The sequence below is a fragment of the Urocitellus parryii genome, chromosome 4, assembly GCF_045843805.1.
Source record: "Urocitellus parryii isolate mUroPar1 chromosome 4, mUroPar1.hap1, whole genome shotgun sequence".
Lineage (NCBI taxonomy): Eukaryota > Metazoa > Chordata > Mammalia > Rodentia > Sciuridae > Urocitellus > Urocitellus parryii.
Window position 1 is genome coordinate 61,373,899 of NC_135534.1, and position 72,089 is coordinate 61,445,987.

Consider the following 72,089-nt stretch of genomic DNA (forward strand, 5'->3'; position numbering starts at 1 on the left):
GTTCCATCAACTGAATTTTCATGGAAGTACTTATTGCTTTGGATAATGATTCCCAGTGGAATTTTGTGAACATTCCCTCTCTCTCTCTCTCTCTCTCTCTCTCTCTCTCTCTCTCTCTCTCCTCTCTCATAAAATTCATATATAAAAATACATATATCCCTAATGAAGCAATTGTTCTTCCATTCCAAAAATATGTGTGTATATTGGCTGAGAAGGGGGTTGTTTAGGAATGTGCAATAACATGGTCATCAGGTAAAAAAAAAAAAAAAAGTTAAAAAAAATTCAGAGATGATTGCAACCAAAGAAAGCCAGTTATTGCAAACATCAGACATGAATGAATTTTAATTCTTTTGGTGAATAAGAGAAAAAAAGATACTCAAGTTTAAGATAAAACTCATTTCCTGATGAGTTATGATAAACAGCTATAAACTTTGAATCATTAATCAATGTTTGATTATAAATTAACCAATTGATACAATTTATAATGAGTATAAAATTCATTTGAATTTCAAAGGATGTAGAGGAATCATAATATTTTTAAAATGAAGTTGGAAACATTATAAGATTTTAAGTCTTATTATAATGCCTCAGGAATAAAGACAGAACACTATTAACATTAGGATAGTTACATGGATCATTGAAACAAATTAGACTGTTCATATATAGATTAATAGATATATGCCTAATTTATGCAACAATAGTATCAGGATAATTCAATGAATCTTTTCAAGAAATCTTGATGGTTAAACAAGACATTCGTATAATATGTCATAATTTATGTTATATAAATGGAATTTGTGGTTTATATGGCATTAGTTTAATGCCATATAAAAATTAATTGTAATTACAACAAGACCTAAACACAAAATTTAAAATCATAAAACATCTAGTAGATAGCCTCATAGAAAATATTTTTGATCCTTGATTGTGACTTATTAGAACTTAACATCATGAAATGAAAAAAGTAATAATTTAGACTTCATCAAATATTTTTTTTAATTCCTTCCTTTGAGAAACATGATTAAGAAAATGAAGGTAAACCATGTACTGAAAGAAAGATATTTTTTTAAATGACACAAAATAAATTCAACATTGTCAAGAGCATTGTAATGTTGAACAACCAATAAAAAAAGAAAGAAAAAGGCCACATTAAAAAATAATAATAATAAAAATAAATTCAACACGATAAGTGCAATCAAAACCATGAAGTCATAATGGAATGGTTGGAATAAAATAAGCACTTGATAATACTGCTTTAGTTATTATTATTATTGTAATGAATTTACTTTCCAAATCAATTGAAGGCACTGAATTCACTTTTTTTTCCTATTGCTTTCTAGCATAAATAATTGTCTGTTTAGAAATAGCACCCAACACTACCACTCTTCTTCTATCTTGACCTGAGTTAAATAGCTTTGGGTTTTTTACTGAATGTTGAGTGTGAACTATGGAGCATGACATGCTTGCTTTATACCTTAGGAAATGCCAATTCTAAGATATTTACATAGAAAACCAGTCAGTCTGAATTTAATTTGTTAAAATATAATTTTCATAACATAGAGCTACTAATATAAATGCAAAAATGGTATATTTCAAATATTAATTTGTTCATTAACAAGGGAACTGTAATATGATAATAAAGGAGAAGAGCTCTGAGGAACAGGGGTTTGAACAAAGGTAATTTTTTATAAATATTCAAGTAAGCTTGCTAAGTTAGACATAAAGTGAGTTAATGCATATAAGTTTATATCTAACAATATAAATGTCTTGGAACCACAGTCCTTCAATATAGACATTGTGGTTTAATTTATGGGAAAGAATATTAACTATGAGTAGAGTAAGACTAATAAAACAATATTTATGCCTTAATATCAAAGAGCTTTTTAATTCTTAGGAAACAAAATTACTATGCTTAGCTTTTTTGTTAATTTGTTTGTTAATAATATAATACACCAAAACTAGTAAGCCAAAAATATGTTTGATAATAAAGGTGGAGGGAATTGTTACTAATGAGTAAAATAAGAAAGGAATAATTTTTGATAATATTGAATTTTTCATTTTATAGAATAGAATTAAATAAATGGTCCAATCCATCTAAAGAGAATATTCTATACCCTTAATCTGCCTCATTATTTCATATACAGGTTAAAAAGAGATGTAAAACAAAATACTAAAATAGATACCAGATTCAAAGTAAAGATTTTATGGTCCTAAAGATCATATTAAGCACTCAGCACAATTAGATTTTTATTTATTTCTGAAGCTATATCTCATTTACTTTTACTTTGTTTTATACTAAATTCTCATAATTTAGATAGGTATTAGCTTCTACATATATGGGAAATATGATTATCACAAAAGTTTGGTATTTCTCCAGAGTAGCAACACAAACATTAAATAAACAAACAAGCAAACTTTCATATTACATAGTTTTAGAGTAAAACCTGAAGGGGAAAATTGTATTCAAATAAAGCATGAATGGAGGAATTTACTGGAATATTCATAGTATTGATCTCAAACACACCATGCAGAAAAGTGAAAGGTTTCACAAAGGAAATCTGCCTCCAGTTTTCAAAAAATTAAAGAATTGTTGAGCAATGGTCCCCAGATCTCTGCACTGATGCTTAGAGAAGTCAAGAGATGCCTGACCAGAAAGACTCACAAAAAGAAAATTATCAAACTGGACCTTAAAGGATGGAAAACATTTTTACAGACAGAATTTCATTTAATAGTTTTAGTGTGTTTAATATTTATCAAATGTTCTTTTACTAAGAGCAAAGATCATTTTTTTTTAATTAACCCCCTCTATCTTGTAAATATTTACTAGAACACAGGTAAGTAAATGATTTGGATTTGAAACCAAATTTTCATAATTTTGTTTACAGATTTCAATCTTCCTGAGTGTTTTTGACAAGCTTTACTTCCCTCTGCATTCATATACCAATTCAAACCAAACCCTATCCCAATAATTATGTTCTCTTCCTTATATTGTTGGTGTTGTATGGTTTTCATTCATAGGATGTAAGCTATGGGACTATTATGTCTTCTATATGATTCTAATGCCCACTAAATATATAAGAAAGATATTAAAATATATATCTTGTGTGGTACTGAGTTCTGAACCCAAGAACACTTTACCACTAAGCTACATATTTTATTTTGAAGCAGGGTCTCTCTAAGTTGCAAGAGGCTGTCCTAGAACTTGCAATTCTCATGCCACAACCTCTGAGGTACCTGAGATTTACAGGTGAACACCACCACACCTCATTTAAAAATATTTTTGAGTGTTTTAAAACTTTCTTAAAGCAGATTTGAATACTTACTGGTTCTACTAAATGTTTACTTATTTCCACAGATAATTAAGTCACTCTCTTTCACTTTCCTCCAACCTTGAACCTAGCAGGACAAGTCTTCATTTGCTTAAGACTCTAAAACAGTTGGCCCCAGAAGAAAACACACCAATTCATTTTTCCTCCTGGGGAAGTTACAGAAGAGGGATAATCTTTATTAATGAAGTCAGGAAATGAATATCTATTTTAATATGAAATTGGAAACAAAAAAGATTCTGAATTAAGTATGAATTTTGACTGAAGTATCAAGATGGATAAGAATAACCATTTCTCAGACTCATGTTATATTTTCTCTGAATGTTCCTTTATCTTTTGTTAATCATTAGGATGTTCTGACCATCAATCAATACAAAATATACAGTCATAAATTCATCATCAGTTTTGGATTTTTAGTGTTCCAATTTAAGCAATGTTAGAAACCAGGAATCATGTGACATCAGTACTTCTCTATAAAATCAGCCCTTGGGGCTGAGGTTGTGGCTTAGTGTTACAGGGCTTGCCTGGCACATGTAAGTCACTGGGTTCAATCTTCAGCACCACATAAAAATAAATAAATCAAATAAAGGTATTGTGTCCATCTAGAAGATATATATATATGTGTGTGTGTGTGTGTGTGTGTGTGTGTGTGTGTGTGTGTGTGTGTAAAATCACCCTTTTCCTGATCATTTATAATCCAGAGTTAGACTTAACTTACTTACAACTTAGTTGTGATGATAATGTATTTTCATTTAACTCATACCCCCTCAAAATGAACAAGGCTTCTATTGCAATTTCTCCTTATTATTACCAGTCATCGTTCAGGATCACAATTATTATAATGAAAGCATTTTGCCTTTCTTTCTTTCCCACCTTAGTTCACTTCTTAAGGAAAAAATGCCTGAGCATTTTTTCATATTCAAATGCAAGGGACCTAGCATGTTATTTGGCACATAGATCTTAAATAGCATGCTGCTAATATAATTGCACCTTCTGATACAATGAGAAAATCTCACTCCCCAGCAACAACACGTTGTGCCCAAAATCGCTTGCGCAGGGCAGCTTGGATCTGCCGGGATTTGAGACTGTAGACGACAGGGTTTAGCAGTGGTGTCATGAGGAGATAGGCATTGCTCATGGTGGTGTACAGAATTGGGGACGTTTCCTGGGTGTAACGATGCAGTACTGCAAGGCTGATGAGAGGCAAATAGAACACAAGCACTGTGCACAGGTGGCAGGCACAGGTTTGCAGTGATTTCCAGTTTCTGTCTTGGATTCCCAGTTTCATAACAGTGCCCAAGATTTTCATGTATGAAACAAGGATGAAGATAACATCCACTGCAAAGGTGCAGAGCACACAGACCAACCCATAGACACTGCTGAAAGTAACATCCCCGCAGGCCAGGTTCAGCATATCTGGATAGTAGCAGTAAGAGTGTGAGAGGATATTGGCCCCACAGAAAGAAAATGTCCTCAGGAAAAAAGGCAGAGGGGCCAGCAGAGTGGCACCCCGTATGAGGGCAGCTCCACTAAGGCAGGCAACAGTGTAGTGTGTCAAGATCCTGGTGTAATTCAGCGGAGCACAGATAGCCACCAAGCGGTCAAAAGCCATGGCCACCAGGACACCAGATTCTACGGAGGAGAGGGTGTGGATGAAGAACATTTGGGTCAGGCAGGCATCCAGACCAATGTGGTGGACATCAAACCAGAAGATAGCCAAGACACTTGGCATTGTTGACAAGGAAAGGCCCAGGTCCGTGAGGGCTAGCATGGCTAAAAGATAGAACTGTGGTTCATGAAGATTCTGTTCTGTTCTGACTATAACCAGGAGAAGGACATTACCCACAAGAGCCACCAGGTACAGGAAACAGAAAGGAATGGAGATCCACATATGTGCAGGCTCCAGACCAGGAATACCAATGAAGAAAAAAGTGGGCCAATTAGACGTGTTATTAAAATCCAGCATGGTGAGATGTAGGTAGGACTGCAGTCCAGGATTCTTGCAAACCTACAAAAGAGAGATCCAGTGTCAAGGAAGTGGAAAAACAAATTGGAAGTAAAATATATATAAATATATATTTATATGAAATTATAAGATAGGGAGAACTAAAAAAACGAAAGCCAAATTTTGTGAGTGAGGATGTAAGACAACTAGAATTCTCATATATTGCTAATGGGGTGCAAAATCATACAAGCCTCTTTGGAAAAAATTTAGCAGTTTCTAAGTATGGATTTATCATTAAGGTAATATTACCCACTGATTCCACACTTAGGAATTTACCCAAGGGAAAGGAAAACACTTATCAACATAAAGACTTATACAAAATTATTTCTAGAAACTTTACTTAAGGTTGTATGTAGCAAAGAACTGAAAGGAAATCAAATATATATTCATTATTGAATGGATAGACTGTGGCAGATCCTATAATTTAAATTTCAAAAGGAAGAAATTACTTTTGGTTGCAACAGCAGGACTTGATCACTTATGCTATGCTAAAGAAGACAAATACAAAACACCGAATGCTATGTGATCTCAGTTACATAAGTAAACAAAGTGTAAAGTGTTTGATTACAAAGGGAAATGCACAGACATTTAGAAAGATGAAAATGTTCCATACCATGGTGATTATTTCCATGACTTACACATTTAAAAATCTCATCAAATTTTGCTCTTAAAATTGGTAAATTTTATTTTATGTAAGTAATAAATCAGTAAAACTGACCAAAAATAAATATTTCTTTGTCTGAAGAATGGCTTCATAATAATAATAAATCCATATTCATCAAAGTATATTTTTTGGAAATTTTCCCTAATTTCTGCCTTTCAATTTATTCATAAAGGAATACATTGGGTGTGTGAAATAACTTGACTTCCATTACCAGAAATTCGTTATGTCAGGGTTGAGCCCCAGACACTAGTATTTTTCACCCTCCTGTATTTGACTCTGATATAGATTGTTCACATATCATAAAAAGCTTCATGACCTCACTGATATTATTGTTTAAATATTATCTTGTAATTTTTTTCTCCATTTCAAAGAACCCTAAATCCCTACATGCATCCCTCTGTCCTACAAATGCAAAGCTGTCTTTGGACAAAAAGCATAAAATTCTATATTTCTCTTTGGTTAGTTTCTTCTCTACTGGTTATCTTCTGGGCAATTTGAGTTCTCTCAAGTCTTAAGTTAACACACTTACTCTCATACTCAATCCAGGTTACCTTTTCTGAATATATATTTTATTTTCCTGAGCCATGGACATCATAGCCCAAATGATTCATGGGTAATTCAAATATGTGCCCTAAGCATATGGGACAATTTAATCTTTCTCAAATCTTACAACTTTCTCTTGTGTTTACTCCAGAAATATTATCGATGAGCTAACTATTCAATTAATGCCTGTTTATTTTTGTAGTTCTGGGGATCACACGATCAGAAACCAGAATATCTGGTATTGAATTACGACCCTACTTCTTACTTGTAATTTTTCTTTGGTTAAGTTTTCTCTCTGGGCCTATTTCCTCATTTATAAAATGGGAATGCTATTGTGTACATTCCCTAGGCTTCTAATGAAAAGCATAAATACTATTTAAGCAGAGAGAATTACTAATAAATCAATCCATTATTTTTCATTTTTATCATCATTGCTTTAAAATTAACTCTGATCTTTTTTTTCTGGTATCTGTCTAAAATATCCATACAATTATTGTGAGTGCATATCAGAGCTACATCCTTAGATTTTATTAGTTTATGTTTTTACATGTTTGCTCAAGCCAAAATTCTGACTCAATTATTGGATTCTCCCTCCATCTTTCATAGCTAATGAATTCCTAATTAGTATTTAACTAACCTTTCATTAATCACAGATTTTATCTGCTCCAGACAGTATTCTCTGATCCTTTGACCTAGAATTAATAGTCTTATGAATATTTTTGGTACCTTTTCATTATTCTATGTTTGATCATCTTTCTTCCCTATCATTTAGTCTTCAGGTATTTGAAATCATAATTTTTTTGTTACCCTGATATTTTTTTTCACAAAAATGTTAGGCATTATACATATTATGATAAACTACTTTTGTGTAAAGACATGATTACTACCTTAGCTAAAAATGACTGAAATAAGTTATTTGATTTTATTGAATCCTACTTGTCTTTTAAATAAATTTGTAATAATGATACTCTATGTAAATGTGGTTGTGAGGATTTATTCTATTAATAGAACAAAAGTCAATTAATTCCCATTTGTATCTGAGCTTTCACAGTACTCAATTCAATACAAATATAAACATAAGTGAATTATTGAAATTATAAAATAAGATCCCACATTAATTTCACTAGAAATCACAATGAATCATTAAGAACAACAAAACTATTTCTGTAAAACAATAAAATCTCATAGTTTTTATAGTCCAAAATTTCATAAACTAAATTTAAGTAGTATAGAATTTCATAAGCTACATACATATATGATTTATTGAAATTCGTAGTATAAAATAATAGTATATGAAAGAAATTTTATATATAACTGAAGTTCTGCATATTTATAACTGAACTTTGCATGTATTATGTATTATCTGTACTTTTGAGAGCATTGTGAAAATGTAAAGTCATATATTTTATCAAGTTCCTGGTAACTAATGGTAGGTCAAATATTTGTTGGATTTTAAAAAAGAGCAGAAGCTATAAAGACAGAAGTAGATTCAGAGGAAGAAAAGCAAGGAAAAAAGTGTTTTAGAAACAATAATTAAGAGCACTTCATGTCTGGCCCTTCTCCATATCTAGTGGTGAAGTTGAAACACATTTACTAGATCCTGGTACTTGAATTTCTATGAAAAATAAACTATTGTGTTTGTTAACATTTAGGTACTGAATGTGTTATATATGTGTGTATGTTTACTGCCTTAAATTTTAAAAAGGATATTATACATATTCTTATAGTATTCCTTTCAGTGAGACCCACCTCCATGGATGAGGTTAAAGCTCTAGACTAAATAATGTTATTAAAATATCTCATATTTGTACATAAGCATGTATATAAACCCACTCCTTCATATATATATACATATACATCTGCTATGCATGCACCTTAGTTATTAGCACAAAGCTTCTTACTTTACAGTAACTTTAGTTTCAAGCAACTCCTTCCTTCTTTCTTATCTTCCCTTTCTGTTCTATTTCTCCTGCTTCTTTTATATGTTTATGTTATAATATGCATATTATGCTATGTTATACCTCCTTATATGAATTTCTGTATCAGGTGGGTTCTAAGCACTGAATGAGAAATTCAAGCATAAGTGGAAAATAGAATAAGCCTTATGGAAGATTACTATTATTACAGTTTAAATATTAGCTTCATCACCTCATGTTTGTTCAGCCCAAAGGGCCACCTGACCTTTCTGAGACCAACATTCCTTATTGTTAAAATATGTGAATCATAACTATTAATGGGTATTTAGAATAATTAATTGAACATAAGACAAAAAATAATCCTAACAATTGAAAAATAGAGCTTATAAAATATCTGATTCAGAGGTATATATCAAATTCATATCTATATCTGGATCACTCTATTTAATTTTAGATTATAAGTAAATCTTCACTAATACATTGAAATTTAACAAGAATTATGAAGAAGCTTCAGCTGGGGAAAGGCACACAGAATTACAAAATTGCAGTGAGTTTAAAGAGACCCTAAAAAAATATAGTCATATAATATAATTCATTGAGGGTTGCAGTTGAATATCAACAAGCCTCAAAGCACGAGCAGAAGTGTTCTTCATGAAGATGAATTTTGTGTATTTTTGAATATTTTAATTTGCTTTTGAATGGTTATGCTCACAAAATATAATCCCCCACTAGATTATACTGGAATTTGTAAAGAAGATGACAAATATCACTAGTAGGCTTAAGTTTAGTATTTAGATTGGGAAAAGCTATTTTTCTTAATGGGGGGAGAAAAAAAAAAACTCTACACTTTACAAAAGCATAGGGTGTTCTCTATAAGAATTTAAAAACAGAGCATGTTGATTTATTCAAATCTAATGCATGCTTGCAAATTATATTCATGAGATAATGGTTTCAGGACTCAGGAGAAAGCTATCAAAAGAAAAAACACAGTCCATAAAATTTAGGAATCTTTAGATTTACAAATTCAGCTTTTACAACATAATATGCACATAGTACATTAACAAATACTCTCAATAAATTGTTGATGAATACAATAACTATTACATTATAAAACCCAGATAAAATGTACTAATACTTTAAACTTATGAAACACAAAATTCTCCCAAATAATTTAATCCTCACAACACATTCATCTTAACTCAACATTATCCACTTGTGTTGGTCCCTTTACTCCCTGGGAAACTAGTTATTATTGTTATTTTTCTGTTGTGAAATTTTAAAATCTTAATTTTAATATCATTTGGTTATTCTTGTACCAATTTACTTGAATGGACAGTCTCAAGGTTAAGATGGTACATGGTATTACTTATCTCTGAATCTCTTCACTCACTGAACAATGTGTGTGGCCTTTTCAGTTTGGATGTATCTGTCCTCAGGATTGTCCTTCCCTCTAAGAAGGAAAGTGGCGTCTTACTTGAAGCATTTGATAGTACTATCCAGACCAGCCAGAGAGGGATTCCCAGGAGCATGAAAAGGCTCGAGTGAGATTCTAGAAGCCTTGGGAATTCCCAACTATCCTAGCCAAGCTTAGACTTATTTTTCCCCAAGGAATCTGAGAAAGGAGACGACATATCTCAGGCATTATATTTCTTAACATGTCCTATTATATTCAAGGGACAAAAAGCCATCATTTTATCAGGTACAGTAGGTTTGATCTACTTCTCCATTTATTGTATGAAAAGTAAATTGGAATGAAAACATAACAGAAGCTTGAATAAGATCAGTTGTTTAGGAAGTGTTTAGCTATGCAGCAAATAAAATAATTGATTTTATAAAGTATTCATTATGAATACGTGCACACATATTGTCAAAACTTCAAATATGCAAGACCACTTATATAATTTTGGAGCAAACATTACAGCATTTTTCCCCAGAGGTAACATGACAAACTTTCTAAAAGGAAAATAAAATATGTTAAGGTAATTTGGTACATGGCATCCCCCCATTATTCTATATCATGTATTTTTCTTCTCAAGAATTTATCAAAAGCATTTTTCCAAGGCAATACAAAAGTAGCCTTCCAAGTTTTTAAACACTAGTTTAAATCATATAACAAAGATATAATATAAAGAATTAATTATCTCCCAGATGATTTTTCGATTTTTTAAATTTTATTTGTACATTGTGAATGTGCTTCTATAGGAGAAAATGCTCAAGCTAACCTGCTGAACCAACGTATGTCAATTTTGCATATTTATATGAGCCAAACTTCTTCCAAAAATGTTAAATAGATTATATCCATGAAAATCCTTTTCTTTTGCATCTGCCATTTTCCAAAATATTATAACATGCTAAACAAAAGCATGCATTCTTATTATATTAACTTATGTTATTATATTTATTATTTGTATGAGAATTTTGAAAGTATATTGTTGGACATTTGTTCACTGTTATAATTTTCCTAACTAGACATTTTAAAGCAATCAAATGATATATTTAGATGCAGCTCTACCTCATGTCTACCTTTATATTTTAAAAGAGAAAAGCTGATTATGTTTTCAGGAAATATGAGTCCATATAGGTAGTTGGGGAATCATTACTAAATTCAAGCTTCCAAACCATGACATCACCCACAAGGACCCTTAAAATTATTCCTTCTCTTTATATCCTTTTCTGTTTCTACCTCTTCAGCGAAAAAGTTTTTTGCATTTAAGATTAGGCTAGAGAATATTAAAGAGTGAATTTAATAGTTAATTACCATTTTTAGGGATCAATTTTGAGGTATAATTTAAATACAGTAAATCTCACAGTTTTGAGGTGCATAGTTCTGAGTTTTCATATCTCTGCCTACAAAGAAACACCAATAAAATAAAATTGTTAACATTTTAATCATTTGAAAATTTTTCTATGTGCTGCTATGAAGGCAACCCTCTTCTAAAAAGCCCTGATAACCACTTTCTATCACAAGTCTAAGAGTGTAAAAACTGTTCCAAGCTCTTCTCTGAAACTTGATTTTTGACATTTGAATTTATAGAGTTATATAAGTATACCATGTTTTTTTTTAATTTTACATGTAATTAGTGACTAATTGTGCTGAACACCTTTTCAACTTATATTTTCTCTTAATACCTATTCTTTGGTAAAGAGGCTGTTAATATTTTTGTCCATTTTAGTATGGTTGTTTACTTTCTTATTCCTGAATTGTGAGAGTTCATTATAAAATTTAGTCATAGATCTTTCTGAAAATAAATCTGTGAAAATACTTAGCACCAATCTCTGAATTACCACTTCATTTTCTTAACTGAATCATTCATGAAACAGTTTTAATTTGTGAAAAATAGTAGGTTATTTTAATTTTCCATATGTTGGTGACTTGTATCACAATCTAGGAAAATATTTTCTAACTCAAAATACCAATCTTTCCTGATATTCTTCCAGAAGTTTAACACTTATAGGTTAAGATCCATGTCTATGTTCTGTTTTTGTTATAATAACTGTGGTGGTTTTACATTGAGTTATACCATCAATTCAGTTGAAAATCAATTGAATATATATTATACATATATATACACATATATATATACACACATACACACATAATTTCAAAATCTTCATACCGTTTTATCCATCTGTATATACATTGTTTCATCATTACTATACTATTTTAATTATAGCAATTTTAAATATGTTTAAATCATCAAAGTAATAAATGATTAAAAGTTTCTTACATGAGCTGGGCGGGGTGGTGCACAGCTATAATTCTAGTGGCTCAGGAGGCTGAGGTAGGAGTTCAAAGCCAGCCTCAGCAAAAGTGAGGTGCTAATCAACTCAGTGAGACCCTGTCTCTAAGTAAAATATAAAAAATGGCTAGGGATGTGGCTCAGTGGCTGAGTGCCCCTGAATTCATTCCCTAGTACAAAAAAAACAAAGTTTCTTACATGAATATGATGAAAGGACTAGGCATGTGCATTGAATCCATTTATATACAAAAAATTCTTTGATTCTTTTTATGATATTTTTATTTTTAGTGCCTTATAATTATACATAATATTGGGGTTTGCTTTTACATATACTTAAATGCATATAGCATAGTTTGCTGTATTTTAATCTCAAGTAATATAGCCTTCTTACCCCTCCTCCTTTACACTGATGCCCCTTCTCTACTCTATTATTTTTATTTTAAATTATTTATTTACTTGCCTTAATGGGGATTGAACTCAGGGCTCTTTACCAACGAGTTATATCCCCAGCCTTTTTTGTTTTGTAATTTTGAAAAAGGGTCTCCATAAGTTGTCAGTGCTGGCCTAGAACTTGTGATCTTCCTGCTCAGCCTCCTGAGTAGCTTGGATTATAGTGTGTGCCACCCTGCCCAGCTCATATTAATTTTAAATACCAGTACTGCCGCAGCCCGGCTGCAGCAAAATAAACAGGGGGTGGGGGTGATGAACAACTTGTGTAGATTGATACAGCAGGAGTGGGAGCCGGTTATTGAAGGACAGGAGGGTATTTATACATTCCACACAGCTTATCTAATTAACATAAACTAGATACAGCAGTCAACCAATAAGGAATCTCCACACTTAATGGCTCCCTGGAGTTACTTCACAAACCACTCCCTCTGGCAAAATTCCAGGCGCCATTCAGACTTGTTTACAGACCTCAACACAGTACCTTCACCTTTAGAAAACATTCTATTTATATTTTTAAATTGAAATGTATTTTAATTGATACATGACATAAAATTGGCATCGTTTTTGGCCAAGTGACAGATTCCATAGACATTTCATTATTGGGAGACAGAACACTTGTAGACCAGTTTTCTTGCACACCAGAGTAACTAACCTGGATGAAATAGACAAGGTTCAGACAAATTCCATAAGGCTTTTAAGTAGATCCCTCAAAACAACATTTATCCTTTGAAGTTGCTATACTATAGAGACATTCTGACATCATTCCTTCAGACCATCTCAATAACACACTTATGTCTGCTCTCTTTCAAATGAAATTTCTCCTGTCTACTCACCAAAATTATTAATGAAAACATAGAATGAAGTGGTGCTATTAATAAGTTGAATGTTCACTAAGGGAAAGCTTTCTAGTCCAATTGAATATTAACGGATTACTTTTTAAAAAGGGATTATTTACAATAATAAATTATAAATCAAGTCAGCATCTGGGAGCTCAAAAAAAAAAAAAAGAAATTAGATCTTGAACCCAGTGTGAGACTTGGCTGAATCCTATAGTTATTCAAAGCTCAAAACAGGAAATCTAAGAGTGGTGGGTTTTGAATCATGATGGGCAGGGGGATTTAAATTAGATCCAAATTTTATTACTTGCACTACAAGGCAACACTACTGTGACATGGTCTTAAGAGTGTTTCAGAATTAGAGGATCAGATAGGATACTTCTAGGGTTTTGAGGTCTGGATTCAAGTAGTCTAAGGTACCTCTAAAAGTGTTACTAAGAGTTTCATTTCCCCAGATGTGAAGATTGAAGATTTGCCAAGGCAAGTGTAGAAAGCAAGTTTTATTTAAAGGACTGGAACCCAGACAGACTTCTCCACAGAGAAGCCATCCCAAGGCTGGGTATCAGAGGAAGTGGAGGTGTCCTGTCTCTTTTATACTTGTTAGAATGCCTTTGTTCTCATGCCCTTCTTCTCCCCTCATTGTGTGCACCTAACCAGGGACAAAAGATAGATGAATCAAAGGTAAGAAAGCCCTCCAGGGTGCCTCTGAGTGTCTGCCCAAAGGCTCAGGGAAATGGAGGATCTGGGAGTGCTTCATTAACAAGCTTTTGGGAGGAACATTCCCTGCACTCCTTACCTCCTCCCTCCCCTGTACACTTATTTTTCTGAAGGTGGCCAAACTATATATTTGAACACCTCATCTACGATGTGCCTTCAAATTTCAACATTCACCTCTATAAGAGCATCTTCCCCATACATCCTGTCCCCAATTTAATCTATACTTTTCCCAAAGGTTATGGGGGCTCTACAACTCTGAGTAGGAAAAAAAGTTGCCTGAGCTGGCGTGGAGCTTAGGGTGACAGCACTCACCTAACATGTGTGAGGCCCTGAGTTTGGTTTTCCAGAATTGAAGGAAATAAAGGGAAAAAAGGAAGAAGAAAAAAAATTATATAATTTATTTAACTCTAATCCACAAAACAGTTAATGAGATAAGTTACAAATGTAATGAATTTTTCAATATGAGTGCTTTCAATTGAACAAACAAAAACAATAGCAAAAGTACTCATAAAAATGGCAAGCTCCTCTTCCATTTTGGATAATGAAACTTTATATATGGTACTTCATTTCACGTACATTAGTGACTTCAATTCTATATAGTCATTACCACATGAATACAGGTTGAAAATGACCAGTGAAGATAGCTGGTCTATGATAAACCTAGCCTAATTCCCTCTTAAGATCAGGCATCATCTCGTCAAAGTTACAAAAGGTTCATTTCTGTTTTCTGTAAAATATTAGGATTTCTATTTGGCCTGGCCATATTTTGCTTGGAATGCTTGCCCGTGCCTTGAACTCACCCATGACTGGCTTTCCCTGACCCCATAACAACCCTCTCTGAAACCTCAGCTGGTTCTCATAAATTCTGGTGTTGGGATCTGAATTGACTCCCTAACTTGAAATGTTGAGCCATTTAGATCATTAATCTACTATCTGCTTTTGTATTATGCTTGTCAAAATTCTGTTAGCTGATGTTCTCAAGACATCCCTTTAACATACACTTTTTGCAGCTTTTTGAACTATAAAATCTCTTTGTTGGGGAGATGGGGCTGCTGGTCTCTAGCTTATGTTAGGGGATTCAGCAGCTGATCAGCTTCCTCTCTGTACACAAAAATACAAGCTTGTTTTAATTTGTTTAAAATTGGAGTTGGTGGTCTTTTTTTTTTTGTGTCAGGGTTTAACAGTCTACTCACAATTGCACTTAAGTGATGGCCATGATTTTCTCCATGGAGCAGAAAAATAAATACTTTGCATCAAAGAAGAGATACTTTGCCAATAAGAGTCAAACCATACAAATTGTAATTTTCATCTTATTTTGCAATATATTTTGATTGGAGGATATATTATAGTTCTCCAGAGAAACAGAAATAAGATGATAGACATAGAAATATATAAAAGGAGATTTATTAGAGGAATTGGCTTACATCGTTATGGAGTTCAAGAAATCCCACAATATGCTTCATGGGAGCTGGAAAACAGTTTAATCAGTTCAAGCAGGAAGGTCTGATAATTGGAGGGCAATTGTATAAATCTACATCTGAGTCTGAAAGCAAAGAACCTGTGCACCTATCACCTGAAGATGGCAGGAAAGGTGGATGGCTCAGCTCAAGAAGAGAGAGCACATTCATCCCTTGTCAACCTTTTTGTCCCTTGCAGACTCAATGAATTGAAGGGCACTCCCCACCACCAGGAAGTACCATCTGCTTTACAGAAGTTACCAATTCAAATGCTAATCTCTTCTCAAATGAAAAGTCACATAGTTGTGATATTTTACCATGGTTTTGAGCATTTTTAGTCTGGTGAGGTTAATAAACAAAACCATCACAAAGGCTAACAATGCTCTGGATCATGAATAAGCTTTGCATTCTAGTTATCTACATATTAATTGCCTAACATGGGGTCAATAAATCAACTTAAATTTTAGTTTCTCCAAGCGTAGCATTGATTTGTCTGCTGGATGAAAAGAGAAAAATGTGTTTCAACATGTGAAAATGTAATCAATAACAATATACAAGATTGCTTTTTTAAAATTTCCAAGCTGAATTCATTATAAGGAGGATCTATTGATATAGTCATAATATTCTTAGCTGAATTTATTAAATTTTGATCACTCCTGGGAATATTAATGTGTCTGTGAGTTTGGCTAAGCTAAAAGAATATGCCCATATTTTTATCTTAAAGTAAACAACAGAAAAGGTTTCTTGACATAAGGGTATGTTCATGTGTTTGTGTAAAGTAAGTACTGTGTTTCATATTTGAAACACATAATGTGAATTGAACAATACTACTGTTCACTTTTTTTTAATGGATTTTATTTTTTAAATACATGACAGTGGAATGAACTACAATTCTTATTACACATATAGAGCACAATTTCTCATATCTTTGTATATAAAGTATGTTCACGCCTATTCATCTCTTTAAAGGTGTACTTTGTTTTTTTCTTTGCATTAGAGTTCTTATTACACATATATACCACAATTTTTCATATCTCTGTTTGTATATAAAGTATGTTTACACCCAATTTGAGTCTTCATACAGGTACTTTGGATAATGATGTTCATCACATTCCACCATCCTTGCTAATCCCCTGCCCCTTCCCTTTCCCTCCCACCCCTCTTCACTATCTAGATTTTATCTAATCCTCCCATGCTCCCCCTCCCTACCCCACTATGAGTCAGCATCCTTATATCAGAGAAAACATTCAGCATTTGTTTTGGGGGGATTGGCTAACTTTTCACTTAGCATTATCTTCTCGGACACCATCTATTTACCTGCAAATGCCATGATCTTATGCTCTTTAAATGCTGAATAAAATTCCATTGTGTATATATGCCACATTTTTAATCCATTCATCCACTGAAGGGCATCTAGGTTGGCTCCACAGTTTAGCTATTGTGAATTGTGCTGCTATAAGCATTGATGTGGCTGTGTCCCTGTAGTATGCTGTTTTTAAGTCCTTTGGGTATGGTTGGAGGAAAGGGATAGCTGGGTCAAATGGTGGTCCCATTCCCACTTTTCCAAGGACTCTCCATACTGATTTCCATATTGGCTGCACCAATTTGCAGTCCCACCAGCAATGTATGAGTGTTCAAAAAGATGCCTATGATGCAACAAACTTTTGAAAATTCCCAAAACATATAATTTAAAGTTGGGCAATTTCAATATGTAGGTAACACTTGTTGTTTTGTTTGTTTGTTTCTTTAAACTGACTTTAGCTCTTACTGAATGATTTTTCTGTCACTTGATGTAAAGCAGTACATTGTACTCGGGCCACTTATGACACAGAAATCAATGAAATAGAGGCATCAAATCAAGAAAAAGAGATTTCCCAGGAGATCACTGTCCCCAAGAGATAGCTACATGAATAATAAGAAAGCTCAAACCAGGTTACAGGCATTCTTGATTTTGATCATTCAAAATAGTTTTTTTTTTTTTTTTTTTTGCTTATAGATCTTTCACAAATACACTTCACAAAGATGCCAGGTAAGAAAAACATGGTTTCCCTATACTTTGAACAGGACTAAGATCAAGGAGACTTTTAAATAAATTATTAGTAGAGCAATTATATCATGTAGTATAAGGAATCACCGGGGTTTAGATGATGTTTCTTTCTGTGAAATTGTCCTTCATTTGTCTTCTTCAAAGACTTGAGGTATTTGAACAAATGATATTGAGTCAAATAAAAGGAGGTATTCTTAATGTAGTCTTTACCAGAAGTACAGAGCTGCCTTTGCCTGTGAAAACACTGGATATAAGGTAACTTCATTCTTGTAAATACCCTTGTGATGAAAAAGTATAGATTCTAAAAATGCTTAAAAACTCAAGGATACGAAAAGACATTAAAAATACACTTGGCACAAATCCCTTAACAATGGAAGACAGTGATTTGGACTAAGCAGGATGTTCTCTTATCAATGGAACTGGACCTTCTAGACCCCTTCTCACCTTTTGTGTCCTTATAGCAAATTTCAATATTAGGGGAAAAAATGCTAACAAAGCTTCTGTGAATAATAGCTATTTCCTTACGTCTTAAAGGTCATGTATAAAACTGCTAATCCTTTTTTATTTCTTCTGAAAGTCTCTTCCAAATTGACAAGATTAAGATTTTGAAATGTTCAATAACGTGCCAGGTGAAAGTATAAACAAGTGGGTAGGATCATTAAGATTCTAGTCTTCCTTAATACTAGGGAAAGGCAGGAGTTTTAAAGGAAATATTTCTATTATTATTATTATAATAGTCTTTCTCTAAAAATTTCCCCTGTTGAAAGATTAAACTAAGGTGGGATTTGAATGGGAGTAGCTAGGAAATGATCAGGTCACCACCAACTAGGGTCTATATACCCCATCTGAGAATAGTGTTTTGTATACCTTTGAAAAGTCCTGCTAACAAAGGGCTATCATTAATGACTGAGGAGAGAGGAGCAAATGGGATATTACTACAGGTACATATTTGTAGGGCTGGCTTGGTGTTTGTAAGGACGACTGCCTATACACATGAAGATCAATTGTGTAATACCTACTATCATAAATACAGAATGTGATGAGAGGTGGGCTCAGAAAAACTACATGCTTTGCTCTCTATGCAAAGGAGAACCAGTGTGTCCAAAGCTGATTTTATCTTGATAACATAGAGTTTGAAAATGACCTTATCTCTCATGTATATTATAGTGGGATAATGGACAGGTTTCTCATGTCTTTAATAAAAGCAGCTTATTATATCAAAAATTGTACTCAGAATGGAGTGTAATTGTAAATTTATAAATTTTTTCTGGAATTTCCCATCTACTATTTTCAGACCACAGTTGAACATGAATAACTAAACCTGGGGAAAGTAAAACCATGGATAAGTGGGGATACAAACTGTGTTAATAAACATGATTTATACTAGGCAGATAGAGAAAATAATTAATATTTATTGAATATGTGGATGAAGAAATAACCTATACTTTTATTGATTAAATCAATAAAATCAATACTAAATAATATTTAATTATCCAAAATTAAATATTTGTTAATATACACATATACATATATACAATGTTAAAAAGTAATTTTTAAAAATTACTAGATCTTATTAATTAAAAACTAAAAAAAGAGTTCTATAATAGAGTCCCTGAACATAAATTTTTAAATTAAGAATTTATTCAATATTTAGTATTTTCTTATTTTAAAAAGTTTTATTTGTTACATTTTCAATTTTTTTAAAAATATATTTACATTTGATAATGAATAAACTGTGTGTTAGAGGGTTATTTAAATTTTCTATGTATAAACTGTGTTGCAGGGTTATTTAAATTTTCTTTCTATAAAATAGTAAGTTTTTTGTTGTTGTTGCTTGTTTTTATTTGTTTGTTTTGTGAAATTGGGGATGAACCCAGAGCCTTATGCATGCAAAGCAAGCATGCTACCAACTAAGCTATATCCCCAGCCTATAAAATTTTAAAAATAACAAGAATTATTTTTTTAAAAAATCAAGAAATATATCTAAAATATAAAAACTGAATTATCTTATATGAATAGCAATTATTATTATTATTATTATTATTATTATTATTATTACATTAAAGAAGTTCAGGAGTATTATATCAAGTTGACAAAAGTTTTTATATGCTTATTTTCATTTCTATACTTATCACATGAAGAAAACATGGCATATTAAACATGTCCATAGACTACAATTTAGATAGAATTGTCTACTTCGCATCATTATTAACCAAGGCACTAAGAAATGTCCTGATCATGACCTACTAGTATAACAGTGGTCAATCTCACCGTTTAAATATAGCCCTCTTTGCTCTAAGGCTTATTTTTTAAAGGACTTTTTTTTTCTCTCTTCTCTCCTCTCCCCCTCCCTAACAAGATTAGGGAGTCAGTAACTTTAACTGTCATTGTAACTGGCCAGCAGGTAGCTCTTGAAGTGTGAATATGCCAAACAAAGAGACTATTCATGTTCAAGTTGTGGTGAACAAGGTGGATCAAAATGGCATGAGATTTCATAATGCTACTCAGGATGAAGTGTAATTTTAAACTTATTAATTATTTCTGGAATTTTCCATCTGACCATAGTTGACCATGAATAACTAAAACTGGAGAGAGTAAACTGGGATCCTTTACCAGAGCACACCTGGAATGCAACCCTTGAAGTTTCTTTAAAAGCCTTCTGTTTACCCTGATGAGCGGAATCACAGCCTCTGGGACAGGAGTCCCCTGTATTTCTCCTTTGTTAGCAAAGCAATAAAATTTCTTTTTCCTTTTTTTCAAAATTGTGTCCTCTTTCTTGGATTGGCAATGGGACAAGAAACAAACTTTTAGTAACACTAGTGAAAACACCATAATAAGAATAAATTTGGATGGGTTTTTAAAAACAAGTTCACTGCAGTCTTCCCCACTTACCTGTGGCAGGTACATTCAAAGATTCCTAGTTAATGCTGAAACCTGTTTGTTTTTTATAGAGAAATAACTATGATAAATTTAATACTTTATTCATTTTAACTACGTACTTATCATGGACTGTGGTCATAAATTCTGGGATTCTAAGTGTGAAAACAAAACTAGCAGAAATTTACTTTTTCCTCTTCACAATTTTGCACATAGAAGTTTTTTGTTTGTTTGTTTGTTTGTTTGTTTGTGTTAATCCTAAATCTTAGCAACTATTAAAGAAATTCCAACATGTCACTTACAGGGACCACTTATAGCTTCTCATCAACATAGCAAAATTTGCAGCATCACTACTCTTGCACTCTGGGGCACTAAGTAAAATGAGGGTTATTTCAACTTAGCATGGTCATTCAGTGACAAATGATCTGAAACTTACTAAGTAACTGGCCATCAGGTAGCTTGTGCAGTGTGAATATGCCAAACAAAGGGGCTATTCATGTTCAAGTTGTGATGAGCGAAGTGAATCAAGATGGCATGAGATTTCATAATGCTACTCAGGATGGAGTATAATTTTAAACTTATGAATTATTTCTGGAATTTTTCATCTGACCATAGTTGCCCATAAATATCTAAAACTGAGGAGACTAAAACCATGGATAAGTGGGGAATACACTGTTTAAAGTACTTTATTTATTTTATAACTTTCATTTTCAAGCATTACTATTTTAATTAAGTGACTTGGGTGGAATAAATGTCAAGATTTCAACTATTAATTTTTTTTCAACTCACACTATCTGGAGAGTTGAATCAGAAAGGTCTTGTTCATAGTCTAGAAGGTCAGATGCTATACAATTAAAAAAAAAAACATTTAATCTCATATTATACACCCATCATTGTCAGTTTAGAATGAGAAACATGATGAGTAGTATATTAAAGGTTCAAATCAAATTTTAACATTTGTCTCTGGGAAAACACATTCCATTTTAGAAAAGGCATGCAGCCCTGGCATCTTGCTTCCTGTTAATGGCACCAACTCTGCCTTCTCCACCTTCCTGGTCACAGGCCTCCCAGGGCTAGAGTCTGTGCACATCTGGATCTCCATACCGTTTTGTGCCATGTTCCTTATTACCTTGATGGGCAATGTGAGCATCATGACAATTATTTGGCAGGAGGAGACCCTCCACGTGCCGATGTATACCTTCCTGGCCATGTTAGCTTTCTCTGATCTGGGCCTGTCCTTCTTCACCTTTCCCACCATGCTGAGGATCTTCTGGATGGATGCTCGAGAGCTGACCTTTTCTGCTTGCTTCACCCAGATGTTCTTTATTCACACCTTCCAGGATTTTGAGTCAGCCACTATTCTGGCAATGGCCTTTGACCGATATGTGGCCATTTCTCACCCATTGCATTATTCCTCCACTCTTACCAATAGCGTCATTGCCAAGATAGGTTTGGCTATTGTTGTGCGAACCTTGAGTGTACAAGTGCCTCTCCCCCTGCTCTTGAGGAGGCTGTGCTTCTGTCACTCCAACATACTTTCTCACTCCTACTGCCTGCATCCTGACATCATAAAGCTGTCCTGCTCTGATACTAGGATCAATAGCATCTTTGGACTGTTTGTGGTACTCTCTACTATGGGACTTGATTTTCTCCTCATTCTCCTTTCTTATGTGTTGATTCTGAACACTGTGTTGCGCATTGCATCTCACAGTGGCCGCCTCAAGGCTCTCAACACCTGCATCTCCCACCTGTGTGCTGTGATCCTCTTCTTCACACCCATGATCTGCCTGTCTATGCTGCACCGCTTTGGCCCAAGCCTTCCATCCCACATCTATGTGACCATGGCCAACATGCACTTCCTCATTCCCCCTGTGATGAACCCCATTGTGTATGTGGTGAAAACCAAGCAGATGCAGGATAAAATTCTGAAATTCTTCACTAAAAAAACCTCATAAAAACCCAAAGTCACATTTATAACATAAAACTTGGTAAATGAATATAGTACTAAATGACTGGCAATCCAACTTTTTTTTTGATACTTTTTAAAAATTTATTTCTATGTAGATATGGAGACAAAGATATTAAAGATCCCAGTAATTATATTTTTACAAACTGAACAAGGTATGCTTTTCTCTTTCATCCTTTTCATACTGTTTAAATTCATCATTTAAATCTCCTTTTTGCAATTGCTTTTTATCTCAGTTTTTTTTTTTTTTTTAATCTCACGACATGTCTGTATCTTATGCTTTCTGGAAGAGAAGGTCTTCATTAGATTAAGTTGATTCATCTTTTAAATTCAACATTTGTATAGATTATATCTACATGAAGCTGGTCTTTATTTCCTTTCCACAATTCTTGCAGTGAAATTATTTGTGACTTCTTATAGACCAGCATAGATTTTAATAGCTATAGTGAGTAGCATATAAGAGATTTCCTAGTCTGGTTAGATGAAAAAAAAAAGTTGGGATAATTAATTCTTGAAAGTTTTCTTATGAAAATCCAATTAATAAAACGGTGTAGTTGTTGGTAAGGGAGACACTGGAACTCAGAGGACAAAAGACTAATTTCTAAAGTTCTCATAAAGCCTGATGATAATTTTCCCACCTGTATCTTTTTTTGTTGTTGTTGTTAAGGCTTAGATATTAGGTGTCCCCCAAAAGTTCATGTGTGAGACAAGGCAAGAAGGTTTAGAGATGAAATGATCTGTGTTATAAGAGGTTTAACCTACTCAGTGTAGTAATCCTCTGATGGGGATTAATATGGTAGGAACTATAGGCAGGTAGAGTGTGGCTGGAGGAGGTGGGTTCCCAGAAGTGTGCCTTTGGGATATACACTTTTTCATTGTTGAAAGAGCTCTCTCCTTCTCTGCTTCCTCATGGGATGTTCTGAGCCACTCTTCTTCACCACACTCTTTCACCATGATGTTCTGCCTGGCCTCAGGCCCTGAGGAATGGAGTTGGCCTCTAAAGACTGAGACTGACCTTCCTCTTCTGATTGTTCTTGTTAGGTCTTTTGGTCATAGCAGCAAAAAAGCTGACTAAAACAGAAATTAGTACTGAGAAGTGGGGTCATTGCTGTGACTAATCTAACCATGTGGTTTATAAACTTTTGGAGCTTTTTGGAATATGTGAGAGGACTTTTGGAAGTTTAGAGGTGCAAGCTGGAAAAGCTTTAGAATGTTGTAAATGGAGCTTAACGAGCAATTCTGGTGGGAGTTCAGATCAGAATGCCAATTTTACTATGGATAAAAAAGAGTGGGCTTATGAGCTTTCAGAGGAGAAAGACTCTATTGAAAATTGGACTGGAGGTCATTCTTATTACCTTCTGAATAAGAAGTTTTCCTCATTGAGCCCATGTCCTGAGACTTTCTATGAGGCTGAATTTGAAGGCAATTGACTTATTAACCTGCTGGAAGAAATTTCTAGGCAGCACACACTTAGGTGGTGGCATGAATATTGCTGGAAGCTTTTAGCCAAATTTATTGTGATATTCAGGAGCACAAAGCAGAGTAGAGAGATCTGAAAAATTTGCACTTGAAATGTGGGAGGAAAATGGGGGCTTAGTGAAAGGAAAGTAAGGAACTGAGAGACAGGCGAGCAAGAAATGAAACACGGAGACCAGGCAGAGATACACAAGAGAGTTTACTTGTCTGAGCTGACAAATAAAGGCCATTTCTCCATAGACAAAGAGGCTTTGGGTTCACGACTTTTATGGGGGTGGCTCAGGGATTACAGCTGGGGGGTCCCAATGTGGGTGATTAAGGCTGGGGTTGGAATGAGGGAGTGGTGAGCCTTTCTCAGAAAGGCCCTTGGGTGGGGAAGGGCCTTTTCCTTAAAATGGCAGCTGTCACTTAAGATGGGCACCCAGATGCTAAGCAAGGACCTTACACTTAGGAAGTTGAAGTTGTTAAAGATACTACCTCAACTCAAGCAATACTAAAGACTTTGCCCAGAGAAAATAAGAAATATGGCTTGAGGTATTGGCAAGACCATACCCATCTCAGGCTCAAGAGAGTAAAAGTAAAAAATTATTTTGAGAAGGGATCTGTGGGGCACCCTGCTTTCACAGAGCAGCCTAGGAAGTTGTTTCACCCTGCTCAGTCTCCCACACACTCAGAGGTTGCTGCAGCCAGGGTTCCTAAAGACTTGACTACTGCTCAAGATGGAACAGCCCTTGGTGTCAACCATGTGGTGCTGGTTTTGCAGGAATGCAGGATGCTGGAGTTAGGAAATCAGGGAGGCTTCCACCAAGATTTCAAAAGGGGCCAGGCAAAGTGCAGCAGGGTTAGAGTCTCTTCAGGAAGCCCCTGAAAGAGCTGGACATGTGAGGAGGAAGCCAAAGTGGCAGATGAGAACCTTGAGATTATGAAATGTCAGTACCGTGGAGCATCTGCTGAGGAAAGCTGCAGAAAGAAATTATAAACAAGCTATGTGTGCTGCCTCCAGTAAAGCCACAGGGGCAGAGCTACCCTTTGAAGAGAATATCATGATGCCATGTGCCCTAGATGCTAAATGTGGAGCTACAGGGCTTGTTTGCCCAGCTGGATTTTAGACTTACTTTGGTCCCATCTCTTCTTTTTATGTCCAAATGTATTGCTTTTGGAATGGAAATTTTCACCCTGTACCTTTATATATTGCATTATGTAACTTACTTTTGATTTTTACAGGGACTTATGCTGAAAGAGTCACTTGGGATTTGCCTTGAGTCTCAGAGAATACTTTTGACTAGAACTTTTGATAATGCTAAAACTGCTAAAACTATGAGGGCTTTTGGAAATGGACTAAATTTATTTTGCATTGTGAGTTAAGCATGTATTTTGGGACCCAGGGAAAAAGGTTATGGTTTAGATATTAAGTGTCACCCAAAAGCTCATGTGTAAAATACTGCAAGAATCTTTAGAGATGAAATCATTGGGTTGCAGGAGGCTTAACCCTAATCAGTGCAGTAATCTCCTGATAGAGGTTAATTTGGTGGCAACTACAGGGAGGTAGTCTGTGGCTGGAGAAGGTGGGTCCCTGGAGGCAAGTCTTTAGGGTATATATTTTATCCTTGTTCAGCAGAATTATCTGTCTGCTTCCTTGTGCGATGTTCTGAGTCACTTTCCTCCACCACGTTCTTCTCCTATCATGTTCTGCCTCACCTCAGGCCCAGAGCTATGCAGTCGATCATCTCTGGACTGAGACTTCTTAAGCCATGAACCCCAAATAAACTTTTCCTCCTTTGATTGTTCTTGTTAAGTCTTTTTTTTTCACAGTAGCAAAAAATCTGACAAAAACACTTTTCCATAAAGAAGAATCATAGCTGCAACCTTGACCTAGTCTTAGAGAAAACTCTTAGAATTTGCAATTATCCAATAAAAAATTATTTCGCACCCAAAAGAATTGACAATGATTACTGAATTACTTAAACCATAACTAATCTCTCTTACATGTAAGGTAGACATCATTCTGAAAATATTCTATGTCCTCTTCCAAATTAAATGGCTGTGATGGCACTGTGAAAGGACATGTGTTTTAGGCTTAAATTCAGTATAATAATATGTTGCTACATTTAAAACATCTCTAATAATCATGAAGTTACCAATATGCTTAAAATATGTATGCAATTATGTACCATTTTCAATCTATGCATATTATAACCGTTTTGATAATCCTATGTGCTACACTTTATATAACTTTCCTCATTATATGTCTATTTATCATATAAATATATGTTTCTATTTACTGTTTATCAATGGACTCCTCTATTGATTAACCAACTTTTCTTTAGAACTTTTTCCTCCAGAAAAAAAATACTCAATGTATTTTTGCTGTAATAAAAGTAAAGGAAGCTTACATTTCAATATAAGTCACAGAAAAAAAGGAAATCCCAAGTGACTCTCTTGACAGAGTGTAAATTTTCCCAAGTAATCATCTATATTATGATCACCACCATTTTATTTAATATCATTACCATCAACAGGATGACAGGGTCTATTTATACCCAATAGCATAATGCCCAAATGCTTTATTTTTACATTTAGGTGTCACACAGAATATACAAAACATCAGCCAAAAGTATAACAAATAATTTTATTTTCCAAGATTATTTTATGAGATTAGTTTCATAAAGGGGGAATATTCTGTGAAACAAAGCACTTACTGGTCCTCCAAATGTTCAAAAGGCTCTACTTACCATTTGACTCTTCTGAATCATATGAAATATTAGATTTGGATGAACTATATAAAAACTATTTCTAACTTAAACTTTGAATAAATATACCTGAAACAATAAAATTTTTCAGTAAATTAAAAATTCAAAATGAAGAACTAGTCTCATTGTTTCTTCCAAGGTTTTGTATGTTCTACATATTTTGGTTAAAAAATTTTTGAGTCTTAAAATCCATCTTGCAAAGGGTAAGACAAGTGATTTTTGTATCATGTGCATATTTGAAGTGATGTTCATGTACTAAATATTTACTCTACCCTTGATTTTTAAGGACTTGGAGGTCAAATAAATTTATTGTGAATTAAAAAATGTTTGTGTCCTCAAAGTAGTTTGTTTTCCTGATATTGTTATTTAAATAAAGGCAAGAGGAAACTGACATTGAATGATGATCTCCCTTCTCAACATCTGAGGAAAAATCTCCTTACTAATAAAGATTTTACCATCTTGGGAAGTCTATTATGTGACATCTATAAAAACTTCTTCTGAATTTGTTGTTCATCTGCTCCTTATTTTAGTATACTTAAAGTATGTTGCATATGAGTATTCAATAGCATATTTTTTATTATCTGGGATCATAATTATTCTTAAGCCACACTAAAACTAGTCATATTACACACAAGTTGAATTACTAATATATATTCAGTGAGGGCATGGCATATTCCTGAAAACCTGTCATTTTTCTCAATGTTCTTTGACCCAACTCTGAGCACTAATTTTCCAGAATACTAAAGTAGTTATGGAATGATGATGTAATTGTCTATACCCAAAACAATATCTTAGGATAAACCAGGTTAGTAGCATGTGTAAAGTACCCATAAAGTTTATTGTGTGCATCCATTGCCTAGAATGGGGTCTTTACATGCAGGTCACTTAACATATATGTGCTTATGTAACCAGCTCCCTTTAAGAATTCTGGGCTCTGAAGCAGCTTCCATAGACAGAGATATCTATCATCTGTCTCTGAGATTCACAGCTCAAATGACATTTGCAGGAAAGACTAAATGGTAGAACACCTGCACCTGGCTAAACTTTTCCTGTGTATACTTCTTATCTTGCTGATACAACACAACTTCCTTTGCAATATTAAATACTAGCCATTAATACACTTTTACAATGAATTGGGGAATCTGTTTAGAGAATCATCAAATCAATGTGTGTTATAGTGAACTTGAGATGGCCTATGTGCCCCATTCTCTACACACTCTCTACCTCAATTTTCCAGCAGTTCTTCTCTAGCTCCATACCTACTGCAAGCAAAACTGGCTTCTCCTATCATACTCTCCTCAACTTTAAAACAAAATCCACTCTCATTCCATATGTTCCTAACAAGTCCTTTTAATCTCCACAAACACATTCCTCAGAAAATGTAAGAGCTTACAAGAAGAAGGTTGCATGAAAAGAAGGGAGAATACCAGTGAAAAGTAAGCTGTATGCTAAGAAAAATTAACAAGAAATGATTTTAGATCAGAGACCATTTATTAATATTTTATTCATAGAAATAGTGTGATGGGCTGTGCATGGTGTGCATGCCTGTAATTCCAGCTGATCAGGAGGCTGAAGCAGGAGGATCACAAGTTGAAAGCCAGCCTCAGAGATGGGAAGGCACTAAGCAAATCAGTGAAACCCTGTCTCTAAATAAAATACAAAATTGGGCTAAGGATGTGGCTCAGTGTTCAAGGTCCCTGAGTTCAATCCCCAGTACCAAAAATAAAAAAGAGAGAAGAAAAGAAAAAAATAATAGTGTGGTGGATATTCCATTCTGACCCACATGTTTTCATAATTAAAAACAACAAAACTCTGCTGGATTAGGAAGAGAGGAGCACTTTGTTTAGAGGATATGAAGAACTTGTATGTGTGAAGTTCTAAACATGGTGCGAGATATTTCTTGGGCCAACAGAACTAAGGTTGATGGAATGACTTCTTTCTCTAAAGAGCTGAGATAGTCTTAGACTGGGAACAGAAAAGGAAGCTTGAAGCGCAACTGGTTGTGTGTTCCAAGGTTATGTAATGTATTATTCTTGAAAGCTAGTAAAGACCCACAATGGTGGCAATAGCCAGCTCTGTCTGGCTCATGCACATTTGATGCTCTGAAAGCCTGTACTACAGGGATTGGCCGGGGGCTCCAGGGAGGGCCAGACCAGGAATTTATAAGCGTGTTACTCAGCATTACATTCAAGGCAGGGAGCCTCATGAGGCCCCAGCTGCACCACCATTAACAGAGCTTATTTCCTTCCCTCGGAGTCTGGTAAGTGACAGAAACACTTTAGGACAGGTTAGCTCAGATTGTGTTACAGGTGTACCAAAAATGAAAATCAAAGGAAATCCTAGGTTAGCCTAAATATGATTCCAAACTCTATCTGAGGATCTTTGAGGCAGAAAGGGCACTTGTTGGAAGCATACAGAATTTATACTCTCCTTATAATATAAATTCTACTTTGGGGAAACAATCTCTGATACTGCTTCTCTGGCCCAGCCATCACTTGCTACTGCTCTAGGAGTTTAAGACCAAATGTAAGTCAAAATAGATTCATGTGTAATTTACATTGGAAATTGACAAATATAGGAAAGAAAAGAAAAGGAGAAATTTAAAAAAAAAAAGAAAAAAAGGAAGAAAAGATGGAGGTAGAAATTTTAAAAAATAGACACTTTTTTTTAATCCTCATAGAAGCTTGTAACAGAGGCAACACCAAATACCCAACAATGAGACTTCCAAGACAGGGAATTAGAAGGAGAGCTTATATCAGAAGAAATAGTTTCTGGGACTGATAGCATTTATCTTAGGCTGTAAGATTCATTCTGAAAATCAGAATAACTCTGCCTTTACTCTCTGAAGAGTTTATGCAACTTTATGTAGTTTAAAATAAATTCCAACTGCCTAGGATGCAGGCAATATAGCACTATGTCTCACAATTTTTTAAAACAAAAATTCATAGAAGTTGCACAGTATTAAAATTGTTAAAAAAAAGACATTAACTCAGAGTTCATGATGATGAGATGGTTAAAAATGAAAAGAATAATTATTATCCAGTTTGACCTCAAAATCTGGACTTTGTCTAAAGGTTTCATGCCTTTCATTCTTTGTTAATTCTGCATTTTAATATTTATGTGTGAGGAAAACTGAACATTTTATAAAGCATCTTTCATCTCCATGTGTAAATCAATGTCAAAGTTATATTGCTGCTCCTTACCAAAGATTAAAAGACAACCATTAAGCATACAAGAATCATTTTAAGACAACAAGATTAAAAGAAGTATCCAGGTGGCTTATCTTTTCAGAAAAGAAAGCAGGCTGGGATGATTTAACATAGTTAATAACTAGGCACTCATTCCCAAGTGAGGGCTCAGAACACTTCTCCATCATGCTCAAAAGGCACTGCAGATAGGTGGATGTTCTTAATTACTCAAATATCACAATTGAATGTGTGCTTTCTGAGATGCTTTTTCCCTTAGGAATGCTACAACGTCAGTTTAGCAGAAGTGGAACAAGTGAACTTGAAAAGTACAACATTTTGTTCATGAGTTTTTTCTCTACCCAAGCTCAAATAAAAAAGAAAACATTTTCACTGCTCCCTTTGTGACTGAAATTATCTTGCCAAAAATTCATGTGGGAAGAATAATTACTCCCTGTCCTTCCACATGGAAATGGAAAATACTGGAAGAAATGCTCAGGTAAATGCAGGCTTGCAGCCTCTGCTTAACCGTGTATGTGAAGTTCTTAAACATTCAGCATCCCGGCTAGAATACCTGTCTCTCATTTTTTTTAAAACTAACACAGGTGAAATCCTGTTGTTCTGATAACTTTGCTCTATCAAAAAATGCCTTTACATGCACCCGTGCTCCTCTAGAGTCTGGATGTGATAGGCACTAAATTATGCTGAAGAAATTAACTACTACCATTCATAAAATACAGCGTCTGCTCTTTTTTTTTTTTTTTTTTCCTGCTTTCCCATCTCAGGTTACTCTCTGCATCTCTAGTGCCCCTGCTTCTTCCCACTCACTAGCATCTTTTGGGAAGCCTTTTCCATTGGGCAGATGAAATCTTGCATTTGTCATATGATTAGGTGTTTGCATAGCTCAAGACCTATCCCTGGACTGACTCATATTGTGGGGTGAACCCATACCCTGCATCTAAGCTTATGAGTGTGGGAGTAGTGGGTGCTCTTTCTTGTATTCTTAAAAGGTAAAGCCAAAATAGAGATTTCTCATTTGATATTTGATTTCTCTATTTGATAGCTTGCCACATATCTTAAGCCTGCCCTTTGGACTTTGTCCTCTAATAAATTGCATATATATATATATATATATATATATATATTTTTAATTGGCACTAGAGATTAAATCCGGCAGTGCTTTGCCACAGAGTAACATGTCCAGCCCTTTCTAGTTTTTATTTTGAGACAGGGTCACACCAAGTTGCTCAAGCTAGCCTCAAACTTGCAACTGTCTGTTTCAGCCTCCTCATTCACTGAGATCCCAGCTGTCCCACCAGACTGGACTTTTCTACTCTTGCCATGCTTCAGGAAACTGTTTACTATGTAAGTCAAATCCATTTTTAAAAATTCTCCCATAACTGCTAAATAGCAAATGCTTCATTTTTTTTTTCATGAGTACAATAGCAAGTTTTTTACATTTTTGAAAATTTCAGTTTACTGGCAAACATTTTTAAGGTAGAAAGAAGTGTTTTCCAAGCTTCTAAAAATACATTGTAATTAACAGTCTACTGGTATACCTGATAGAGGCAGAGGAATAAATAACAAAACTTATTGATGGCCCATCTCTTCTTCTGTGACCAATACTCAGAGCTTTTCTCACAGCATCAAAGATGACTCCTAATATCCAACCTCCCTGACTCCCTCTAAAGGTTTATTCACAAAAACTGAGTTCTCTTCTATTACTTCTCCTTTCTCAAACATGATAGGCTTGCCTCTGTTTTTTATATTCTTTATGATTTATTATGATTCTTCTTTATCTGTGATTTGTCCTATAATAAATGCCAAAACTTGTTTACAGTTCAGTGTAGACACTTGTTTCAATTTTGACAACTTTTCTCATCTTCCAGAATTCCTACTCTGGTTCCTTAGACCAATAGCTAACATATGGAATAAGGATTATAGATGTTCTTCATAACTTTATTGGGGCAACATTAGAATTGATCAGTGGCAAACAATTAGGAGATAATGAAGAGTTTCTCATAGATGTCACATAATGGACATCCCAAGGTGATGGAATCTTTATTAATAAGGAGATTTTTCCTCAGATGTTGAGAAGGGAGATCACCATTCAATGTGGAATTTTTATACATGACCAAGGTTTTCTTTGAGCTATATGTAATCTAATTTTCACACTTTATTCCTTTCTTTAATACATGTCCTTGTCAGAACTCAGGATCATTTTGAAAAAGATAAGTGTGGACAGCAGGATGTAGATTCCCAGTTAAGACCATTTATCTGTCTGTCACTCAAGCTAATTTATGTATTTGTTCTATGTTGAGTGCTGGAATTTGGATTTTCAAAAATAAGATTTACATACTGTCTTCCATTGTTACTTACATTATGACATTTGGGAGCTCAGTAAATGTGTGATGACATTGAAAATATATTTTGTTTATCACTACAAAAGTATTTGTAACCTATTCTTTACCTTTTACCCTTCATTCATCTATTGCAACTATCCCAGTACTTTAAGAGTGTACCATACAGGGGCTGGGGTGGTGGCTCAGCAGTAGGGCGCTTGCCTAGCACATGCTAGGTGCTGGGTTCAATCCTCAACACCACATAAAAATAAATAAAGTAAAAGGTATTAGGTAGAACTACAACTAAAAATAATACTTGAAAAAATAGTGTACCATACAGAAAGATTGAGAAAAAATTTGAATCAAGTGTGTATATATACATATGTGTGTGTGTGTGCGTGTGTGTGTGTAACCCAAACCATTCCTCATATCTTCCTGCCATACTTGGTACTTGTGATAACCTCAGTGCCTTTCAGAATAAAATATGTATCCAATAATAACAAGGACTCAGAGACTATATTAATCACTTACAATTTATACTCTAATTCCCAAGCACCCATGAAACACAAGTCCCATATCTTGGTTTGTTTAGAAACCTACCTATATTCTGGTACTGAAAATACTATAGCTCACGAATGTGGGATCTATGTTTTTCAACATGGAATTGTACTTAACTTTCAAACTTTTAAATATCTTCAAGATGAGGAAGGAGTTTTATTATTATTCATTATTTATATATCATTACTTATTATTAATGACCCAAATATGGTATTGAAAAATAGGGCAAACCATTAAGAAGAGAATCAGCTCTGTTTGACAGTCAAACCTTTAAAGAAATGAAGTTCAGTACTGTGAGAAGACAAAGGGCAATATTAACCTGCGGGCAAGAACGAAGGGCATTTTGTGCGGTACACTAGGTAAATACTATGGGGAAAAAAAAAACAAACTTTTTTTTTTCTTTCTTTTACAATTTTCCTGGCTGATTCCTTCCCAGAATTATGGCGATTACTAAAAATAGCAATGTCAGCAGCTTTTTCTTTATATTGATGGATCTCCCCGGACTGGAAAAGGCTCACTGCTGGACAGCTATTCCTGTCTGCTCCATCTATGTTCTTTCAGTGCTGGGTAACATCACCATAATGCACATTGTCAAGTCTGTGCCCCGCCTCCACACACCCATGTACCTCTTCCTCTCCATGCTGTCAATGGCTGACCTAGGCCTCTCAGCTTCAACACTGCCCTCGATGGTAGCTGTCTTTCTCTTGGGCCGAAGGAGAATAGGAGCTACACCCTGTTTTATGCAACTCTTTTGCATCCACACTTTCTCAGTCATCGAGTCAGCTATTCTGCTGGCCATGGCTTTTGATCGCTGCGTGGCTATCCGAGAACCTTTACGCTATGCCACCATTCTCACAACCAAGCGCATCTGGGCCATTGGGCTGGCTGTTGTGACCCGCAGTGTGACCCTCCATCTGCCCCTGCCTTTGCTCCTGGACAGACTGACGTTCCAGCCTGTGAGTGCTTTGTCTCACTCTTACTGTGTTCATCCAGATGTCCTAAGGTTGTCCTGTTCCAGCACCCTTGTCAACAGTGGCTTTGGGCTCTTTGTCATGCTCTCCACTCTGGGGATGGATGCTGTGCTCATTCTTCTGTCCTATGTGCTGATCTTGAAGACAGTATTGGGCATTGCCTCCAATGCTGAGCGGTTCAAAGCTTTTAACACATGCATTTCCCACATCTGTGCTGTACTTCTATTTTATACCCCATTGGTTAGCCTGTCCATGATCCATCGCTTTGGAAAAAAGAAACTACCAGTTCAGGTGTACATGCTTCTGTCTTATCTTCACTTTCTTATGCCTCCAGTGCTCAACCCAATTGTCTACAGTGTCAAAACCAAAGAGATCCGGGTCTACATTCTAAAGATGCTCCACCCCAGAAAGCTCTGACTCACAGAGATAAAATACTTTTGGTGATTCCTCAATTCTAAACAAAGGCTAGATATAAACTTCTCAAGGAGGCAGAAATTGTGTTACTTCCATTTGATTCATCAGTCGATTCATTATCTAAAAACACTAACTTAAGTCCAGTGGGGTATTACTATTTCCCCAGCCATAAGAACCAAAACCGTTCAATGAGAAAACCATATTTCTCATTCTACAAAAGTCAATTTCATCCTTAAAATTCTCAGTTGTCATAGGAGAAACTGGTAGACTATTAAGTGAATACACTGACATCTGAAAGTGGGCAGATTACTAGAGTAGGATTTATTAACATCTCAGGTCTGTTCCAGAAAAACCTCTAAAATCTTCTTTATAAGAAGACCTCATTTGGTTGTACTTTAATAAAATTTGGCACATATCTGTAATCAAAATGTTTTTTCCTTCTTATTTGCATAACTATAGATGTAGGTTATACTGGAATATTAAACGGAACAAAATCACAAATGTATTTAAAGGAAAAAACTTTCATTATTGCAAGTCTTACAATAATGTACATCCTTAAGCTCTGAAACATGAAAGATAGACAGAAATCCCCGCATTCTCAAATCTTTGCTCCTTATTTCCTAACAGATACATAGAAAATTCTGTGTTTTCACAAACTACTAAAAGATGCTATAACTCTTGAATGACAGACTCCACTGTACCACTCAATGGTACACTTAATTTGGGGGGAAGGAATAAAGACTAAGTCAAGTAGAAATCCCAGAAGACCATTTTTATAAGCTAGATTCTGAAAAGTCAGAGTTAGAGAAAATGATTTCCTCACTCTTTCATAGTCTCTTTCTTCTTGGACTGAACTTTCAGCTATATTCTCTAAAATGGAATTAGTCTGTATAAGAACATAACTACTAACATGTCAAGTAAGTGTTTCACTTAAGAATTAATACTTTGAATCAGATTATATTATAATGTTATTTGGAATGGTATGATGGAAACAAGAAAATAAATATATTGCCAAAATTTGATTTCCCTCTTAAAACATTCATTCATTAGAAATATGTTTATTCAACAATACTGGGCCAATTTCTATTCAAAGTATAAAGAAAGCAGAATAGAATGTTGCTTCCTCAGTGTGAAAGGTTTAAATTATTAGGGGATAAAAGTTTTGTAAACATATAATTATCTAGTTATCAAAGGTGATTTTGTGACAGAGAGTTTATTTTATGGTGAGATAACAGCGGGTGGATCAATTCGATCAGGGGGATTTTAAGAGACACTTCATTGAAGTTAAGTTTTGATGAAAGACCAGCAAAATGAAATACTTATGCATGAAATATACAGACCTCCTTGATCAGATCTTATCTCTCAACTTATTCTTACATACATTTGTACTCCAGAAATACAAAAATAGTTGAAGTGCTCCATGATATAATCAGTTTCTTACCTCTGACTTTAAGTTTGACTGTAAGTCGGCCTGCAGTATTCACATTCTTCCTCCTTTAACAGTCTTCTATATTCATGCCTGAACAAACCCTATTCACACACACTCATGTGCCCCCCTACACACACACACATACACACACGAACAATATAATATCAATGCATTGAAGACGCCATTTATCTTCCTATCACACTTTCTTCTGTTGGGTCAGGGAATCCTCCTTCATGATCTCATACCTGATGCATGTCTACTTTGTTGGCATTTCATTTTAACAACTTTATTGAGATACTGACATAGAGTAAATTACCAATATTTATAGTATACAATTTAATAAATTAGACATATCTATAATCCCATGAACTCATCATCATAATCAAGATAATGAGCATATCCACCACCCTCATGATTTCTGTTGTACTTTTGTGCTTTCCAGATACCCTCAGCCAGTCTCAAACAGGGAAAGTTTGGCTGATACAGATTAGTTTGTGTCTAGAACTTTAAATAAATGTATTTATGAAGTATATGCTTTTCTATTTTTTTGGTCTTTCTTCTTTCACTCAACAGGATTCCATTGAGGTCCATCCACATTATTTATATTTATTTTTGAGTAATACTGTATTTCTCCTTCCATTTCATCTTATGGGCACACCATGATTTACATGTAAATAAATTACTAAATGAGAAAATTGCCAACATGATTTAATTCATGAAATACTTTGTGGTCCTTAGAACAGATACAGATTCATAGCTGGTATTATTTTGATTCAGTCTGAAAAACTTCATTTAACATTTTTTTACTATGATTTTGCTCATTTCAACATCTTTATTTGTTTTCTTCAATTATGAAGAAAAAATTTATTAGATTAGAATTATAAATTGGCCAGGCATGGTCATGCTTATAAATCCCAGTGGCTCAGGAAGCTGAAGTATGAGGGTGGCAAGTTCAAAGCCAGCCTCTGGAACTTAGTGGGACCTTAAGCAACGTAGGGAAACTTCTAAAAAAAATAAAAGGGCTGGGGATGGGGATGTGCTGACTGGTTAAGTGACTTTGGGTTCAATCTCCAGTACAAAAAAAAAAAAAAAAAATTATAGGTTACAAGGTGCTTTATTTTCCTCTCAGACCTGTTTAAAAAATACTATTTCTTGTTCATAATTTCTTTCCATGGCAGAGAAATACCTGTATCCTATTTTTTACGATTTATTTTCCCATCAGCTCAACCCCTGTATCTTCAAAATTGTTAATTTTGAAACAAATTTGCCAACTTTAAAGTACAGTTTTTTCATCTTTAACCACTGAGTCACCACCTCAGCCCTTTTTAGTTTTTAGTTTGAGACAGGGTCTTGCTAAGTTTCTTAGAACCACACTAAATTGCTGAAGTTTGCCTTGAGTTTTTGATCCTCCTGACTCAGACTTCCAAGCTGTGGGGATTACAGGCTTGTTCACTGTGCCTGGCCCATTTGAGTTTTAAAGAATTGTCAAGCAGAAAGCCTAGACCACTATGAAAGTAATTTCTTTTTATTATGATGAAGGTAATTTCTTTTTATTCTTTATCAGAAGGAATTAAACCTATGCTTTATTTTCAAAATCTTATATACTACATATATATTGCCTGGTGCTAGAGTTGTTATTTGTTAGAAAATGTTCAACATCCCTTGCTTTTTTATTATTGAAGTGGAGAGTTTTGTAGTCCTATTTTATTGTGTTCATAGTCTGGGATTTTGCATAACTAAAACTGAGTTTTCTGTTTTGTTTTATACTTACATTGTGAAACAGAGCAACTTACACACTTTTTTTTTTTAATACAATGAGAACTTGAGTAGGCTGCCTGTGTGTTCAATGCTGTGGTTAATTTTGTGATTTTTTTTTACACCTCCCTCTTATTGTGTGTTAACTTTCACAATAGGCAAACTCAAGGCCAACATTCTTTTGAATGAAAAACAACTGAAAGCATTCCTTTTAAAAATAGGAACAAGTCAGGGATGTCCACTTTCACCACTCTTATTAAGAATAATCCTTGAAACTCTAGCCAAGCAATTAGGCAAGATAAGGAAATTAAAGGGATACCAATAGGAAGACAAGAGCTCAAATTATCTGTTTGCTGATGACATGATCCTATATTTAGAAGACCCTCCCCCAAAAAATCTCCACCAGAAAATTTCTATAACTCACAAATGAATTCAGCAAAGTACGAGGATACAAAATCAGCATTCATAAACCAATTGTGTTCTTAAACTCTGATGATGAATCTGCTGAAAAAGAAATTAGTAAAACTATCCCATAAAATACTTTGGAATCCATCTAACAAAAAGACGTGAAAGACCTCTATAATTTTGTGATTTTTTATTTAATTAGGGAAACATGTCCTCAAAGTTGAAAATTACTTCATTTTATTACTATTAAATCTTTAACATATACTTATAAGGAATAATAGTGACTTGTTATATAATTATATTACACATTTGAAATATTATATAATAATATTAAAACGATAGGTAATTATTTTACTATTTTAATAGTGACCTAAGTCATTTTTAAATTAATGTTATTTTATTTATTTTTAATTGTTGAAAGCATAAAAAATTTGTATGCATTATTGTGTACCGTGTTTTGTTTCTATACATAGATACACTGCATAATGTTTAAATCTTAATACATTTACTTCCTCAAACATTTGTCACTTCTTTTTTTGGGTGGTGGTACCTAGGATTGAACTCAGGGGTACTCAACCATTGGGCCACATCCCCAGCCCTATATTGTACTTTCATTAGAGACAGTGTCTTACTGACTTGCTTAGTGCCTCACTTTTGCTGAGGCTATCTTTGAACTTTCGATCCTCCTGCTTCAGCCTCCTGAGCCTCTGAGATTATAGATGTGCACACTGTGCCCTACCATTTTTCATTTCTTTAAGTTGAAAGCTTTCAAAACACTTTCCTCAGGTTTTTGAAACACATAATGACATTATTGTCATCTATTGCTATCATACTGTGCGACAGCATGCCAGAACTTCTTTTTCCTAAGTATGATTTTTCTACTCATTAATCAATGTTTTCCCAACCTTCCCTCCCTGTTATTCTCCCTGGCCACTGGTAACCGCCATTGTACTCTCATCTTGTATGAGACCAATCTTTTCAGATTCCACATGAGGTCATGTGTTACCATGTTCCTGTGCCTGGTTTATTTCCCTTAATATAATGATCTCTAGTTCCATCTGTCTTGTTGCAAATGACCCGATTTCATTCTTTTTGGTAGAGGAATAGGATTCTATTGAGAATATGTCCTCAAAATAATATGATGCATTAATTTCCTTTCTTTCACCATTCCGGTTTCACAGATGAGGAAACAGAATGATTCAGAGGCTAAACAATGTTACCAAATACTTAAGAGATATTTCATGACAGAGTTGAGATTCAAACCCATACAGTTCAACCTCAGGAACACATAATCTCCCAATAGTAGTACTACTATATTTTATAGACATGATAAAAAGAGACTTAAAGGGCTTGTGTAACTTACATAACTATAAGTGGCAAGGATTATTTTCTTCAGTCTTTATGATATTACAGTTTTTATTATCAAACAGGCCAATTGTTTCCTTAACACAATATGAAGGAAATCATTAATTTAAAAAAGACTTTTGCAGACTCAAATGATTTCCAGTCATGATGGAGAATTACCTCTTGCAAAACTCATTTAGCAATGACATCATTAAAGTCAATTACTGCTGCAAAGCCCATGACACCTGGTTTGTTCAGCTGGGAATGATGTTTGGGCATTGGTTGATTTGCTGTAAAATTACTCTTCATAGACAACTCTCTCTCACTGGATTCTTGAGCAGGAGGAGACATGTTCTCAACTCTTATCTCCTTGTGGGTGAGTCAATAATATGGGAATTAGAGAAGAAAAGGTCAAAGTCATCTGCCAAGGTTCTTATTCGTGATCATTTAAGAAGCAATGTTAAACTATTTTAAGTTAAGATCATGAAAAAAGGCATGGAAGTTGTAGAGGAAGAAAAGGGGCTCTTCATCCTCAGGTACCAACTGGGACTGTTGGATGAGTTTCCTGAAGAATTTCCCCCAAGTGCTGTTATAACAAGCAAAGTCAATAAAATGTGCAATTAGGAGATAGACTAGAAACACATCAGCAAAAGTCTTAAGTCAACCCTGACCCATGTGTACCTGAACCTTTAGGAATACTAATTCTGTGTCCCTCAAGGGAGATAAACTTAAATGAGAAAAAGGTTGAGGAATAAGAATGACAGGGAGAGTTGCTGGTTTGTGAGAGTTCTACTTCTTTTTCATATCAAAAAAAAAATGTAAGGTAAAAGAAAGATGATCTGAATAAATAAACCCAGCTGGTCAAGATTAACTGTAGCTCATTTTAAGTCTTTGAAAAATAATCTTTGAATAGCTCCTTGCATTGTGAATGGTAAGTAACCTTAGGAAAAATTAAAAGACAAATAAATATTAGCAATTACTATTTACTTTCTAAATACTTTTAGAACACTAGGAGTTTTTCCTTCCATCGTTTTATTTTGTCCATTAAAAACAACCTGTGAGATTTATATGCCATGTAAATAGTACAATTCACTAGTTAGCCTTTTTCAGATGTAAACTTAAATCAGTAAGGTACTTAAATAAGTGTGTATATAGTGTGAGAAAAGAATCCTTTTTGAACATGAAATTTGTATCTTATATCCTCTTATTTCTATCATGCCATAGTATTGGCTATTAATTATGTGGTTCTGAATTCTGTTGTGGTAGTAGAAGAAAATGGTCATTAGTATGGAAGAAGCAACACAGATTCCTGCTTTAAGTACTCTGTGAAGCCACAGACCGATAGCTGATTCAAAATCTGCCAAAAGGAGTAGATATTAAAAGCCCATAGTGGCTGCTTAACATTTTCGGAGACATGGCTATTGCTAAAGTCCAAGGCTTTGTTTTGTTCTTTTCCCCCATGTTTTTTTTTTTTTTTTTTTTGTGAAGCCAGGACAAGAAACAGATGTCCTGCATTTTCTAATATATTCTGGTTTTTAATCACTAAATCCTTTCACTCAACAAGTCTCCTCTAAGCAATCATCTGAGTTCAACTATGCTTACATAATATGTTCCATATGTGTGAGAATATCAGTCTCTTTCATGATTTTTTAAAAGTGAAATAATGCCAGAAAATCTGACTCTGCCTATACTAAAAAAAATTGTTGTGACATTCATCACAGACCTACACATGAAGAAAAGGACCTTTCAGTTTATTAAAGTGTGTGTGTGTGTGTGTGTGTGTGTGTGTGTGTGTAACTGATTTCCTCTGATTTTAAAGAAACAGTATAGGGTGAATTTAAGATGGAGAATTAGAGGTTAGAGAGTATTCACTAAATTTGAATGTCTAGGTCTTCCCCCATGTCCTCTAACATATTATTTTTTTTTCACTTTATTACACATTTGCTCCATATCTCAGTAATTGACTAGAAATTCAGAAATCTATATGTAGGAGCAGTAAAGCCACATGCCTCACTTCTAACAGCAGCAGAATTCAGCACCCATTCAGATTACCTTATTAACAATTTGGTACTTTTCATGATAAATCATCAGGAAAATCATGGTATTCTTTTTTATTAGGATCATATTCCTTGACTCCTGTCAAAGAATCTGTGTTGGCATCTGAGCATCCTTGCTGGAACCACCTCAGAGTTTTGCACTGAGAATGGAAGCTTTTCTCTCAGGGAGACTTTATTCACCTTAATTCATAACTTTTTCTTCTCCCTTCCGTGTTTTAATGGAACTGACCAGCATTGTGGTCAGCCGTTTACAGAGCAATAACATACAGCAATAGTTCTCAACTTTGCTGTACATCAAATTCACATTGAGGGATTGTTAAAACTAAATTCTAGGCTTTAACCCAAGAAATCATGATTCGAAAGGGTTTGAGTAAGACCTAATAATTTGTAATTGTTACAAGTTCCCATGTGTCTGCAGGAAGCCACCTGTGAATTACTTGAGGGTCTTCTCTTGGTATGGCAGCCAGGGAGATTTAAGTCTAACCTTGAGAAATATCTTTGGCTCTCCCATGCAATAGCTTGACCAAAGCACATGACCTTTATCTCCACTCTACTACAAAGATCCCTCATAGTAGCTCCAGAGATGGTCGTAATCTCTTGGGAACTGGACAACCCACCTTTAACCTTTTTTGGTGAAGAACATTCTAAGGAAGGCCTTTGATGTTCCCTGATATAAATAAAGCAGGCATGGCACGAGCTCTATTTTTTCTATTTTAGTCTAGAAACTTGATCTGTCTGGTCAGTTTGCCCCTCTTGCCCCTGTTTTTTAAAAATACTTTCTGTGTTCTGTGGTTTTTTTAGGCGTTCTATTTTTCTTAGCTTTCATTTATCAGCCAGCCCATTCCACCAAGGGGAACACCATTTCCACCACCCTTGTGGGACGTAGGCTGGATATGTTCACACTATCAGAGTCAATAGACATGTTAAGCACAGAAAGCAGTGGCCCCCACCTTGGCATGTAAACCAGTTTTCTCAAATGATTGACTGGACTCTGGTCATCTATATTCTCTTATCCCAATATACCTTCTTCAGAGACCTATTTATTATTTAAACTTTCAATCTTATATAATACCCCTGTCTATTTCCACTTTGTTCTCTTTTATTTAAATATTTGAAATAATATTTATTCTGATGTTTCTTTTATATTGGAACCTTATTATTATTATTATTATGTCATACCTTTAATCCTTGCATTTAAAAGAGCACCTTGGAGAGTTTAATTACCGAATGAAACAAGCATCTAATTTGGATAGTTTGACAGATTATCAAAAATAAATAAATTAATTAAAAACTTAAAAAAATGAGTAATCATCATATATGAAATTTTAAAAAATGAAAAGAATTCCTGGGGGTGGGAGGCAGGCCAATTGTTTGACCTAAGAAAAAGTTTTGTGCCTAGCTAGAGTCTTTTCTTCAACAGCTGGTGTTTGTCTTCAACATCAGTTGTTATAGGACTCATTATTCAGAATGCAAAACAGGAAGTCGGCCAGAATAATTTTCAGTCCTAGGTTCTTCCCTTTTAGTTGAAGTGACAAACTTATAGACTTGAATTTTAAATGATTAAACTTCTTAGTCCGGAAAACCACTCTATCAGCGACTGAGGGTTAAGATACTTTAAAATGGTACACGTGAAAAAGCTTAATAAAGTTCTTTAATTGAAATAGTGGTGTAAAGACTTGTGCTGGGTACAGTGACAAAGTGATAGAATAAAGTGATACTTGTATGTTTTTATCTGCAGAAGAAAAAGTGACACAATTCATTGTGGGCTTATTCAAAGATTGCATATCTTATGACCATGGAGAGGAAGGGTGATAGGACTAAGAGAAAATCGAGAAAATCAAACCACTACCACCAAAAAAAATAAATAAATAAATAACACTGACCTCTAAGTATATGATTATCTGATCCTCAAATTTAAGTTGTTCTTTCTCATTGTTGTTCTGTGATGTTTTGCATTTGTGAAAAAAAAAAATCCAGAAAAATCTATTCTTTGATTAGGATTAGGAGGAAGGGGGTAAAATGTTCAAAATGAGTTGTCTTTTACTGTGTTCTCCAAATATAAAACTCATAATGAGTTAATTATAGGAAGGTGGGCTGAAGTTCAAGGGAGAGAAGGTAGGGAAGACACAAGTTTTATACATGGATTATTGTATATCTCTGGAAATTAGTTTAAATTGGTTTAAGCCCTGGCTTCTGGGTAAGTAAATGCAATTTTCTGCTTTTTAAATATTCTTGTTGATATAATGTTAAATAGTTATAGATTAGCATTAATATATATATATATATATTTCTTTTTTTTTTTCATACTCTGAGAGTTAAGAGTCATCCTATTTAACTGGTCCACATGAACATAGTCACTCAGAGAATGAATCATATTTGGATAAAAGTCTAAACCTTTTGCCATTCCTTGGCATTTTAAATTGCAAATGTGATTAAGTTGTATTTGTGTGCTCATATAGGTAGGCTGACATGGTAAAGGGACTTGCTTTGTTGTATGTTGTTATTACTGAAAGAAGATGCCTCTGAAAAATTCTCATATTCAGTGAATTGGAGAAGTATCTGTTGCAAGGTAGTTTGAAAATAAACTTCATAGGAATAATGAACATCTGGATTCTAGTCCCAAATTTAACATAATAAATGGTGGAAATTAGAGTTAATTTCCCATTAGGGGTAATGGCATATTGGAAACAATATTGCCTTAGTCCCTTTTAAGACTCACATGTTATACTATTTATAATATTTCATCTATTTTTTAAAGAACCCTTCTTCTTGAGCTATAAGAAATAATTGGATAAATAGTAAGACTAGAAAAACATGTTGGGAGCTTTCCTAAGATCATCGTGTACAAAAGATGTTGTGACCCAGCAAACCATTTGATTTTAGAGCCAGTGACTACACTTCACCTGGAGTTCTGCAGTTCTGGGTCACCATGTCACACTTCAACCACACGAGCACCTCCTTTTTGCTGACTGGCCTCCCAGGCCTGGAGGCTGTGTACATCTGGCTCTCCATCCCTTTGTGTGCTATGTATGTGGCCTCTCTGGCAGGGAACAGCCTGATCCTGTGGGTGGTGAGGTCGGAACCCTCGCTTCACCAGCCCATGTATTACTTTCTATCGATGCTGGCAGTGACAGACCTGGGCCTATCTGCCTCCACGCTGCCCACTATGCTTCCCATCTACATACTGGGGCTCAGAGAGGTGGCGGTGGACTTGTGCTTGGCGCAGCTCTTCTTCATCCACACCTTCTCTGTCATGGAGTCCTCTGTGCTGCTGACTATGGCCTTTGACCGTTTTGTGGCCATCAGCAAACCCCTGCGCTACGGCACCATCCTCACAAATCCCCGGATTGCCAGTTTGGGATTGGCCATCGTGGTGCGCAGTGTGGGTCTCCACGTCCCAGCCCCCATCATGCTGAAGAAGCTGCCTTACTGCCGGAACCACCTGCTGTCCCATTCCTACTGCCTGCACCCGGATGTCATGAAGCTGGCCTGTGCTGACACCCACATCAATAGTGCCTACGGCCTCTTTGTTGTTCTCTCTACGCTGGGTGTGGACTCGGTGCTCATTATTCTCTCCTATGGGCTAATCCTCCAGTGTTGTCCATTGCCTCTAAGGCTGAGCGGTTGAAAGCCCTCAATACCTGTGTCTCCCACATCTGTTCAGTTCTGCTCTTCTACACACCTATGATCGGCCTGTCCATGATCCACCGGTTTGGGAAGTGGGCTTCCCCCTGCAGCCGTGTGGCGCTCTCCTATCTCCACTTTCTTATACCGCCAGTGCTCAATCCAGTGGTGTATACCATCAAGACCAAGCAGATCCGACTGAGGATGCTGCGCATCTTCTTGTCATGTGGAGCTGGCATCAGTGACATAAGGAGTCATTAAATATTTGGCAGAAAGAAAGTAAAGGTGAGACATTAATTGTGCAATTGATTAATGAGCCACCGAACACATAGTGAGTCCCTTAGTGAGGAGAAGAATGTAAGAAAGAGGCACCATCTGTCTTCATGGATCCTCAAGAAATCTCATCATGGGCAGAAATGATATATTTTGAAGGAAAGGTACATATGGTTTAAGACTCATGAAGGAAACAATTCTAAATGGAAAAGGGACAAACATCAGTTAAGGAATTTTACAAACATAGAAGTAGGTAGATAATGCTTTGTTTTAAAACGTAGGAGAAAATTTTTTTTGGCAAATAGAGTAATGGATATATTTGGAATTCACTGATATTAGAAGCACTCTTAAAATTATCCATCATGTAATAGTGCTCATGGGGCTGGGGCTGTAACTTAGTAGTAGAGAGAGCTCTTGCCTAGCATGAATAAGGTAAGGCACTGGGTTTGATCCTTAGCACCACATAAAAATAAATAAATAAAATAAAGGCATTCTGTCCATCTACAACTAAAAAAAAAAAAAGATATAGTTTCATGAAGTCAGCTAGTGTATCTCTCAGGTTCACCATTGCATCCCCTCCCCTGAACATGGCACTTTCCATATATTAGTGTTTGGTTTCGTTATTGGATGGAAGATTGAGTGGTTGAATAGGTTACTCATTTTAGGAAGACTCCTGGCAAGGGCAAAGTGCTCATGAGGCAATTAATGCAGGTACAGCTGTGTGCCAGTCATCATGCCTATATAAGGACTTTATAGTTTCACTTTTAGAGAAACTTTCTAATACATTCTAAGATTTTGCTGATTTTATTTTCTTTTTCTCTGTAGAAATTTTTAAGATGGTATTGTTATTCAGTTTTTAAACTGCTAGTTTATTTGGTTAGAATTGCTAACTAACCTTTTTAATCTCAAGAATGGAAACAATTCCAAGCATAATTTTCTCAGCTGTTGTTTTTCTTTTTTTTAATATCCTCAACCTTGAACACAACTAGTTGCTCAACTTTAAATGAAAGATGACTTTAACATAAAATGCATGGAATTTATTATAGTAGCATTCATACTAAATGCAGTAGTAATTGCTTTATAAATACTTCATAACATTTTTGCTCTTCAGCTACTCATTATATTGACTTATGAGGGAAACAAAAGGGACACAAACTGGGATTGAAGCAGCAAAGAGATTATAAGTAATACCAGAAAACAAAATCATAATTTTGAAAGGTAGCACAAGTAAAAGAAAGAATTAGCCTAACAAGTTTCTACAGTCTCAGACTGTTTGCTTATTCTCTGAAATACCAAGAGGCACACTGTAGTAATTATGTATCATAATTGGAGTTTATAATGATGAAACAAAATCTTAATGAAAAGCCAAGTACATCATGTATTATTCAAGAAACATCACAGAGAGACATCTTTATTATACAGTTATTATTAACAAAAATGTTTTGTTAATTAAAATTAAGCCATTCACCTATATGTGGTTCCCCTACTAATAGCATTAATTCACAGAAGAATCACTGCATTGAGGTGTTGACTACACCTATCCCACAATCTATTCTAACTGGAATTTGTTTTTAATTTTTACTTTTTATTCACATATAAAATGGTACATATTTATGGGGTGCAATGTGATGTGTTTTTTGTTTTGTTTTTGTTTTTGTGGTGGTGAGTATCAAATCCAGGGTTGTGCATGTGAGGCAAGCACTCTACCAACTGAGCTATATACCCAGCCCTAATCTGATGTTTGGATTCATGTATAATGATCAAATCAGGGTAATTAGCATGTTGATCACCTTAAATAATTAGCATTTTTGTGTGTGATGAAAGCATTTCAAATCTTATTTTCTAGCTATGTTGAAATATACATGAATTACCATTAACTCTATTTACCCTACTGTGCAATACAACACCAGAGAGCTTATTCCTTCTGTTTAACTGTACTCATTGACCAAATTTGTTTGCCCTTTTTTTCCCCTTTAGTTTCCCAGCCTCTGGTGACCTTTATTCCACTCTCATTTTCTATAATCTTTTGGTGATAGATTAGACTTTTATTTTTTTTATTTCAATGAGTAGGTAGATGGTGGCATTTTACTAGCACTGAAATAAAGGTGGATAAAAAGATGATGAATTCAATTTTATAGCCACATAATGCAGAATATCTGCAGGAAATCAAACAATTATATCCAACTCACCTAATAAATACTGCTGAAACTCAGAAAAGATATCCAAGCTTCAAACATAGCCTCATTAATGATCAGTATACAGATGACAACACATGGTCAAGGTCAACACATGACATGCTTTTTCCTTGGTGTTAGATGGTATTCCTGGATATATAGTTTTATTTCACTTACTAAAATTGGAAAATTCTAGAACACTATTACTTTGTGTAGTTCTTCTCCTTTTCTTCTTCTGGTATTCAAATTATCTGTGTTAAATAATTTTATACTGTCACATTGTTCTTAAATGTTCCCTATCTTCTATTCTTTTCTTTTCTCCCTTCACATTACAGTTTGGGAAATTTTTATTAAAACTGATGCCTGTGAAGTGCCTTTGCTCGTCCTATGATGCTAGTTTTTAACAGCTCTTTTAAGACCTGAATCTGACATAACTTTCCTATGTACATGTATGAGTACACAGCAGTGAATCTCAATACTGTGTACATTCACAAAACTGGATTCTAAATAGAATAAGATATAGTTCATGTTGGTATAAATATATCAGAATAGATTCTACTGTCATGTATAACAAAAACAACAACAAGGGAAAAAGTTTACCTATAACTGAACAGTGTTCTTTTAATAGTTAGCTTATGGTCCCTACTTACAAAATGTGATGGAGAATTTCTGCTCACTAGTCACCTCTGCTATAGGTAAGAAATGGTTCATTCTCAAGCCTTAAACAGCCTAATGGGGACATTTGTTTAAAAAAATGGATTATATATTTCACAAAATATATGTCCTGAGTAATTTCTAGGAATCTTTTTACCATACCAAAATTTGCTTCTGATCCTTATATTTCTTTTAACAAAAAGAAAAAAAATTGCTTGTAAACAAAAGTTATCTGTTCCCATCAAGTACTGATAAACATAAGATATACAAAAATAATGAAAACATGTTCCATGCATTGGTTATGTCAAATCTTTGTTTTATAAATCTCATTATTTTACCCTGGTTAGACAATAAAAGTAAGTTTGCTGATTTTGCCCACTCAAGTGTCTTCCCTTTGTGTCTCCGCATGAGATATCTGAAGAGATTGTTTATTACTCAGAAACAGCCTAAACCACTTTTATAAGTTTAAGAAATTGTGCAGGGGTGAAGAGTGGTAGATAGCTATATAGCATTTAAAGCATCCTCCTCCTGAGTCTAAGGTCCCAACAACTCCCTTGCTTTATTTATGTTATTTCCCATATTTCCTTCATCTTTTAGCAAATTTCTGAAAATTCATAACAGGATAAAAGAAGTTGTCCTATTTCTCACTGCAACAGAAGCTACCCTAAAATAGAGATTATCTGAACATCAGCTTGATTTTCTTCTAAATATATTTCCACAAATAAAATTATGGCTTTGGTCATTATGACCTCCCCCTCGGTGATTCTGTGAAGAACAAATTTCATGATTCTGTTATGTATCTGTGCCTGGATAACTGTGTGTATGTTTGCCACCATTATTTCAGGCTTCACACTGGGGAGTTTTCCTATGTCACCTAAGGACTCTTGATTGTAAGTCTTCTCTCTTGATTATTTTTTTTGTTGTTTTTTTCAGCTTTATGGAGGCATAATTGAAAAATCAATGTATGCATTCAAGTGGTATGAAGTACTGATTTGATAAATTTGGATCTCCCAATCTCAGAAAATGGAAATGATCTGAGGAATATGTACAAAGGTGATTATAAAGTACTGAAAAGTAACATACAAATCTGAGGTTTTACACCTGTTGTCACAACCTTCAGAGGAGTGGCAGGACCCACAATATTTTGGGGAAAACATTTGAATGGTAAAGCATATATATCAAGACAAATAAGTTGAAGTTGAAATGAACACTAAAGTCTTTAGTCATACCACCCTGAACATGCCCAATCTCATCTGAAATGAAAACTCAAGTCAAATGAAAACTGAAATCTGAATGTTTTTAATAAATTTCTTCAAAATTCAATTGCTCTTACTAGCTCTTGTTACTTAAACATTTGATTATTATCAATTTTCAGAAAGTTCCTGGTTTGTTTTGTGTTGAGAAGGGGGTGGAAAATACTTTAAAATAGAGAAAAGGAGCCCATTGTGAAAAGTTTAGTGGTTGCCAGCAGAGAGGGCACTGTGGTCAGGGAAGACAAAGCTTGGAGGTCAGTAGTTCTATTCCAAAACTGTAGTATTCACTTAGGTTAACACAGATCTGATTTGCGAGCAATTTTTGTCATGTGGTTACTGGACTCTCATCAATAGAATGTTGAGGAATATTAGAAAGTCTATAGCTTTTTCTAATCCCAACACTCTTGAATTTATACTTGTACTTTTACATCTGTGAATCAGTACACATGCATATATACACTCAGAAATTTATAATAAAAGACACAAGTAGAAAAATATGTAAAATATTTTGTGCAGTTTAATTTACTAAAAATTTAAAAATGTGCATGCACATTTTAACATTTAGAATAAATTTCTACTAATATTTGACAATAAGACTCTGCATAAATTTTCTATTTGCTATAGTGTTGTAATACATATTTGCTGTCTAATGTCATGAAAATATGAAAGAGACTATAACAGGAATTTAGGAGATATTAATTGAGGTCCCAACTCTAACATAAGAACTTGTGAAAGGAGCAGACTTCATTTTCAGGGTAAAAACAATGAAAAGTTGAAATCAAGGTTGACCCACTCCCTCTTTAGGCCTGTGATTCCAACCCCAACATTTTAAGTGGCTGCACACGGAGGAATTACCTATGGTTCATGATAAAAGAGATCCATTTCCTCATGATGATTCTCCAACTAAGAGGTACACTTTATGAAACAGTGAGCTTCCTAGAACACCAGAGCCCCATATGGACTCAGTTTGATCATAGGCTGATCTGCAATCTTTGAGAAATTGGGTTTAAGCAAATTTTATTATTTGAATGAAAAGTATAATTACTTTTATAGATTAGAACAAAAATTAAATTTAAATTGTGCTCAACTTCTCTTGTCCAGTGGTTTACATACTCTCTTGAAGGCGATTGTTTGGAATTATGTATGTTGAAAGTTCGAACAACTATGCTTTTGGTTCCCTATACTTTGGGTAGGACTATTGTACATAATGAATACCTTCTGTGATAGTTAAACTGGATTGTAAACTTGATAGAATTAAGAGATGCTTTAGATTAAGAGGCTCTGGGTTGTCAATGAGGGTGTTTCCAGGAATGATCAGCACATGGGAGAGCAAACTGAGGGATACCCACCCCAAATATAGGGGGCACAGTGCAAGAGATCCTGAGCCTACATGGAATTAAAAGATGGAAGACTGAGGGAGCAGATGCAGAAGTAAGATGGATTCTTCTTGTGCAGGTGCTTTGATTACTGCTTTGTCACTCAAGAACATCAGACTCTTCCAAAGTGCTCCCTGCCCACATACTCTCCACGAGGTTTCCAAGCTTTCTATCCTGAACTGGGCTGAAACACTGATCTTTCTTCAAAGCTCCAGTTTCTTAGACTAAATAGCTACTGGCTCCTCTGGGTTTTCAGCCTAGAGACAGCCATTGTGGGACTTCCCAGCTTCTGATCCTGTAAGCAATAAAATGAATCCCTTTTTAATGTACATAAATGTATATACATATTCTCCATTGTGTTGGTTCTGTTCTAGAGAACCCTAATACACCTTCTATAATCCTGGCGATAACTTAAATGCACGTAAATATGAGTTAAACATAATAAAATGAGAAAAAAAAACAATTAATGAAAGTATTAATGGATTATCCCAGGAGTGGTTTTGTTATAAGAGCACATTCTCCGTTTTGTCTCACAATTTGATGCCCTCCACCATGTAATAATGCTGCATGAAGTCCTCCCCAGAGGCTGAGCAGATGCTGGTGCCATGCTCTTGAGTTTCTCTTCACAGATTCCAGAACTGTAAGTCAAATAAACCTCTAATCTTTATAAATTACCCATTCTATGATGTTAAGTTATAGAAACAGAAAATGGACTATGACAAAGGTGACAATAGGAAGACATCAGATATATCTCCCACTTTTTCTCTGCCTTGAGTGAATATCAAGCAGTCGCTGTGTCTTCTCCATTGTTCTATTCCATAGTGGGAAAGCTTTCCCTTTGTGTCTTCAATTCCCCTTTTTTAGTTTGAATTTTAGCCTTTAAGAATCTTTTTTCATTCCACTAGTTTCAGGTGTTTGTTTGTTTATTTTGTCATTGTTGATTTCTGGGCTGTTATATTTTCTTATTTTTAGTTCTCCCTACCTCTATTTTCAAAGGGTCTCAAATGATTTGGTCCTTGGTTGTTAAAATAATCCTTACAAAATATCCTCAAAATAAAAATTTGAATTTGAGTTGCTAATTCCTCTGTAATTCACACCCTGGGCTTTTGTCTGTTGAACTAAATGGCTTGGATTCTGTTTCCTTGACTGTACCCCAACTAGTGCTGTTAACCTATATACCTCCCCTGTAGGCAAATATTACACTTCTGTGATATTAGGCTTCTTTTTTCATCAAATTGTTACTTTAGGGAAAAAAACCCTATAGCCTATCTCAAACTTTGGTGTTTTATTCCCATTATTTTTTTGCACAGTATATTTCAAGTTACAATGTACTTTCCAAGATTCACACTACGAATGCAGCCACATCAACTCACTTTGAAAGTTTTTTAAGTAATCTTCATTAATAATTAAAATTTTGGGCCCTTGGGTTGGGAATATACCTCAGTTGGTAGACTGCCTGCCTCCCATGCATAAGGCCATGGGTTCAATCCCCAGCACCACACACACATCATAATAATAATAATAAGAAGAAGAATAAGAAGAAGAAGAAGAAGAAGAAGAAGAAGAAGAACAAGAAGAAGAACAAGAACAAGAAGAAGAAAAATAATAATTTTGGAATCATCCAGTCTTCCTAAACTACTATAAATGTTGTTAGTCAACATCAACCTACTTGACATCTCTACACATATCATGAACACTTAAAATGTTTATGTTTCTGTGGCTTTTTAGTGGGATTGGCTTTATAATCTTCATATCTGCCATAAAAATAGAGCAAAAGGAGCAAGCTAAAAAAGCTTTAAGAACAAGCAAAATGCTTGCTTATCTACTTACTCTAGCTAATGTAATAAGGAGGTAAACATGAGTATATATTTAACATGATGCTATCCATAGCACCAGGACTTAATTAAATAAAATTTTTAATAAGAGATGTGGATGAAGATTCTGATGTGAAGAGATGAATACTGTGGGTAAAAGCACAAGAATCAGAGCTTTATATAGGGTGATAAAAGAAAATAGCCAAAGGAGTTTTGTACACTCTAGGGAATGACTCACAGTAACAGTGACTTAGAAGACATGATTCTCTTGGGGAAAACCATAAAAGAATTCAGATGCAGACCAGAAAACACACACACCCACACTCACACCACATGCACGCACACATACACACAAATAAATACTGGCTCCTAGACATAATTTTAGAAGCATTCCCTTTATGCTTCTGCTCCTGAAGTACTAATATATTATCTATGGTAAGAAACCAGGTATCTCCTTTGTTCCTAACTGAAATGGAATGAAAGGGGAAGTTTTAAATGGTAATTTTATAATTAAATTAATTTCAATACATTTATTTATGAGGTATCACATGATGTTGTTATACATATATATGTTTTCTAATAGATAAAACAGGTCAAACATAATGTTCTCAAACATTTATCTTTTATCTAAGGTGAAAAAATTTCAAAATACTTCTAGCTCTTAATACTATGCAGAAAATTATTGTTATCTATAGTCACCCTACTATACATTAAAACACTAAAAATTCTTACTACATCAAATATATAACTATAACTTAGTACCTATTGATAACCCTCTTCTCTTCTTTCCCTCATCCCATCAGCCTCGGGTGAAGACCATTCTACTCTCAGCTTCTAGGAGATCAACTTTTAAAAAATTCTACATTTTATTGAGATCATATGATAATTGTCTTACTGGGCCAGGCTTAATCCACTAAGCATCATAAGCTCCAATTCCATTCATGTCATCACAAATGATAGGGTTTCATTTTTTTAAAATGGCCAAATGACATTACATTGTGTATATGTAGCAAAAAATGGTAGTTGTTTTATCCTTAGATGTTGTTTCTACTCCAAATCTGTTTGTATAACTAGACAAACATCTGTGGAATGCTACCTTGTTTTGAAGTCTCTTGTTTACTCCCCCATTCTAAAGATACACTTTTCTCTGACTCACCAAGTTTCTAAAATGAGCAGTGAAAGTGTTACTTGCCCAAAATAGATAATAAATACATATGGAAAGATGTGCTATTCTTATTGGAAAAATTGTTGGGATCTAATTTAGGAAATTCATACCCCTCAAATTTCCCTTAATTATTTCTACAGACAGCAATCCTGGAATCAAGAAATCTGGTATTTTAATATAGCAAAGAAATAGATGGCACTTTCCTGAGAAATAGTATTAATACCCAATATTTATTTGAAGATTCTCAAAAAAAAGCAATGTTTTAAATTCTTGATATGAATTATCTAGTCTAATCTTCACAGCACTCCTATGATGACATTATTACTGATATTGTCTAACATTTGTTGGCTTAAAATCTAATCCTGAAGCAGTTAGATGATTTTCCCAATTTCATGCAGCCATTGAGACCAAGCAGAGATCTTTGCTTTTCATTTTCATGTAATGAAATGGTTAGTTAAGGAAATCAGTACCCAGTGTGTCAAAACTGATTGGTTACATACTCTTTTTTTTTCCACTAAATCACTGACTTGCTACCCAATAGCTGTTGCTGAGGAAAGTTATTTCATTTTTGAAAGCCTGATACCTGGCCTGCAAAAGAAGAACTGCATTTTTATATAAATTTCATGATATGATCTTATAAAATGTTATAGTTCTAAGTATATGATATTATTCCTTTCAGTAAACATTTCTTATTATAAATTATAGATTTTATGAACAAGGAAAGAACATTATTGTGAATAATATAATGCTCCTAATTTAATGCTCCCATGCTATCAATTCATCAAAATTTAACTTATTAAAACATGATTATGATCATTCCACTGACAATCTCTAAACACATGTGCTCACATATATACACACTCAAAATTAACACTTTAACCTATATTTCATTATTTGGGTATTAAATAAAAACTTAAAATTTTTTACCTCCCCAGCTCTATTTCATGTTATCTCTTAAGCCAAACCTTTACCAACACATGGAATCTTTTATGAAAATTAGTATAGATTTTGACATGTTCCTCACTTTTTGCTTAATGACTTTTACTTTTACACTGTTCTCCCTTTCTGGTAAATTATTTTCTTGCTATACAACCCTGTATGAACACTTTCTTTTCATCCTTATGATTTCAGTTTAAACATTACCTCCCAGAGAGATTCTCTTAGTGTGTAGTACTATATGTGACTCTTTATTATTGACCAGTAATTTTATCTACTTTATATTTTATCTACAAGGGACTGTGTCCAGGGTGAGCAGTTTTGTAGGCACATGATCATTTTTAAATATATTTATGATGAAAGAGATTTATATAGTTAACCAAATAGATATGTATTGGGGACTTTAAAAGATCATTTACTCAGCTCTACATCATTACAATATTTTAAAAAATTCAGAGAGAAGAAGTAATTTAGCCAAGATCACATAGCTTATGTCAGAGGCAGAAATAGGATATGTATTTCCTAATACTCAATTTTGATATATGGTCAACACTCATAAGATACAACAAGGAAAAAAATATAGAAAAAGTAGAACCAGTAATTTATCCTATTTGACCTTGGGATTATATTGGTTGACTAATTTCAATTTAATCAGGGGAATGAGACTGCGCTTCTCTCTGCTAGAATTGGGATCCTGTCTGTATATATGACATTACATTCTCTGTTTCTGTCATCTAACTTCCTTGAGAGAAATACCAAGTATTTTTCCTATCTGGATTAAAAGTCTAGTGTGGGTAAGTTAAATTAAACAGTTGATATGAATTCCATATTATGATCCTTATAGAGTAATTTGCTAGTTTACCTTTATGTTTCTCTTTTATTATAGTTTTAGAAATGTGGTGAAGAGAATGTAGGTCATAACTTGCATGAGTGCTTAACGTTGGCTTCATGAAGTAAAAATAGTGTTGATGGTATCCTAATCCATGGTCTCTTATTCTAGAGGGAGAAGACTATTGACCTCAGTACTCTAATAGGACATCATGATTTTTTCCAATATCACTACCTACAGACCCTTCCTTCTGACTGGCTTCCCTGGCCTGGAGGACTCTCATCTGGTGATTTCCATCCTGTTCTGTGCCCTCTACCTAGTTTCCCTTTAGGTAACAGCACCATCATATTGGTGATCTGGGTGGAAGAGTCACTTCATGCACCCATGTGCCTTTTACTTTCCACACTGGCTGCTGCTACCCTTCCCACACTGCTTAAGCTTTTTTGGTTTAATGTTCATGAGATAAACTTTGATGCCTGCTTGATCCAGATGTTCTTCATTCATCTTTTCTCCCTAATGGAGTCAGGCATCCTGCTCACCATGGCTTTTGACCGTTAATGGCTTTTGGCCATTTCCAACCCACTTAGGTACACTACTTTTTTTTTACTAATGCAACCATTGCCAAGATACTTGTGGGGCTTTTGCTACCAGCTGTGGCTGCTGTTTTCCCAATACCATTTTTCATTAAGTGGCTGAGGTTTTGCAAGGCCAACATGCTCTCACACTCCTACTGCCTGCACCCAGATATTATCAAGCTCTCTTGCTCTGACTACTGCATCAATAACGTTTACCGCCTCATCATGACCTTCCTCACCTTTAGAGTGAACTCTGTTTTCATTCTTCTGTTCTATTTGAAGATTTTAGTCACTGTATTAAGCATTGCCTTCCAGGTAGAACAATTAAAGGCCCTCAACACTTGTGTCTCCCACATTTGTGCGGTGTTGCTGGTCTATGTCCCTATGATGGAGGTGTCTATTATCCATAATTTCGGGAAACTTGTCCCACCACTAGTGCATATTATTATGGGTTATGTATACCTCTTGGTCCCTCCTGTTCTCAGTGCTGTTGTATACTGCATTAAAACAAGGGAGATATGCACATGTATTCAGAGTAATCTCCTGAAATGGTAACAGAGAAGAATTGAGAGTTATAAATTTATAAAATAATTTCTCTTAAATTAAATTCTAACTTGACCAAAGAAAAAAATATACCATTGACAAATTTTTATATGACCACAGTCCTTATGCAAATGGTTTATTTCTTGCTATTCTGGAAAGCTTTAAAGCTTTAAAACATATTTTTATTGGCAAATAATAATTGTACATAGTTATAATTGTGGGTACAATATGATGTTTTGATTATGTTTTGATCATTGTGTGATGATCAAATCATGGAATTTAGCATATTTATTACATCGTACATTTATCATTGTGATGAGAACATTCAAACTCTTCTAGTTATTTCAATACAAGGCAAAATTCTTTTTTATTTTAAATTAAATTTTTTTATTTGTTCTTTTTAGTTGTACATGACAGTAAAATCTATTTTGATGTATTTACACAAGCATGGAATATACTTTATTCTAATTAGCATTCCAGGCTTATGGATATACACAATATTGAGATTTGTTGTGGCGAATTTGTATTTGTACATATTAAAGGTACATGAGATTTACTCCACTGTCTTTCCTTTGAATATTGTCACCTTACTGTGCAATGGAATACCTGATCTTCTTCTACCTATAATGTATTCATTGATCTTTTTCTCCTGTATCCCCTACTTTTTCTAGCCAATAGCAACAGTATCTTATAACATTTCAAGGAGCTCGCCTAAAATCAGTGATTAAATATTGTATTAAAGCTAGACACAGTAACACATATCTGTAATTCCAGTGGCTCAGGAGGCTGAGACGGTAGGATCATGAGTTCAAAGCTTACCCTAGCAACTTAGTGAGGTCCGAAGCAACTCAGTGAGACCTTATCTCTAAATAAAATAAAAAAGGGCTGCAGATGTGGCTTAGTGGTTAAGTTCCCCTGGGTTCAATCCCTGGTACCCCTCTTCCCTCAAAAATTGTATTGATAACAGGTGAGAACGTCATAATAAATGTAGTCAGATAATGCCATATATGTATGGAAATTGGTGGATGGACTAGAAGTTTTATAATGTAAAACACAGGCATCCATTGTAGGTTGTGTCATAATGTGACATCATATTAAGTTTGCATTCTACAAATGCTTCTTCTGGAATTTTTTAAACTATTAATCCTTGAAATTGTATTTTATTTTCTTAAGTTTCATTTGTTGGATTTGAGCTTTTTTTAAATGCTTACTTACCATCTGTATATGTTTCTTGGTGAGAAGTTTGAGTATTTTATTCATATTTTAATTGGGTTGTTTGCTATTTTTTTAATTTTTAATAATTCTATGTGTATTTTGCACAAGAGACCTTTATCACACTTGTCTTTTACAAACATTTTCTCTCAGTCTATATTTTCTCTTTTCATTTATTTGGCAGTATCTTTTACAGAAAAGAAATTTTTACTTTTCATGAAGCCTAACTCATTAATTATTTCCTTTGTGGATAATGCTTTTAGTATTATATCTGGAAAGATATATTATAACCAAGTTCACTTAGTTTTCTTTTATATTTTATTTTTAAATTTAGGTTTATGATCTCTTTCAAGCTAATTTGAGAGCAGAGTGTAAGACCAACACCTAAAGTCCTAGAATCATTTTCCTAGCCAGCCTCATACCAGAACACTAACACACTCTGAGGCTGGACATAATATGTCAAAGAATGTCCAATACTGTGAATGGAAAATGGCAATGATATGATATCTGGTGGCCCAGTGTCTGGATTTGTTAAATTTGTTCTTTTTGAATAATGAAGTAGGTATTTTGCAATCTTTCCATCTTGCTTATCTCAAATTATCCAAATTCAAGAGTTATGGATTAAAGAAAAATGTATTCCATTCCTGCTTCTGAAGTTCATTCCAGTTTTCTGTTTTTGCCATGAAAAATCTTGTGATTATAGTTAAGTGAAAATAATTGAAAATAATACTCAAAATTGATATTTTGATTAATTGAATAAAACAATTTAAAAAGCAGTGAGCTATAGATGAAATTTGAGTGTGTGTATATATATATATACATATATATATATTTGTATATATACATATACAAATATGTGTGTGTGTGTGTGTGTGTGTGTATCTTGCCCTCATCACTCTGTCAAGCAAAGTACCATTTTAAAGAGGAGAGTATATATAGTTCTGTAGCATAGGACACTCCCTTTAATAAAAGATTATTAGATTCAGGAAACATTTGAATGGCCATCTCAGCCAAGTTCCTATATCACATTTAAAAAAATGTGTCCTCAGGAATTTGGGGGAACAATGAAGCTGTTGCAACACTGATCATGAAAATGCTCTTATTATAGCTATATTATGGATTTTTCCTAAGCATTCATTTTTCAGGTTTCCCTCCACTCCCTAATTCAATGCAAGCAGAGGAGTATGCCCAACTGGATAATTGCTGTAACATTATAATTTAGTTCAAATGGAGGTCATTGAAATTTATTTCATAAATTAATGCGTAAATGATTGCTAAGAACAAATGATCTATGTATACTTAATAAAATAAAATAAAATGGTGGGCAGATGTTTCCTAATTTTTGCCTTTAATTGCAAATAAACTAATCATATATGAAAAACAAATATGTACATCAACTCCAAAGATCTTACTGATTAAATTCAAAGATTCATAGTTCTTTCATATTTGGTAAATGATGAAAATATTATTTTAAAATTTTATAAAAGAATTGTCAACAATTTTTCTGTATCACATTATTTTCATGCATACAACTCTTACAAATCCTGTTTTAAGGTGAAACAAGATGTAAGAAACACTTGTAATAATGTAGCACTGTAAGCTCAGTGAGAGGCATATAATTTAGAGTTTCATTTAAACACAAATGCATTGATGGATTTGCATAGATTTTTAACAAAGTTAATAAAATGTAGATGTGATTTTTAAAATTGAGGCTATATTATTTGAGGAATTAATAATGTTGAGTAGATCTCCTTAGTTTTAGAAGATCAAAAGGTATATAAACTGATATAGGATGTTATCTTTCATTGGCAGAATTAGCATCAGTTAAAAATGCATTGAGTAGTAATTGAATTTACAGTGTAGTCACAAATGATAAAACTCCACATTAAGTATTAACAGTTTTACTTCAGACAATGTATTTCATTTACAGATAGGTATGTTATCCTTTCATGTTTTTTTGTCAATAGTACCAAATCCCATCTTCCCCACCTTCCTGTACAATGGCATCCCTGGGCTAGAGGCTGTGCACATCTGAATTCCCGTACCATTCTGTGTCTGTTTCTCATTACCTTAGTGGGCAACATGACCATTCAGACTATTATCTGGCAGATGAAGGAAGATCCTCCATATGCATATGTACCTCTTCCTGCTATGCTACCTATCTCTGATTTGAGACCTTTCCTTTCCATCTTCCCCACCATGCTGAGCATCTTGTGTCTGAATTCTCAGAATACTCCTTATTCACACCTTCCAGGATTTTGAGTCAGCCCTCATTCTGGCAATGGCCTTTGACCACTGTGTGGCCATTTATCACCCATTGCATTATTCCTCCTCCTTTAACAATAGCATCATTGTAAGGATAGGTTTGGATATTGTTGTGTGAACCTAGACTGTGCAAGTGCCTCTCCCCATGCTCTTGAGGAGGCTATGCTTCTGTCAATAGCATTTTTAGACTGTTTCTTGTACTTTCTACTAGGGGACTTGATTTTCTCCTCATTCTACTTTCCTATATGTTGATTCTGAACACTGTGTTGCCCATTTCATTATTTTCATTATTATTTCACAGTAGCCACCTTACGGCTCTCAACACCTGCATCTCCCACCTGTGTGCTGTGATCCTCTTCTTCACACCCATGATCTGCCTGTCTATGCTGCACCACTTTGGCCCAAGCCTTCCATCCCACATCTATGTGACCATGGCCAACATGCACTTCCTCATTCCCCCTGTGATGAACCCCATTGTGTATGTGATGAAAACCAAGCAGATGCAAGATAAAATACCAAGGCTTTTCATTAAAAAAGGACTTGGAGAATCAAGGTGCCATTTATAAAACCATTTTTAGATTGATAGTATAGAATTAAATTAAATCAGCACCTGGCAATTCTACAAGGAAGGATAAGTAGGGAGATCTTAATATGTATTTTGTCAGATATGTCTTTTTTTCCTGCTAGAATTCTCCTACAATCTAGTTACAGAATTTTAATTTTTTTTTACTTTTTAATTTTATAAATTTTTAATTTGTTCATTTTATATATACCTGACAGTAGAGTTTATTTTAAATACATATATGGGAAAATACAAGCTGTCTTGACACTTGCATGGCTGTGTCCACTATCACAGAGCACTGAGCTCCAGGGCTAGGTTTCCTGACATTGTGACCCCCTTTCTGTCACCTCTCCCAAATCTAACCCAGATGATACTTTGTGTTTCCCATGTTCATGTTCTATGAAAAATTGACTTGTTAAACTATCCCATCTCTTCTGGTAGTATTTCTGACACATAATGTCATTTAATAACTTTAAATGATTGATTCTCACCTTTCGAAGTGTTCAAGGGTCATTTTATTTTTCTCCTCTTGCTTTCCCAAGTCTATATATTTAACATTATGTGTGTGTGTGTATATATATATATATATATATATATATATATAGAGAGAGAGAGAGAGAGAGAGAGAGAGAAAATATATAATTTATTCTAATTGGGATCCCAGTCTTGTGTTTGTACATCCAGAATCTTGGAATCAACTGAAGGAAAAACAATAAACAGTGCATTTATTTTCTTAACACTGGAAAAGACAAATTTAACACTGGTATTTGTTTAACATCATGTTTACTTGTTATTTTTATTCAATACCCAAGCCTCTTATTTCATAATATTTTGTTTAATTTTATTTTATTCCCCCAAGACTTTCTGAATATGACTTTTCCTTTCAGTAAAACTAGATTAATCCAATTCTGGAGAAAGGTTTGAGACTTCCTAAACAACTTGAGTGAATTATTGATAAAAGAAAGAAAAGAATGTATAAAAGAAGAAAAGGGAAGGAGGAAATCAGGAAGAAACTTATAAAGAAAAGGTAGAAGAAATAAGAATGTTCACTGTTTAGACTTCTGACACAGGATTGCAAGGGATGCAACAATGTATGTCTCCACAGATAGAAATTATGGTCTAAAAATAAAATATTTTTTTCAAAGGGGAATCATAATATTTATTTGAGATTGTGAAAAACAAACAAGATGACTTAGGCCTCTGTATTTATTTTTTTGTAGGAATGACAGGAGTTTACTTAGAGCTGCAGGCAGTTTAAAACCTCACAGCTCTGTTATTGAAAGGAGAAGTCTTGATGTTAAACTAAAAAATCCAGAGTTTTGTGACTTATAAAGTTGAATTCTTTTGTTTTCCTGTTTGTTATCAGAAAAAATGGACAAAATAATAATTCAGGAATTGAAAAGACATATGTTCTTGAAAAGATGTATAGAATTTATAGATTCCTCACCTCTGCTTATCATTGCACATTTTATCCAAATTGGAAATTCTTTTCAAAACATTCAGTGACCACCCAGATTCTCATGTGGGGACATAGTATATTTTCCTATGGGAAGGTAGTATAAATCAATTGAATTTAAAGGACTTCCCTTGCTTGGCCTGGGAGTCTCTCCTCTCTTTTTCTCTATAATCACTCCTGCCAATCTCTCTATAACAATAGCAGTCCATCATCACTAATCTTTCTAGGCAGAAAGTAACATCATAGGTGTTTTCTAATGAGGTGGGGTAACTAGAACACTTCCTTAACATCCATGAACAGAGTAAAATAGGAATTACAAATTAGATAATTTCCTGCATATTATAATGCTTCCTGAAGTCATTGATTCATATATGTTTTTACAAATCTGAGTATAATTTTTCATATCAATAAAATTACACAATCTATTCAACATGTAGGAGTTTGGTATTAGTTAGCAGGATACTCTTGATAAATGCCTATTTTTTTTTTTTTTTTTTTTTTTTTTTGCTGCTGTTCTTTTTATCTGGAAATCTCTGGCTTTCTCTGTGAATCCTATGCCTGGGTACACCTTGTACAGTTTCCATATGAGGAATGATGATCCCTTGGCTCACTCTCAGAAATGGAAGAACAGCTGGGAGAAAAGACAAGCTGTCCTGACACTTGCATGGCTGTGTCCACTATCACAGAATACTGAGCTCCAGGGCTAGGTTTCCTGACATTGTGACCCCCTTTCTGTCACCTCTTCCAAATCTAACCCAGATGATACTTAGTGTTTCCCATGTTCATGTTCTATGAAAAATTGACTTGTTAAACTATCTCATCTCTCTCTATTCTGGTAGTATTTCTGGCACATAGTATCATTTAATAACTTTAAATGATTGACTCTCATCTTTTGAAGTGTTCAAGGGTCATTTTATTTTTCTCCTCTTGCTTTCCCAAATCTAGATAGTAATCTGTTCCTCCTTGTCCCATTGTACTGCCATCTAAGCTCCTATTTTATGCTCATATGATCCTTTTGAGATTGCTACACAAGACATACTGCCACTTTTTTGTTTTGGATGCAAAGTTAAAAATTATATAATAAATAATTCTATTTGCATATACTTGTAAGAATCTATTTCATTGATGGATATAACATTTATATTGTGACCATTAGAGTATGTGTCTATTTTCATTTAAATCCTATTGTGGTTGCAAATAGAATACAAATGTAATTCTAAGATTGACAGTTATTTCACAATCTACTCACCTTGAGCAAGGCAAGACCCTCTCAACAAGAAACTAGTAATTAATCTGTGGAGAAAAACTGCCTGTCTCTTCCTCCTGCTACAAAGGATGCTTCACAGGCCTGTCAGTGCAACATGGTAGTGTTGATGATTTTCTAAAATTGTATTACATATGAATGATGACTTATCAAATTTTTAATATTTGGTACACTGACAGATTTTTTTCCTCTCTGTGTTAAAACCATACTATTTTGGTTACTGTAGCTTTATAATAAGTCTTGAAATAATGTGATGTGAGTCCTCTTACTTTGTTATTCTTTTGGGGGGATTGATTTAATTCTTCTTGTTCCTTTGTTTTTATATATAAATTTTAGAGTTAGCTTGCAAACGTATGAAAGGTACAAGTTGGAGTCTGGACTGGTATTGCAATATATCTACAACTAAATTTTGGGAAATAAATAATGCATTAAAATCATAATGTATGCAACTAGACCTGTTTTGCAGGAATTCTGTTGGTTTTTACTGTTCCTCTGTTTTCTTTATGATGTTAGCAACAAAGCAGTTTAGTCTTGTCAGGGAAAAAAATACAAGTTTGATTTTTGAGGAAAATGATGAATTTTAATATCAAGTACAAGGAAATATATGCTAAATATATATTTCACTAAATATATATTCAAAAATATATATTTCACTTGCTGAGGATGTTCAATTTACGTATCTTGCATGTTATGAGATTTTTCAACTATACCATGCAAGTATCCATAAGTAGAACTTATTTATTTGGAGTTAAATTAGACAACAAAGGTTTGTCAGTGGGATTTTATAAGAAAGAATCAGTATTTATCAGTATATATATATATATAACCAACTATGTTGGTTTCAAAGTAGTTTATTATGTTAAAAATAAGGTGAAATCAATTCTTGATAATATTCAAGGCATACAATATGTGTAGTTGACAAAATTACTTTTTTATTACAACTAACTTTAATTTTCCAAGATTATCTGTTAATAAACTATATAGTTAAATAAATATATTTTCTTTAATGAGATAAAACCACTATCATTACTTTCTTTATAATTTGTCTATAAATATGTATATACGTATCAGAATGCTTAGTAAGTGAAGGCACAGTCACATGAAAAAATAGTGTAAATTATTTAAACATAAACATAGTTCATGACTCAGAATGTACCCATGTGGTTAAAAAAGCATGATATCAACACTTGGTGACAGGATGGAATATAAGTTGATTCATTTTTCTTGGCTGCAAACATACAATTGACCATTTCTTTGTGGAACTCCTTCACCTTCAATTTGATGTAATTTTTCTGTAAACCTAAAACTTTGAAAATAAAGTAAAATTTACTGAATTTTAAAATGCTGTATTTGAAAAGTGAGAGTTCCCCAAATTCCCTATCATACTTTTCCCTTGGTAAAATCTCAAAACATCATATAAATAACTTATTAAAGTAAATTTAAATAGCCTCAAAGTATGGCTTTGTCAGAAGAGAGGTTTGTGTTCTAGCAGAGTAATCCCAACAGAAACTTCCCTATTTCTACATCATTATAATTAGGACATAAATATTGAACTGGTGAAAATTTGCAGATACATTGCTCAGAGACTCGGTCAGGCATGGAAAATTATCAGATGCAGTTCAGATCTGGAAAATACCATTTCCACAATTGTGAAAGACACTGATCTAGTGAGCTGAGCCATACTTTAACTGATGTGTCTGAGTATGAAGGTTGTCACTCAGCATGCAAAATTCTCTAGAGTCTTCTTTCCAAGAGGTTATTCCCTGGGGTATTATGATAAATATCATTGTGCAATACAGATGAATATATATACTTATCTCCCTGGATTCTTACAAGCTAGGTTTGACTGTTTTTCCTAAAATTTATGAATATCATTGTAGGGCATTAAGAAAAAAAATCAAGATCTACTTGTTTATGTTTCTAATGATTTAGAAATCATGCATCTAGAAGGTAAATTAGAGCAGCTCAGTAGTTAAAAGTGTGGATTCTTTAGTTAGCATGTCTGAATTTAAAAGTAGGTGTTATGTACTGTGACATGACATTCGAAAAGTTAATCCTTCAATGCTTGAGTTTCTGTTTATGTAAAATTGGAATAATAATGATAAATTCATCGTAATGATAAAATAGAGGAGTTGTAACCTTCAAATTAGAAAGTAAATATAATGTTCATAGAAAATCTTTTTTTTCAGGAAAATGTAAGTATTGATAAATATTTTGAATTATTGTTATTATGTACTATTTCTGCTGTATTTTCAACACCTACACTGATACATGATCTATCTTCTACTTAAGTGTGCTGAAGAACATCATGCTGAGTAAAATAAGCCAGATGCAAAAAGCCAAGTGTTTGATGTTTTCTCTCATATGCAAAAACTAGATATAAAAAGGTGATGTCATGAAATACAAGAATTATAGGGTAAGGGGAGGATCAACATCATAAAATTGACTAAATGATGTTATGTGCATTTATATCACAATGAATCCCATTTTAATGTATAATTATAATACATCATCTTTTTTAAAAATTAGGTAAAAACAAGAAAACCAGTAGAGTAGAGAAAAGGGATTAGGGGAGGGAGGAGAGGAGGAAAAGGGTAAGTACTAGGGAATAAAACAGAGTAAATTATGTTATGTGCATGTAAAAATATGTCACAGTGAACATCACTGTTAAGTATAGCTGCAATGCACTAGTAAACACAGTAAATAAATAAATAAATAAATATGCTGATATTGAAATATCTGGTGCTGCTAAGACACACATATGCTAATGAAATAAATTATCAGTCTTAAGTGACAAATAAAATTGTGGTTATAACTCATTATTTTTAAAAAGAACCATTTAAAAGAATCTCTCTTAGTGTTTTCATTAAAAACTATGTCTATGCCATGTGTTTGTACTTGAGCCCTTGGATCTGGAATTTTCTATTTCCTTCCTGAACCGAATAAAGGCAGGGGGAGACAGAAACGGAAAGTATATAAAGTGTAAGGGGTAATAGACGAAATATAGAATATGTGTTGATAGTGTGATCATGTACCCTACTTCCTTGTTAAAGGCAAAGATTATCGTAAAAGGAAAATTGCAATTAATGTAGAGGGTTTTTTGAGATAGGGTCTCACTAAATTTGATAGAAAAATGAATAATTTAATATTTGACATATATTATAGAATGTGTATTTGTATTTTAAAATATCATTTGGTGTTCTAAAAATAAGAATAATAGCTAAGAAAAATTACAGTTTGTTCTAGCTCTTTTGTTGGTGGGTATACAAAAGACAGTCTTTGAATCTTTTCTACTTTGTGGAACGCTCTTTCAAAGCTAGATATTGAGCAATTATGGGCCTTGACATTTTTTCAAAGATTTTCTTATTTTAAATAATGACATATTATACTCTTAATTTTTATTTGTCTTCACAACTCCATGTCATGGTCTTTGTGATTGGCACATATTTTTGTTTGGGGCATTATAGCTGTACATAATGGTGAGATTCATTGTTACCTACTTGTACATGAACACAATATAACAATATACTTTGGCCAATATTGTTCCCAGGTATTTCTACTTTCCCTCCCCTCATTCTTCCCTTGGTCCCTTTCCTCTACTCTCCTGATCTCCCTTTGATTTTCATAAGTACCTCCATCATACACATCTTTCTTTTCCTTTTTCCTCTCTAGCTTCTGTGAGAAAACAAATGACCATTGACTTCTGGGTTTGGCTTATGTTACTTAACATAACATTCTCACATTCCATTCATTTTCCTGAAAATGACGTAATTTCATTTTTCTTTGTAGCTGAATAAAACTCCATTGTGCATATGTCACATTTTCTTTATTCATTCATCCATTGACACATACCTAGGCTGGTATAATTTGGCTAATGTGAACTGTGATGCTATAAACAGGAGTATGCATATGTCACTATAGTATGATGACTTTAATTCTTGAGGATAAATACCTAGAAGTGGCAAGGCTGGGTCATGTCATATGGTGATTTCATTTCTAGTCTTTTGAGGAAACTCCATATTGATTTCCATAGTGCTTGTACTAATTTACAGTCCCACCAACACTGTAAAAGTGTTCTGGTAGTTCCACATCCTTTTCACTATTCACTAAAGTTGGTATTCTCAATGTCAGCCATCCTAACTGGTTACATGGTTATATTATAACTTATCTCAGACCATGTTATTCATGGTCCTCACTTCTTCCACCACTTTGTGCCAAAAGTAATAGAACTTGAATAGTATTAATAAATTTTCTACTTTTGTTTATTTGGGGTATTTTCTGTTTTTCTTTTCATAGACTTTGGTCATTTCTTGGTATCAAAGCGCAACTATACATCCACTCAATTCACTTCCTTTCTGCTGACTGGTGTCCCTGGATTAGAAGACTTTCAAATTTGGATCTCCATCCCTTTCAGCTTCATGTACCTCTTGGCTGTGATAGGCAATGGCCTAGTTATTGCAGTGGTGGCCCGTGACAGGAGCCTCCATGAACCCATGTATCTTTTCCTGACCATGCTGGCACTCAATGATGTCCTCCTTTGTACTGTCACAGTGCCTAAAATGCTTCTCATCTTCTGGCAAGGCCCCTCCCTGTCAACATTTGCTGCCTGCCTCACACAAATGTTCTTGGTTCATGCTCTGTTCCTCTCTGAATCTGCCATTTTACTGGCCATGGCTTTTGATCGTTATGTGGCTATCTGTGCACCACTCCATTATGCAACTCTGCTTACAGGTTCTCTCATTGGCAAGGTGGGTCTGGCTCTGGTGGCTCGGAGTGTGGTTGTTGTCATCCCCGGTGTCCTCCTCATTCTCCGGCTACATTTCTGCAGGACCAATGTTATTCACCATACATACTGTGAGAACATGGGCATTGCCAAATTGGCCTGCAATAGCTTTACCCTTAATAGCATTTATGGACTCACTGCAGCTCTTCTTACAACAGGGCTGGACTGTATCCTTATCTCCCTCTCCTACTGGCTAATCTTGAGAACAGTCTTTCAACTGCCTTCAAGGGAAGCTCGGAAAAAGGCCTTTGGAACCTGTGGAGCTCATATATGTGTCATCCTGATATTCTATACTCTGGCTTTCTTTTCCTTCTTTACCCATCGCTTTGGGCACCATGTGCCCAGGCATGCCCTTATCCTCCTGGCAAACCTCTATCTATTGGTGCCACCTACCATGAACCCCATTGTTTATGGGGTAAAGACCAAAGAGATAAGGATACGAGTACTGGCACTTGGTACCTAACCAAATTGATGTAAGAGTAATGAAACGAGGATTGGGGGACTCTAGAATGGATAATCAAACTTAAATATAAAATCTGAATCAATCAGGACATATCTATCCTAGATCACCTAAATATTGGTTAGAGCCTAAAATATTCATATTTACAAATGCTATCTTTCTAAGATGGAGTAAGTAAAAAGTTTACAGGGAATTTAGACACCATCAAGGAATATATCAATAAATTAAGGAAATAAGAAGAATGTCAGAATAACAGAGTAGGGGAATTAAATACCACTTTTGCAGTACATATGCTTCTTCTCTATTTTCCGTGAATAAGATAAAGTGAAAACTCCATGAAGTAAGGATTACTTCTGATCTAAGTTTCCCTATTATATTAACAATACCCAGAATATAAAAGTAATTTAATAAACAGTTGCAGAGTAGATAAACATCTCAATTAATCAAATAATAAATACATAAATAGAAAATTTCCTGGTAGACCCTCTTGAATAGGACCTGCATGTAAAATTCTTCTTTTTATTTTCTCTCTAAAAACATTCTTTTAATTTCCATAAAATATATATTTCTTATCTCCTTTGGTAAAATAAATATTTGTAACATTATTCAACAATACGAGAAAACAAATTTCTCCTAGTTGTAAATTCATATCCAAATGAGATATATCCTCAATCATACTATTGGAATTCTAAGCAGAAACAGGCAGGCTTCCCATATTAGAAGCATTGCTTACGAGAGGACTGGGCACCAGCCTTCAGTAAGTTCTCAATGGCAAGATAAAATTTCTGACCTTAATCCACAATGCTATGACATGACCATCTACTTCTTTATTTAATCATATGTATTCAATCACTCTTCTCTTCACCAAATATATTTTGCTAGGAATTATTATCTTAATTTTGACAATATATATTTTTAAATGCTTTTGTTGAGAAAAATTTCATGAACATAAATTCTAACACCAAATTATAATACTTACCACAGAAGATGGTAATTTACAAATCCCCAAATTTTGATAATCAATGTAAATATCCATGCTAAAAGAGTTTTACTTGCATGTAAATTTAAAAATATAGACTCTGAGATTTTAAATGTATTTTTTCTTTTTTATTAAATTATTTATTTATTCTAATTAGTTATATGTGATGTCAGAATGCAATTCATTTCATATTATATAGAGAGAGCACAATTTTTCAAGTCTCTGGTTGTACACAAAGTATTTTCACACCATTTGTGTCTTCACATTTGTACTTAGGTTAATGATATTCAACTCATTCCACAGTCTTTCCTATCCCGGTGCCCTTTCCCTCCCCTTTGCCCTATCTGAAGTTCCTCCATTCCTCCCATGCTCCCCCATTCCCATTATGAGTTAAACATCCTCATATCAAAGAAAACATTTGACTTTTGGTTTTGGGGGATTGACATACTTCACTTAGCATTATATTCTTCAACTCCAGACATTTATCTACAAATGCCATGATCTTATTCTCTTTTAATGCTGAGTAATATTCAACTGTGTATATATACCAAAGTTTCCCTATCCATTCTTAAATATATTTTTTCAACAAAAAGATAAATAGTATATTTTGAATCATAGTCACTAAGAAAAGTATGTTTAATATTCAGAAATGTAAAATGTAGTTTGCATTTTAAAGTCTTATTTCAAAGATGATTATATATAATTGAATATTACTTGTATGAATGATAATACTGTTCAGTTTCTCAAAATTTTCTTAAATTAATTTTGAATTATTTATTTATCATATCAAGAGAATCATCTCACTCTGATGTTTCTATTTCTTTCATTATTCTTAGTTGGTATTTTTTTGGTCAAGATGAATGTGCTGAAAGAATGTGGTAATGAGATGTAAATTCAGGAAAGGGGTAAATAAATACTATTGGGAACAGACATGGTTGAATCAAAATCAGGGAACAAACAAAAGTTCATGGATTTTCCAGGAATGCTTTATGTACTTGTAATTTGCAATACTAATTACACATTTCTAAGATCAATTTTATTGTATGAAATGAGACTTCATATCAGCTCCAGAATTTTAAAAAATACATATACATACAAGTCCTTCTTTGTTCAATGATTGGTTTATTTCTTAATATTTATGCACCCAGTAATTGCTAAGTACCTCTTTTACACCAAGTATAGTCCAATTCTTATAGATCCTGTGTAATTGTAGTTAGAATAAAATACATATATTAAGACCAACATCAATATTAGAAGTAATAAAATAAAACATGCCAAAAGTCTTCCTTTCCTTCTTGGTTTATTTTACTCCTTCAGCCACTGTACACATGTGAATTAAGACAATTCAATTAACTTTGCAAGAATTATAATACAATCTTATACACAAGCATGTCTGGTCTATTATAGAGATATAAGAAAACAGTTTTCTGTTTTGAAAAGAGATCTGGGTAAAACTTGTCTAGAATTTTGTGTTTCTTGCTACCACACACTTGTAAATAGTTATACCTCACTGCATTATCTTTTTATATTTAAAAGTGTAATTTAACCTAAATTATTATTAAAATACAGTATAACAATGGTTTATAGTTAGTAATTTCAAATGATACAGCCTGGGAGCTTTAAAAATTTCTAAGTCTAATATTTCTACAAGATTAAAGTTATTATCACAAAATTAGATAAAATAAACATGGGAGATGCCCTTTGTTTTCCTGAAGAAATCAAATTTTCCCAGATAAGGAAGATCATACATATCAATGTTTAAAAGATGATTCTGATACACTATGATGGTTGATAACTTCTGCTTTGATCCAAAATATATTTTTGGATCAAGATGTTAACATCTGTAAGAAAGAAAATAAACATATATACAAAAACAATAATATAACAGAAAAAGGAAGTATAAAATTTTATGCCAAATGTTATAGAATAATACAAATCAAAGAAATGAGTTTTGAACATTCAAGGAAAATTTCATAGGTAAATCAATACCTTGGGTAAAGGTTAAGATTAAAAATGGAAGATGGGAGGAAATGATTTAAAACACATCCTCTGCAAAATATTCATAATTAAAGGGTTTTTATGAAGCATGTGTTAGGTCAGGCTGACTAATCCTAGTGAATGTCAACTTTCTCTTTTATAGCTCTTTTTTCATGCTTTGTTAGTTTTTCTTTTATACTTTCAGTAGTCTTGTGTTGACAATGTTGGTTCCAACATACCTAGAGCAGATAATTAGCCAGGAGTTCTTATCATTAGTGCTGATGTGATTGTTGCCTTGAGGACATTCTACATTGAAGAAAAGATTTTGTGGGGGAGAATCAAACGGAGGACTCCTTGGCGGATCTGTTTGGTTTTCACACTATAGATGATTGGGTTGAGCACAGGTGGGACCATTAAGTAGATATGCGCCATAAAGATGTGTGTGAAGGGAGAGGAATGTTTGGCAAAACGATGAACAATAGATAAGCCTATCATAGGCACATAGAGAATGAGCACAGCACAGATGTGGGACGCACATGTGTTAAGAGCCTTAAGCCTCCCCTCATGGGATACAATCCTCAACACTGAGTGAAGGATGAAGACATAAGAAACTAAAATACCCAGAGAGTCCATGCCCCACAGCATGGTAATCACAACCAACCCGTATATGACATTAAACTTGGTG

The 72,089-nt window shown here is 34.2% G+C and overlaps 5 protein-coding genes and 2 pseudogenes across 5 annotated transcripts in view; 5 read left to right on the top strand and 2 right to left on the bottom strand.

Annotated features, from left to right (window-relative positions):
* Positions 1-4,338: 4,338 nt before the first annotated feature.
* Positions 4,339-5,292, bottom strand: LOC113191233 (olfactory receptor 51G2-like). Its single transcript, XM_026400913.1, has one exon. It carries the CDS (start codon positions 5,290-5,292, stop codon positions 4,339-4,341), a length of 954 nt encoding a protein of 317 aa, XP_026256698.1.
* A 16,401-nt stretch (positions 5,293-21,693) lies between these two features.
* On the top strand, positions 21,694-22,533 carry LOC113191253 (olfactory receptor 51L1-like). Its single transcript, XM_026400927.2, has one exon. It carries the CDS (start codon positions 21,694-21,696, stop codon positions 22,531-22,533), a length of 840 nt encoding a protein of 279 aa, XP_026256712.2.
* A 10,762-nt stretch (positions 22,534-33,295) lies between these two features.
* LOC113191254 (olfactory receptor 51G2-like) lies at positions 33,296-34,243 on the top strand. The gene has a single exon (XM_026400928.2). The coding sequence runs from the start codon at positions 33,296-33,298 to the stop codon at positions 34,241-34,243; it is 948 nt and encodes a 315-aa protein (XP_026256713.2).
* Positions 34,244-44,159: 9,916 nt separating this feature from the next.
* LOC113191255 (olfactory receptor 51G2-like) lies at positions 44,160-45,115 on the top strand (annotated as a pseudogene).
* Positions 45,116-56,041: 10,926 nt separating this feature from the next.
* LOC113191257 (olfactory receptor 51G2-like) lies at positions 56,042-60,489 on the top strand (annotated as a pseudogene).
* Positions 60,490-67,623: 7,134 nt separating this feature from the next.
* On the top strand, positions 67,624-68,451 carry LOC113191258 (olfactory receptor 52D1-like). Its single transcript, XM_026400930.2, has one exon. The coding sequence runs from the start codon at positions 67,624-67,626 to the stop codon at positions 68,449-68,451; it is 828 nt and encodes a 275-aa protein (XP_026256715.2).
* A 3,259-nt stretch (positions 68,452-71,710) lies between these two features.
* Positions 71,711-72,089, bottom strand: part of LOC113191229 (olfactory receptor 51L1-like) — a 957-nt gene continuing 578 nt past the window's right edge. The window contains exon 1 of the mRNA XM_026400910.2: positions 71,711-72,089. This exon is cut by the window's right edge and continues 578 nt beyond it. Within this exon, the coding sequence (XP_026256695.2) occupies positions 71,711-72,089 (379 nt within the window).

Bases quoted from the DNA above. Each gene is read 5' to 3' on its own strand.
- LOC113191254 (XM_026400928.2), top strand. From the start codon at position 33,296: ATGGCGATTACTAAAAATAGCAATGTCAGCAGCTTTTTCTTTATATTG.
- LOC113191258 (XM_026400930.2), top strand. From the start codon at position 67,624: ATGTACCTCTTGGCTGTGATAGGCAATGGCCTAGTTATTGCAGTGGTG.
- LOC113191253 (XM_026400927.2), top strand. From the start codon at position 21,694: ATGTTCCTTATTACCTTGATGGGCAATGTGAGCATCATGACAATTATT.
- LOC113191233 (XM_026400913.1), bottom strand. From the start codon at position 5,292: ATGCTGGATTTTAATAACACGTCTAATTGGCCCACTTTTTTCTTCATT.